At 42.6% G+C, this 72,089-nt stretch overlaps 3 protein-coding genes across 3 annotated transcripts; 2 read left to right on the top strand and 1 right to left on the bottom strand.

The window, feature by feature from the left end:
• The first annotated feature begins 31,872 nt into the window (after positions 1 to 31,872).
• Positions 31,873 to 33,560, top strand: LOC133903740 (uncharacterized). Its single transcript, XM_062345183.1, has one exon. It carries the CDS (start codon positions 32,057 to 32,059, stop codon positions 33,431 to 33,433), a length of 1,377 nt encoding a protein of 458 aa, XP_062201167.1. The 5' UTR covers positions 31,873 to 32,056; the 3' UTR covers positions 33,434 to 33,560.
• A 13,927-nt stretch (positions 33,561 to 47,487) lies between these two features.
• Positions 47,488 to 48,640, top strand: LOC133903623 (uncharacterized). The gene is made up of 2 exons (XM_062345050.1): positions 47,488 to 47,745; positions 48,138 to 48,640. Exons 1-2 carry the CDS (start codon positions 47,556 to 47,558, stop codon positions 48,482 to 48,484), a joined length of 537 nt encoding a protein of 178 aa, XP_062201034.1. The 5' UTR covers positions 47,488 to 47,555; the 3' UTR covers positions 48,485 to 48,640.
• A 5,686-nt stretch (positions 48,641 to 54,326) lies between these two features.
• On the bottom strand, positions 54,327 to 57,972 carry LOC133903647 (receptor-like protein kinase). The gene is made up of 3 exons (XM_062345080.1): positions 57,693 to 57,972; positions 54,869 to 57,467; positions 54,327 to 54,792 (listed from the first exon to the last, which is right to left on the bottom strand). The coding sequence occupies exons 1-3, from the start codon at positions 57,936 to 57,938 to the stop codon at positions 54,464 to 54,466; spliced, it is 3,174 nt and encodes a 1,057-aa protein (XP_062201064.1). The 5' UTR covers positions 57,939 to 57,972; the 3' UTR covers positions 54,327 to 54,463.
• Positions 57,973 to 72,089: the final 14,117 nt, after the last annotated feature.

Below are 72,089 nucleotides of genomic sequence, written 5' to 3'. Positions count from 1 at the left end.
GAGAGAACAATGAACAGAGGGCCATCTTCCCCATCAGCCCCAGCCGTGGGACACCTCTGCTGCTGCTACCAGGGGTGAAGCTACATGTATCTTAGGTGCTGCGCTGGCACTAGGATGAAGAAAATTTCACTAGTAACCTGTCTATATCAACCATATATATTTGTGTATGTTGTTAGATATATAGTGAATTGGTACCAGGTTTGAAACCTATAGTTAATCATAGCAAACTACTTATGGTAAACATGCAAAGGTAACTTGCAGATATGTAAATGCGAAAATGTAAAGAAGGTAGAGAGAGCAAACTCGGTACAGATGATTTTTATCCCGTGGTATCGATGGCATAAACGCCACCCCTATTCTACATTAGAGTAGCCACCTAGGCTATTGCTCCCGGTCGACACCTGGTCACAACCCTTGAGCCACCTAGGACTCAAGTAGGTTGAGCCACCAAGCCACAGAAGCAAGGCTCACCACAAGCCTCTCTTCTGGTCACTGGCAGTCATCTTCACTTTGGAGCTTGAGCCACCAAGGCAAAGGTGTCTGCATCCCTGAACAAGATTCTTGCCGTGGCTCCACACGAAGCTGGAGGGTCGACAAGCTTGAACCACCAAGTCTCACGGTGCCGGCGAGTCACCAAGACTCCAAGGCGCTGGCATACCACTTGGTACAAGGTAGGGTCACTCCTTGATCCCCTTTCTAGGCAGTAATACCTAGCAACAACTCTCTTTAGACCTAATAGCACTAATCACTTCTTAATCTTGTGCTAATTGCCTTGGATGATCACTTTTAGTACTTTGGTGGCTTGGATGTCTCCTCAAGTGTATGTGAGTTTCTCTGGACTCCAGCACGCACAAATGACCGAGTTGGGGGGGGGGGGTATATAGCCTCAACCCCGCGAACTAGGCATTGTTCCAACTGTCACAATTTGCTATACTCACCGGAAGGTCCGACATGTGCAACATTACAAGCGTCGGATCATCTGGCATGTACTCTCTATAAACTAGTCGTTGGAACTCCACTATATTTCTTGTAATGGTGGATGGTCTGGCGTGATGTTCTCTTTAAACACCAGAACATTTTACGTGCATATGATGCTAACCGAGCTATTTTGTAGCCCCTCTGGAAAAATAGTCCAACATGAGCTTCTTGTGAACTCTGGACCTTCCTGCGCGTTCATTTTGTGAACGCTGGATTATCCTATGCAACACTTCTTGTGTATGCCGGATTATCTAGTGTGTTCATTTTCAGAAGACCATCACTTCGTATTTTGGGCATAACTTTTCGCTTCAAACTCTAATTTTGATGATCTTTGACTCTATAGAAAGCTTGTGAAGAATTCTACATGATTGTATAGAAATCCATCTCATTTGATCACATCAAAAATTTATAGGATAAATCCAATCCATTCCTCTCTTTGTTCCGGCTTCGGTGGCTTCTCTCTTGTTGCATCCATGAGACCTACTAAATCATATACTTAACAAACATGTTATTATTATTGACTATGTTGCCATTAATTACCAAAATCACATACATGCCTTGAAAGCCCATGATCACTACAATCTCCCATGTTTAGTGATTGATGACAACACAACAAAAACAATTGGCAAATAATAAATTATACCAATTGTAAAGAGCACAAGGCTTTACCTCTTTGCTTGGATGTATAGTAAGAACAACCAATGATACAAATTTTAAGGGAAAGATCCCATCTTTATCATATCTTGTTTTTACCTTCACTTTGTCCCCCTTTTATTGTGACTACCATGGAGACAATTCTCCCCATTTCTCTATGCCACTATCTCCCTTTGTCAACAATCATGCATCTTTATATCTTGCTTTGGTCATCAAAATTCTTCTTTTTTTTTAACAATCTCAAAAAGTCTATAAAAACATGTTGAACTCAAGGAAAAATATTAGAGCACTAGGGAGAGAATTTCATAAATTATGATCCATTTAAATAGTGTCACTTCTGATGCGAAATGATTATGAGGATACCATTTGAAAATAAAAACAATGAATCACAATTCATGAAACTCACATGATATAATGTAAATTTTCCATATATGTGTGAATACATATGATGTAGGTGTGTACATATGCACAACTAGATGATCCGTTGAGAACAGTAGTACTAACACTGGATCATCCGGTGAGTACAAACTCATAAACTAGCCATTGGAACTCCACTCACAGCTTCTGTGAACACCGTACACTCTAGTGTGCCTTCAAATCCATCACCGGACCTTCCAGTGAGTTATCTTGAGCTAGCCAAGCCTTTGCAGCCTCTTTATGTAAAATGCTTTGGTGCATTCATTTGGTGTTCATTCTATTCACACCCGACCATCTGATTAGTTGAATCTTCTCTTCTTTTCCCTAGAAATGCTTTGGTGCAACTATCTATGTGATCACCAAACTATCAAGTGAGTTAATCTTCATTCTTCAGTACTTACAGTCACATCTGCAAGAAATGCTCTGGTGTCATACTTCGGTGTGCACAAACCAAGCACCAGACCTTCCGCTGTGTTGATCTTCTATCTTCTACACTTGCATTCTTCTCTACAAGAAATGCTTCGGTGTTACCCTATGTAGATCACTGTACTATCTTGCGAGGTCCTCATCCTTCTCCCTATTTGTCAGAAATACTCCGGTGAGTTCAACACACAAAGCATCGAACTATCCAGTGAGGCTATCGGCTTCTTGCACAATGCTCCAGTGAGTGCAAACTGCTCTGCATCGGACCTTTAGGCAGGGCAAATCGTTCCGACTGCGGTGGCTTCTTTATGTATTGCATCTATGAGACCTACTAACATTTATTCTTGACAAACTTGTTAGTTCCAATGTCTATGTTGTCATTAATCACCAACATCACAATCATAGCCTAATAGGACCATTTTCGCTACATCGTATCTCATAGTCGGTCCCCGAATCGATGTTTTTTGGCCCAAAAAACTGAATTTTTTTTGCCCAACTAGGCAAAAGTCACGCGATTTTTCGTGCGAAATGCGTGCGCGCGTGTTTTGTGGCACTCAAATCTGGGATCTCTCAGCTTGTGCGATACATCTTTAACATCCCACCACAGTAGTACTGTTGATACTAATAGCATATGTATTCCTTTTAATCTCTTATGTCGAAAACTTCAAATGATTATTTAGACATTTAATGACTTCAAATGAAAAGGTTTTTAACTACAAAGTTGTAGATTTTGTCGAGCGCTACAATTTATATAAGGTTTGTCCCCATACGATTTCATATGAAAAAGTTATGAATTATGTGGCACGCATATGCTAATCATCTCATTACCAGATGCGGTTCACATAAGGAATCGCCTCTGAAAATGACCTTTTACACAGATGACCTCTTATGTTGCTCACTTCTGAAAATCAACTATTACCAGAGGCGGTTCCTTATGAGAACCGCCTCTGGAAATGACCTTTTACACAGAAGACTTCTTATGCCGCCAGCCTCTGGAATCGCCAGTGCTGATCATCACATTACTAGGCGGCTGATTACGATAGCCGCTTGTGGACACAAGCAGCCTGAAACCGCAGGGTCCCTATCAACTGTTCAAGTGGTTTGTCATATGAACCACCTATGGAAAGGCATCATGTGTGCCGCGAAAAATAGTTTTTGTAGTAGTGAAATATATCTCCATATTGGATAATTAACATACAGTTAAAAAGTTACTTTCTCCATGTAAAATTTCAGAGCCATGTTGTCCCAAGCACAAGACATAGCTAGCAGAATGTTGACCATACAGATAATTGTTCTTTTCGTAGATATGGCGTCAAATATGGGTGTGTTTGATTAGAGGGATATCTCTGGATGGGAGATGCTCATCTAGTTTTTTGAGGTGTTTGGTTGGAGAGTAAACTGGATGGGATGGCTACTCAGAGAGAATATTCTTGTCAGATGTTAGATGGGTCATCCATGAAAAATTGCTGCATGAAGCCATCTATGTTCTGAATGAGTTTTATCCCTGCTGATGTGGCCTATTATGGTTTGTTAGAGCAAATGCACCTTTTTGTTAGCACGTTTTAAATGATATTATGTCCTAAACCATTTATCTAATGTGTGATCTGATGTAACATTGTATTCATTGCAATTAAATCAACAAATTAAGATATCACTTGATTATATTTTAATAAAATAAATTTATGACAAGTGAGTCCTATAAAATTTTGGCTAACCCCATCCAAGTTCTATTCATCCTACCAAACATGAAATTGGACCATCCTATCCAAACTACCAAACAAGCAATTGAATCGCCCCATCTAAGAAAACATTGATAGCCATATCCCATTTTTTTTGAAATAATGTTATTCTATTGGAAAATTGCTGACTAGTTGCTTGTCGTTAATCGGATAGCCAATCGGCATTTTGTGTGCTAACAATGGACCTATTGGCATATCAATTACCAACAGGTCGTATGTCCCATAGATGACATGCAAAGAAAAAATCTTAAGTTTTTCATATTATCTCGAATGGAGATCATTTTTATATGAAAATTGTACCTATCGATGATATCTACAACTTATAATTGAACATTTTTTCATTTTAATCGGTTAAATGCCCAAAAAGTGTCTAAAATTTTCAAATGTGAAAAAGTAGATATGAAAATTTTAGCCACTTTTTGGACATTTAAATGGATTCAAATAAAAAATTGCTAAACTATAAATTTGTAGATATCGTCAATATGTACAATTTTTATATAAATATCATCTTTATCCTAGATAATATAAAAAAGTTATAATATTTTCTTTAAATATTATCTATGAGACACAGGACCTATCGGCAATTAGTATGTCGACAAGTCCCTTGGGAATTACTTGTTGGCACAATGAATTCCAATAGGTTTTTCGATTGCCGACAACACTACTACAAAAGCTATTTTTCGAGACACCTAGGTTTCAAGTCCCTTGGGAATTACTTGTTGGCACACTGAATGCCAATAGGTTTCTCGATTGCCGACAACACTACTACAAAACCTATTTTTCGAGACACCTAGGTTTTATTTCTACAGGCGGTTTATAGGACAAACCGCCTGAGTAAGTGGTTGCGGCCCCGTGCAATTGTAGACCGCCTGTGAAAACTAATTTTCTCAGCCGGTTCGCATAAGAAACCGCCTGCGGAAATAGCTCCATAAATAGTGCATCCAATCGGGTAGCTCCATTCAGACAGAGAGCTCTACTGTTCGAACAGTAGAGCTCAAGATGGCGGTGGATTTGGAAAGTAAGGGGGGAAGGTTTTGTTTTTCAATTCTTTGGAGGAGCCATCTAAGGTAAGGGTATCTCATCCCTAGCTAGTATTTTCTTGAAATTTAGATTTAGATTTAAGGCTTAATTAGGGTTTAGATGTGATCTAGAGATGCTCATGGTTCTTGCCATTTGGAACATCAAATTAGCTAAAATTTATTGCCAATATTGATTCAATCGTATAGATTCACATGAGTCTAGCATTATATTTAAAAAATGTAGCTAGAATTTGAATTTTTTTAGCCTTAGGAGGTTTCATCATGAATGGGGATTTTTTCTCTCTAGATCTAGATCTCTAGGGAGAGGGAGGAGAGAGAATAATGAATTCACATTATTTTGAGCCATAAATTTGCACCAATGTAGATTCAATTGCGTAGACATATGATAATCATAACATGCCCATGTTTTCTTTTTCTAAAAAAATATTTTTTATTCTAATTTTCAAATTAATTAATTAATGTATCTAATTTTGTGGTTGAAGTTAAAGATGGACAGAGCATGGATGGACGATGCGCCAAGACATGAAAAAATATACATCAAAGGACTCTCTGCTTTTATTGAAGCCGTCGAGAAGGACGTTTTGACTAAGAAGACAAAGGAAATATACTGTCCATGTTCTGACTGCAAGAACTAGAAATTGTGGGACAAATCAAACATAGTCAAATCACACTTGATCTTGAGATGTTTTGTTATGGATTACACATGTTGGTCCAATCACGGCAAACAATGTACAAGCGAACCAAACGAGGACATTGCTGCTGATCAAGTGGATGGTGATGATGAGGGAGTAGTCGAAGGCAACACTGATGTTATGATGGATGATGATACTGATTTTGATCTGGAGGAAATATTGTGCCACGTAGAACCGCATTTTTTAAGGGAAACGCGAGGTTTAGATAATTTCGAGGCGTTACAGATGGCATCAAAGGAACTTTTGTATGAGGAATCGAAGGGTTGTGATAAGGAGTTTACGGTGTTGCATTTGGTGCTTAAACTTCTAAGGTTGAAAGCCAGCAATGGATGGTCCAACAAGATTTTCTCAGATCTATTGAGTCTCTTGGCAATCATTCTTTCGAAGCCTAACTCCTTTCCCACCACCACTTATCAGGCGAAGAAGCTTATCTGTCCGTTGTCATTGGATGTGCAAAAAATACACGCATGTCTGAACCACTGTATCCTCTACCGTAAAGAGTATGAAGCCTTGGATAGATGTCCAGTGTGCAATGCGAGTCGGTACAAGAGGAATGATGATTGTGAGGACGAAGATGCTTCCGCCAACGCGAAGATGAAGAAGAGTAATGCTGGTCATGATGAAGAAGACACTTCTTCCAACGCGGAGAAGAAGATAAGAAGTCATGCGATGGTGATGTGGTACCTACCAGTGATCTCCCGCTTGCAACGTTTGTACTCGAACCCTAGGGACTCTGAACTAATGCGTTGGAATTTTGAAAAGTGCAAGAAGGATGGAACTAAGCTTCGACACCCCGCTGATGCTAGCCAATGGAGAAAGTTCGATGCCATGTATCCAGAATTTGCTGAAGAACCAAGGAATGTAAGGTTCGTGTTGAGTACCAATGGAATGAATTCTTTTGGTGACATGAGCACCTCACATAGCGCTTGGCCAGTGGTCCTGGCCATTTACAACCTTCCTACATGGCTATGCATGAAGCGGAAGTAACTTATGCTGTCCATTCTTATCCAAGGACCGAAATAACATGGCAACGATATAGATGTGTTTTTGGAACCATTGATGGAAGATATGGTGAAATTGTGGAACGAGGGGGTTCAGGTGTGGGATGAGTTCTGACGACAGTACTTCACGCTGAAAGCCATGATTTTCGTTACCATCAATGATTATCCCGCCCTTTTTTCCTTATCGGGACAGGTTAAAGGGAAGCAAGGATATGTAGTGTGCTTGGATGTAACCATGTCTGTGTACCTTCCATACTCATAGAAGGTAGTGTACACGCGACACCGACGGTTCTTACTCAGAACTCACATATATCGCAAGATGAAGAAACATTTTGACAACATGGTTGAGGAAGGTACTGGCCCAAAACCTCACAGCGGGGCACTAGTGTTTCAAATGGTCAATAGCATCAAGGTTGTTTTCGGGTGAAGGGTAAAAAGAGGAAGAAAAGTGAGACGCCGACCAGCATGCTGTGCAAGAAGATGTCGATTTTCTTTAAGTATTTGCCCTACTGGAAGGACTTGGACGTCCGTCACAGCATTGATGTCATGCACGTTGAGAAGAATGTGTGTGATAGCATCCTTGGCCTCTTACTGGACATACCGAACAAGACAAAGGATGGAATCAAGTCACGTAAGCACTTGGTGCATTTTGAAATCAGGCCAGAGCTACACCTTAAAGATAGACCAAATGGGAAATATTATCTTCCCCTGGCTAGCTACTCACTGACACTTGAGGAGAAAAAGGCACTGTGCAAGTGCTTATGTGGGGTGAGAGTCTCGACTGGTTACTCATCCAACATTAAGAACCTAGTCTCGATAAAAGATTTGAAGCTAATCGGCATGAAGTCTCACGATTGTCATATGATGATGACGCAGATGCTCCCTATTGCAATCAAGGGTATCAAGCCAAGATACATAAAGGTGGTTATCACACGGTTGAGTCACTTCTTCAACGCAATTGCTCAGAAGGTGACCGATGCTGAAAAACTGGGTGCTCTACATAGTTACTTGGTAGAGACTTTGTGCCAACTTGAGATGTGCTTCCCTCCATCCTTTTTTATATCATGGTACACCTCTTGGTTCACATCATGAAAGAGATAATAGCACTGGGCCTTGTATTCTTACATCAGATATGTACATTTGAGTGGTATATGGGCATTCTCAAGGGCTATGTAAGGAATCATGCTCACCCAGAGGGTTCCATGATCGAGGCCTACGTCACTGAGGAATTCATAGAGTGTTGCATCAATTACATAAAAGATTCTAAACCGATTGTCTGGGAGAGGGACCAAAGGAAAGAAAAGATTCATCGATCATGATTAGAAAGCAGTGGAAGAAGCACATTTTACCATCTTGCCACTTTTTGGAAATCCAGAAAAGATCAAACTTGTAGAAGCAACCCTAGATAGATCTGTAATGCCCTACATGTGCTTTGATGGTGTAGGGAAAATAGTTCAAGGCAAATAGTTAATAGAACATTGTATTGAAATATTCAAGATGTATGCTTTAACTGTCAGAGTACGTTGCTACATACGTATTGTTTCTAAAAATGTAATTGTGACCAAACAAGTTGATGCTTTGCGTTATTTTACTCGAAATGTATCCACAATCAAGGACCGCCTCAAACATCATTAGAAAGCTAATAGAATATTGTATCCAAATATTCAAATTATATGCTTTAATTTAAGAAGCTAAATATGTAATAGAAGAATATTTCCCAAAGAAATAATCATTGCCGGTTCTAGGGAAAAAGATATGTTTCCATTTCCACAGGAGGTTCCTAAGGTCAACCGCCTGTGAAAATCATTTCCACAGGCGGTTACTAAGGTAAACCGCTTGTGGAAATGACTACTATATATTAAATCACGCAAGGCCTCGAAAACCCTAGCCTTTTACTTAGTTTACCCACACCGCCAGGCTGCCCAAATTAACCGCGCCTCTCAAGCTTTCCGCCGCCTCCGTCCATCGCGCTCTCCCACGACAAGGAGGGCCACCCCTCTCCATCCGCCACCCCCTGAAGAGGAGCCGCACCCTCTCCATTTGCCCTCTCTGTCTGCTGCACCGAGGAGGAGTCGCCGCCACCCGAGTCACCGAGGAGGAGCCGCCACTGCCCGAGGTACCGAGGAGGACCTCGCCACCGAGGAGGAGCTGTTGCCACCCGAGGTACCCCGATCCCGCACATGCCCCTAACCCTAACTACTCGGTGAGTAGCCATCCCCACTTTCTACCCGGTCGAGCCGTCGTAGCCGGTGCTCCGGCCGAGCCATGGTCCTTTCTTGTGCTCTGTGATGCCCAACCGAGCCATCATAGCCAGTGCTCCGGCCGAGCCGTGGTCCTTTCTTGAGCTCTATGATGCCTGGCCGAGCTGTTGTAGCCGGTGCTCCGACCAAGCCGTGGTCCTTTCTTGTGCTCTATGATGTCCGACCATCGTGCCGCCGTGCTCTATGAATATATGTTCTCAGCTCTGTGTGCTCTCTGTGCTCTGTTCGGTGGGCGCCCTAGTGCTTGGTCTGGTCAGTGCTGGTGCCCTTTGGCGCCTTGAGCTCTCTGTTTCCTTTGGCCTTGCTGGTAGGCGCCTCAGCTCTGTGATGATAGCATGCTAAGTTCGTTTAGTGTTTCATTTGTGCTCTTGAGCTAGGTCATAGTCGCCAATTTGTGATCTTGTTTCATTTTTGCTCTATGTGCTCTGTTCGGTGGGCACCCTAGTGCTTGGTCTGGTCAGTGCTGGTGCCCTTTGGCGCCTTGAGCTCTCTGTTTCCTTTGGCTTGCTGGTAGGCGCCTCAGCTCTGTGATGATAGCAGGCTAAGTTCGTTTAGTGTTTCATTTATGCTCTTGAGCTAGGCTGTAGTCGCTAGTTTGTGATCTTGTTTCATTTAGGATTTTAGGAAGCTACACTGGACTACCAGAGCATGTGTATCAAACCAAGTCATTTTCCTAGACAAAGTCCAATTGACAACCATAATGTACAATAATTGTTATAAAAATATTTTGTGAGAGATTTGAAGTCTTGAATCCCATAATTTTAAATCTGTTAGATCATGGAAAATATGAAGAAAAAAAAGTACGTCCAACTGGCACTTCATTTCCTGAATTAACAGTTACGCTTAGCAGAGGAAAAGGGTCATTCTGGCGTTTAATTGATTCTTTAGTGAACAAATTCCATGGAGTTCTAATCCTGCCAAAAGGAGCAGCTTGGCTAACAATCTGTACATTGACACGGACTCCGAAAGGAAGTCGGTCTTCTTACAGATCTTTAACCCCAAAAGATCAATTCAAGAACAACTATCTCCACTACCATTTCATTCCTGCATACCTAGATTGGTGCCATCCTCGTGGAAGCACACCATTTGGCTTTTGCAAGATTCAGTCTTTTGTCCTCAGCTTTTGCCTACTCTAGCAATGTCCTCAAACTCTAGAATTTTATCATATTCAGGCCTTCTTTTTACCTTTCTGTGCTCAAATTCTGGTTGATGGAGCTTCTACAGAAAGTGATAAAGTAGCGCTACGACAAAACAAACCCCGTCGGTGATAATTCCTCTAAGTTTGTTTTATACTTGATCATTAACTTGGGTAGCTCGGCCTAGCTCTAGAGGTGATTTGTTACACTATTCAGTAAATCTTAGTATGCGTTGGATGGCCGTTAATTCGGCAACCCGCACTGAGAGAAATCTCTTTGTTTTAACACTTGCTTAGTTGGTTCCTGTCTTAAGCTTGGCGTGAAACAGCAACATATTTAAGTTCCGTATTATGTTTTCTTCCTCTCTGTTTGCTGTGTGGGGATTTTTTTTGTTGCATGGTTATCTCTTAATCAATCAACAAGTTTACTGCTGCAAGCATAATGAACAAGTGAATTTTAGTGCGATTTGTTTTTAATGTCTTGGTTGATTAGACAGATTATTCTAATTTGTTTGTTCATCCTCTAAACATTGTTTATCCAATATAATATTAAATTATCTCATTCCATTTGCTTAGGGTTTGTTTGCGGTTGTTGTGATTTATTTGTAGAATCTAGTTGGTTAGAGGAATATTTGTCATTCCTAGTGTGATTTTTGTTGTTATATATCCTAAGAAGATGCTTCCAACTAACAATTGCATCTAAAAATAGAAATTAATAAGCACTTTTAAAAAGCCACCGCAATGACAAACGAAGCCTTATTCTGTTGTATAGTCCTATCTTACCTTGTACCACCCTACCATTCAACAAGTAAATTGACCGCTATGTCCAGATTGGTATCTGCTCGATCTCCTGCTCTCTAATGAGGGAGTACGATCTCCATGAGCTCGTACTCCCTCGTTAGAGAGCAGGAGATTGATCGGAGATGCAGAATAGTGGGGAAAAGGCCATGGGTTGTCGCGCTTGCGAGGACTCCAAGGATCTTTTAGAATTGAGTAGAGAAGACAACGACGTAGCGAATCTTTTAGGATCTGTCAAAATGTCATCAAAATTTATAAACAATTTGTTTAAAACACATAGATTCATTCCTTTTCTTTCGTCTAAAATAATATTATTGCATCTTGTTTCACAATGGTATCTTTCTAGGTAACAATAATCCAGTGGTCGAGTAAGTACCATGAGGCATAAGAGGACAGTTACCCCTAAGAAACTAGAAGCAAGCAGAAGGTCGGATTGGAGCCCAAGCCCGCTCGCAATAGAGAAAGCCCCAGTACAGAGGATGCTCGCAATAGAGGGCTCCCCGGCACAGAGGTCGCTCCCAATAGATGGCGCCCCAGCACAAGATGGGGCGGATGCAAGCAAGAGGTCGGATAGGAGCCCAAGCCCGCACCAGTCATCCTCCGACAGCAGTGAAAGCTCGGGCTCGTATCACAGCCCAAGCCTTGTTCCGTGCGATAGGGAGATCCGACGTTGGGAAAGTGACAATGACTACGATCTCGCCGAAGAGGTATTTAGTTGAGTCAATGCATTTTATACTTCTTAAATGGAGGAATATTTTTTTCGTTTATTTCAACTCTCCTTTTTTCTCTCTAGAGGTTGAGGGAGCAAAGATCTTTGCGTCGATCATCTGCGCCACAACATTCTGCACCACAACCTTCCACTCCCTCTATGCCTGAAACTTCGGGTCCCTCTAGGGGTACGCTGAAACGAAGATGGGGCGAGCGTAGCAGAAACAAGTCGCTGTCTGGCATTTATATAATAACATAGGTCGGTGTTGAAGGGGAGCCTGTTGCACCTCGTGAGGCCTACGCCAAATTCCGTAATAGTTGCGGATTTCTTGTCAAGGAGTACGTCCCAATCACTATAACTGATTGGCGGTTGCTTCCGGATGAGACCAAGGAGTTCATGTGGGCAACATTGCAGAGAACCATCCGATTCCCCTCGGGAATAGAGGAAGTAGCCAAACAGAATTCATTGAAAAGTATGGGAAAGAGCTTCCGGGGCTGGAAGAGTGAGCTGAATAAGGACTTCGTGAAGAAGAACTTGGTACCCTTTAATAAATACAGAAAGATTATGCCAGACCAATGGACAGAGTTTGTTAGGCAGAAGACCACACCTGAGGCTATCAAACTGGGTGAATCATTCAAGCACCTTGCGAAGAAGAACAAGTACCACCATCACCTGGAATCGTCTGGGTATGCCCCCAAAATTCCTGAGTGAAGGAGGCAAGAAGAAGAGGTTGCTCGGGCTGGGAAACCCAACCCTTTGGAAAATTATGACGAGCGAAGCAGAAACTGGGTCTACGCTCGGTCACAACGAACCGAGTCTGGGAACATAGCCTTCCAAAGCCCCAAGACCATAGAAGTGACCCCGACCATTCAAGAGACTGCTAAAGAAGGGTCTCTAAAGCCCGACAGGGAGAATGACCTGCTTACCAAGGCCCTGGGAAACAAGGAACACTCGGGTCGCACTGGAGGCATCAGATCAAAAGTGGGCTGGAAGCATGGGTTCCTAGATGCCACGGGCCAGTACAAGACCTGTAATAGATATAAGAAGACCCTAGCGGAAGAGATACAAGAACAGGTTAAGTTCTAGTTCATGAAGATGTGGAATGAAAAGGAGAAGGAAAAAGCGGCATTAATGATGATAGAGCAACCAACAAGCCCAGGCTTTTGGAGCAGTGTTGGGTCCACACAGGTCGATAACCAGAGATATCCTGTGGATGATATCACAGATGCTACCCCTTGCATGCTACATGTTCCGGTTGGTGGGGGAGTGTAATGCCCTAAAATTTTGGAAGGAAATTGGAAGTCATCGTTTCCGGTTTTTTGGGTATTGAATCGCTCTCACCGGGAAAGAAAAGAGAAGAAAGTGAGGCAAATTGCAGCAGTGCATTTCTCTTAAAGTAGAGAAGCTTTAACCATGAGAGTGGGCTGAGCCAACCTGGGCTTAGGCCGGTTAGCCCAGCCCCTCCCCCAAAGGCCCATGCGCCCCCCCCCCCCCTTCTTTTACCCCTCCACCCCGCCAAACCCTAGCCGTCTCTCTTCTATGCCGCCACCCCCCCTGCTGTTGCTCTTGTGCAGTAGAGAGAAGAGAAAGAAAGAGGAGAAGAAGGGGAAGGGAAGGGCAGCAAAGAAATCAAGGAGAAGAGGGGAAGAGGAGGTTTGGAGCTAGGGGATTTTGGAGTTTTCTTGCTGTGGTGCCCTAAGGTAACAATTCCCCTGCTGTTCTTCATATTTTGGTTGATGATTATGGCCGGTAGATCTTGGTTTGAGAGGTTTTGGTTAGGGGAATTTGTGGTTTGGGGTCGAACTGAGTTTCTGCGCGCAGGCAGATTGAGCAGTGTGCGTGTTCTTGATGTTTCGGTGACCTAGATGATTTTTCCTGTGGAAGTGATCAACTAGAAAGTTGTAGCTAACTTCGAAACCTAGCTACCAGTTAAATTTCAGAATTTTTGACTATGTGGTTTAGGAGATATTGCTGTCTGAATCTGACTGTTGTACCTCTGTCGAATTTCTATCAGTGTTAGATCTATTCAGTTTTTGGGCATCTTAGAGGCCAAACCAGTTTTTCAGAATAACTAGGAAGTTGTGGAGGATTTGTTAATCTTTCCAATGGTGTGTAGTATGAAATTTTTCGTTTGATATAGCTCCGGTTATGCTATTCTGAATTTTCTGCAATCGATCAATTGACAGATTTCAGTATTGAATGTTCAGAGCTCGATTAGGCCATGATAATGATATTTTATGTAGATCCAAATTATACAAAAGTTGAAGCTTGTGTTATGATCTACATGTCCACAAAAGTTTAGAATTTTTTGTTGCGTATTTCTGGAGATAAACAAGTTTGGGTGGCCACTGTCTGAAATTAACGACAGGTTTCTAGGGGCTGTTTTGCTATGTCATTTAGGAGACCTTAGAGGCATGAGAAAATTGTGTCGTCTCAACGAAAGTTGTAGCCCTTGTTCTCTAGTTTCCGAAAATGTATTCGTTTGCTATTATATCTGTGGTAGAAAAATAGTTACAAAAAAGATAAGTACTGCTGCTCCTGTCAAACTAATGCGTGTGTGCTGTTCTTGGTCGATATGTCTTGATTGAGGGTTTTGGGTATAGGAGCGCTTTGTTTTATGTATATGCATGTTATGAGGAGTGTTGGTGCTGAGTTATGGTTATGTTTAGGTGGTGGTTCTTCGTCTCACACTTGAAGTTGGCTATTATCGTCGGTAGAAGGCAAGTAAATGTAGCTATGTTGTTGCTACCGTTTTGACTTGTTATTTTCATCACCTACACCTTTATTTCAGAACCATGTCAATTTAACTGTGATCTAAACTTTATGTTATGCTTTATGTTTAAGCATGTTTAATCATGGACTTATATCTATCCTTACGTTGCTACAATTCTTGTGAGCTATATTGTTATTTGACTTGAGGATGAAGTTGAAGTATTATTGGTAGTATACTTTAATGCAATTGCAGCATATTCTACCATGTGCATTTGTATTTGCATATGCATTGAAAGTTATGTCGTAAAGATCACGACTGTACCGGTACACATCATACGTTGCCCGAGGAGGGGTGCGATGTAAAAGAAGACATATCATTGCATTCATATGCATTTTGGAGATTAATAACATTTATATGTTATTGTGGATATGAAGTTACACATGTGGTTGTGATCTTTATTTGGAGTTATTCTTTAATGTTGTTAATACTATCCTAACATGTCTTATGTTTTGAGAAACTGTATTAAATCGATGCTTAATCAACTTGTGGTTTAAATAACTTGTCAAAACAAGTTTGCTTGCTGAGATTTTATATCTCACCCTTGCATTACTCCTTCCAGGTATTTGATGATTGTCGTGAAGGGATGGGAATGTAGCAGCACGTTTTGCACTTCATGCCTATATTCTTTCTATCATTGTGCTGTAATAATAAATAAAGTTTAGTCCTTAGAGTCGTACGTTTGAAGTTTAAAGTGTGGTGGTGAAGTTGAACTTAATATTTTCCTTTGGGTTCATGTTAGGATGTTTCTATCCGTTATTGTGATATTCTACATATCTTGTTTATCTGTGTTAATACTTCCACGATGCTTATTTTTTTTATAAAGGAGATGCTGCCATTTATTATTATTATTATTATGGTAAGTTGTAGGTTGCGTAGTTTAGTGGCATCCCAGGTTTTTGGCGGCCCTGGGGTGTTACAGTTGGTATCAGAGCCTAGGCTTTAGATTATAGGTGAAATAAGGCATAATTTGACAAACGTGCACATGTAGGTTGGGTAAGGGTTTGCATATCTTTGCTCCTATCATGTTATGTTTTGCTCTGTCTAGTGCTTATGCTTAATTGCTTGAAATGGATGTTTGTGTTGTTTGTATGTTTTGGTGGCAGTAGTTATGCCACCTAAGAGGCGTGCTCCGGCTACACCAGATGGTGATGGCCAGGCTGAGCTAGTAGCCGCGATGCGGGCAATGCAGGACTAGTTGAGGACGTTGAGGCAAGCTGCCTCTGCTGCTGGTGCCCTTATGGGCGCTACTTCTGGCACTGCTCCTATTGCAGATGGTCCTGTCAGCGGTGTTTCTCTCATGCAGTGGGTTGGCATGAAGCTAGACAGTTTTGACGGCAATGGTACTCCGGTTCATGCTGCTGATTGGCTATCATATGTGGAGGACAAGATGGAGGCTTTTGATATGTTGGCTCACGATCGTGTTCGTTACGGGGTACAACTCCTGAAAGGGGAGGCTCAGATATGGTGGAAGGGTGTGCAGTCAGCTCGCACAGCTGCACATGGCCCATTGTTCTGGCACGAGTTTGTTAGGCAATTTGAGAGGAGGTTCTACCCAGTGACTTTCCTGGATAGGATGAAGATTGATCTGAATGCCTATACGCAGGATAAGAAGTCAGTTGCAGAGTATGAAGTGGGCTTCAATCAGATTGTCCACTTCGTCCCACACGTGGCGCATGATGAGGTAGAGAAGGCAAAACACTTTCATCAAGGTCTTAAGCATTCGATCCGCCAAGTGTTGGGTGCTTTTCCAGTGGTTGACTTCCGCACTACAGTGGAACAGGCTTTAGGTGTGGAGATGCAGCAGGTGTACACTGCTGACTTGCAGAAGACTTCAGGTGGTGAGCAGTCTCGCGGTCAGAGCGATAGGAAGGGCCATTCTGGTGGCCCTGTTCACAAGAAGGGGAAGTTCCAGCGTCACCAGCCATACCGCGGCAAGTCTTCTCAGTCCAGTGCTTCAGGAGGGAGCGCACCTCAGTACCGGGCTATTCCCAAGCCTGGCTTGGGGCTGGTGTGCTTCCGGTGTGGCGACGCGCACAGTCGTGTGGAGTGTCAATGGACCGGCAGGTGTTCTATCTGTGGCATGGATCACAAGGACGTGGTCTGTAGGAAGAATCCCAATGGGAAGGTGCGTTGGGAGCCAGTGTCTTCTTCTTCAGCTTCACATTCTAGTAGCACCGTCCAGATGATGGCGGCAACCTCCTCTGCACAGCAACACCTTCCTGTGCCGCCCACTTTGCAGTGTTTGCCGGCGCCTTCCACTCAGCTGTACCTGCCCATGCCAGTCTACCCTCAGTACTTGATGGCGCCTCCGACCACACTGACTACTCCTTCGATGCCTCAGTCTGGGTTGTTTCGACCAACCCAGGCTACTGCTCCTTCGGCACCTCCAGTTCCAGGGGCATATGCTATGCCCTGTGTTGACGGCAGAGACCGTGGAGACATGGTGACAGGTATTATTTCAGTTGATTCGTTTGATGCGCATGCTCTTTTCGATTCTGGCGCTAGCTTCTCGTTTGTCTCGGAGGGTTTTGTGGTTCGTGCTAGTCTTTCTATGCAGAAGATTAGTCAGTCTATTGTTGTCAGTTCTGCTAGAGGTCTCATCTCCAGTTCTTCTGTTTGCCCCGGTTGTGCTATTCATCTTGCTGATGAAACCTTTGTTTCTAATCTGGTGGTAATTCCTTTGGATCCTTTTGACGTTATTCTTGGCATGGATTGGCTTTCTCGGTATCGAGCTGTTATTTCCTGTTTCTGGAAGACAGTCTCTTTACAGGCACCGTTGGGTCGAGAGGTGGTCTTTCAAGGGAGTGCGGTGAAGTACACTCTCTCTTTGTTGTGCCAGTTGTTTCCTGATCGTTGGACTCGGAAGTCTGGCGTTCTTTTGGCGATGGTCCATGATCGCAAGGTTGCCTTGCACGTGGAGGATATCCCAGTGGTGTGTCGCTACTCCGATGTTTTTCCTGATGAAGTTCCAGGTGTGCCCCCTGAGCGTGATTCGATTTTTGAGATAAAGTTGGTAAATGGGAGGTACACAACGAACCCTGAGGACGTAAGTCATCATTGTGCCTGTATATTCTTATTTGGTTATATTTCCGTTGTCAGTAGTAATTTAACTCTTTTAGTTGTGTTTTCATTCTAGGCACGGATGATCCAACATACCAACCTCTCTCTTACATACAAAGATATTCAAAATGTCTAATGTGACATATGCCGGTTTATTATGCACGAAGTCATCCACAGGAGTGGCAAATTCTTTGATCTCGGAGGCGAATTAGCTAGTCATTCGAGGCTTTGTGAGTGGGAGAAGAAAGACTCTTAGCAATATAGGCTTGTAATGTAAAAATACTTGTAATATTATTGTACTTGTGTTAAATATTAAAATCTGTGATGCTATTAAAATCTGTGATGTTAAAATCTGTATTGAAACTGTGTGAAATCTGAAAGGAATCAAATATATGCTCATTATTATTTTTTTTTTAAAACATATCACAGGCGGGTCCTTATGTCACCCGCCTGTGGAAATCTTTAGTGGGCCGTTTGTGGAAAAGGTTTTCGCAGATAACCGCATGTCGAAATGGTTTTCCACAGACGGTCTGTTTTGCGCCTGTGGAAATCGTTCATTTCCACATGTCTTCGATCCCAGATGGATTGTCTAAACGTATGTAGAAATGGGTTATGACGCGTCTCTAAAAATTGCTTTCGTAGCAGTGCAAGGATTAGTCGGCAATTAGACTGTTGATTGACACTTATATTTATAGTTTTTTAATTTTAACTAAACGGAAGAAGAGGCATCGAATTGGCGGCATTAGGATTCAGTGTGACTGTCCGAGGAGCAAAGATTCAGTGTGAACCAACAAAACATTAAAAATGCAGTGTCACAAGCCCTTGTCTACTACTACCCAATAGCTGGTCGCCTTGCCGTAGGAGCAATAGATGGCGAGCTCCTCATTGCATGCACCGGTGAAGGTGTTTTATTCGTGGCTGCATCAGCTAAGTGCACCCTGGAGAGTGTCAACTTCTTCGGACCAATATTCAGGAAAGAGCTAATAGAAGACCTCGCCGTCAACGCCCCAGCTCATGGCTGGCGTCAGACTGACCCTTTGCTACTGATGCAGGTGACTGAGTTCTCCTGCGGTGGGTTTGTAATCGGGGTAACGTGGAATCACGCCATAGCCGATGGTAAGGGGATGGCGCAGTTCCTGCAAGCTGTTGGCGACCTTGCTCGTGGCCTGTCACCACTTTCTGTCATTCCCATCAGGTGCGATGAGTCCCTTGCTGAGCTCTCGCCAACAACGGCTGCGGCAACGCAGTGGATTTCGAGCCTCAAGCAACCTGACTTTGCCTCCTTGGACATCACTGTCCCATCGAGCTTTATTAGCCGCATCAAAGCTGAGTTTGCTCACCATTCCAACGGTGAACCTTGCAGTCTGTTCGAGGTAGTTACCGCAGTGCTCTGGCAGTCCCGCACACGTGTGGTCATCTCCGACCCCACCGCCCCTGCGCTGCTTCTTTTTTCCGCTAACATGCGTCGCCACATAGGGGCAAAGGATGGCTACTATGGCAATTGCGTCGTTGCGCAAGTAGTGACTGCAACGAGCGCCGCAGTGGCAAGCAGTCCGATAACGGATGTTGTGAAGATGATAAAGAGTGCCAAGGAGAAGATACCAAACATGTACAAGAACCACGAGATTGATTGCATGAGTGGGATAGGTATGGAGCAGCTTGGCATGCTACATGGATCTAGTTGGCTGAACCTTGGTTTCGAGGCGGCCAACTTCGGGAGCGGAAGGCCAGCGCGGGTGATGGGCCACACAGAAGGGGCACCCTTTCCAATATGTGTATTGTGCGCGCCATACAAGGAGAAGGATGGAGTCAATGTGTTGTCACGCTTTGTCAAGGAAGAGCACGCCAACATCTTGCTTGGCGAATTGGCAAGGTTCATTTGACTTATCAACTATTGTATTCTTCAATAATTGTCGAAGCTTATCATGCCGACGAATCATAAAGTGTGGTGTTGTCATTGTGTTGCGATCTGGTGCTTCAATTAGGTATACCTAGTTTGCCAGAACGAAACTTATGCATACATGGAAAATAAATTCCAAATGCGTCTTCAAATGTGATGGAACTGTGCTGTTGCAGCTATATAGTGTTTTGTTTTGGAGCTAGCAGTGGGTAACGAGCAGCGATAGTCTCTGATTGTCACTGGAAGAGGTTATCACTGCCGGCTAAAGGTTTCAACTGGTAGTGAAAGGGGTTATCATTGCCGGCTGAAACTTCAGCCGACAGTGATTGCCGGTCCCCGATTCAACATGTTTGTGATCTAAAAAAGAAAAAAATACATTTTTTTGGACCAGAGGCACCCGATCGACTACTACTCACCCGTTCTCAACTAGAAGCTCGAGTACCGATCACTGCTCACTCGCATTTTTTTCACGCGAGTTCTAGGACTCGAACTCATGACCTCGATTAGAAGCTCTATGCGTGTGACCTCTCTAACCATCTCACCTCTCACTCGTTCTTAGTATAATAGCAAAATCAATCCTTTTGATATCTTCTCATCAAACGTTTGAATGGATATTTGCACATCTAAATGATCCTAAATGAAAAGGTTATCAACTATAAAGTTGTACATATCATCGAGTTCTACAATGTTAATATAATTTTTTTCTCCATCCGACTCCGTATGAAAAACTTTGTGTCTAATATATAGTATTCAGTAAAATAGTCATAACTTTTGCATATAGAGTCCGATTTTAACGTTTACCCTCTACTTTCGAAGCTAATGACGAGGCGTATCCGGAAAAAATACATATCTTTATACATGTATCTTCCTTTACCCTCAAAAAAGGCTCGGAAGATCTTTGACAGGACCTTTGAAGTTTTTGGGCGGAAACTGACCTTTTTCAATTTTGTCTGATAATTTTTAGAGACATAGTGCTACATCTGAAAGTCAGTGCTTGCAAATGTTTCATCAATCTGAGTTACTAAACTCGCGATAAAAATATTTGAATTTGTACTTTTCAACTTTGTTACCTTCTATGTAGCTTTTTCAATAATTTCTACTAGTTTTATACTAGATCTAAGCTAAAAGTTTGTAGTCAAATATGTGGCCCCCTCTCTTTCAGTTTTAGACATTTATTTTTGCATCTATATTGTGTTAAATAAAAATAATAATTAACTAAAAAGTTGTAGATCTCATCGAGAGCTATAATTTCATATAAAGTTTGATTTCATCTGACTTCGTATAAAAAAATTATGATTTTTTTTTTAAATTAGCTATCATCGACCATGGCTGAAACTTTGTAAAGATTATTTGGGCATCTAAATGACCTCAACTTAAAAAAAATTAACTACAACTTTGTAGATCTCATCGAGGACTACAATTTTCCTATAAAGTTTTTCCCCATCTAATTTCGTATGAAAAAGTTTTGAATTTTTTAAGGTATGCTATCATCCATTATTACTACCGACGTGTCACACGAGCCGGTAGTGATACCCATTATCATTGCTGGTTCATAACATGAACCAGTAGTAATACTTGACGTACTATCACTGCCAATTCGTCGCTAGAACCGGCAGTGATAGTTCAAATATCATTGTTGGTCGGCGTCCTCACCCGACAATGAAGCATCACTATCAGCTTAAGCCTCAAGCCAAGAGGCATCACTACTAGTTCATAAGCCACATTGGCTGATCCTTTCCATGTAGCTTTTGAACCGGTAGTGATGCCCCATCACTACCGGCCCATTAAATACCAATAGTGATGGGCTGGTATATGTAGCATATACGACAGATCCATCTGGATGAAGGAACTTGATCTAAAAGACCACTGAATTAACACTACTACGAAAACTATTTTTCAAGACACCTAGGGTACCTTTACACAAACGGTTCATTTGAAAAAGATGCTTGATAAGTTGGTCTGGGCCCCTGCGGTTACACACCGCATGTGGAAACAAATTATAGTACCATTACCAATGCTGAGGTAAGTTGTATACATATTCATGATTAATTTTCAATTCCTACTCGTGTTCAAACAGATTGATTTCTTCAATTCTGTTAATTGCAAGACCTTAAGCTAGAAACAGTTATCCTTATGCCGCAGAGAATCAATACACTTCAGGAACAACTCTGCAGGTTCATCAATGACAAAATCATTTCAGAGTCCAGTCAGTACCATGTTTTCAAATGGTGCAATTCGGACGCCATCCCTTCACCTAGCCCGTGGAGTTCATTACCTGATTCTTCAAAAGGCAAAAAGCGTAGTTCAGGGTCTTCAGTTAACAAAAACAATTGAATGACATCGCTTCTTACCCTTTTATTGCATACTTTTGTTAATTATGAACTTTTGTTGCAAACTTGTATTAGTTATGATCTCTAGTCAATGACATGTGAAATAGTATGGTTACGTATGCATGAATGAGATGAGATGTGAATGAATTGTGTATGTGTATGATATTATATGTACTGGGATAATTATATGTGCATGTGAAACTTAAATGCATATTTATCTTGATGTATGTGCTGTATTTGATATTATTTGTGCTGTTGTCGGCAACAGTTAGATTTTGTAAGGAGGGAGGGGCTATTAATGCCGGCTCGTGACAAAAAATCGGTACTGATACGGAGATTATCAGTACCGGCTCATGATAAAAAAACCGGTACTGATACAGAGTCTATCAGTGCCGGCTTGTACCATAAACCGGCACTGATAGTCTGAGTATCAATGCTGGTTCCTTATTATGGATCGGCACTAGTAATCTGAGTATCAATGCTGGTTCCTTATTATGGACCGGCACTAGTAATCTGAGTAACAATGCCAGTTCCTTGTTATGGATCGGTACTAATACTCATTATCAGTACCGGTTCAAAAACTGCTACTGATGGTGTTTTGGAGCCAGTACTGCTGACCATTCCTATAGTAGTGAGTGTTCAATGGTGCTCGGCGGTGTGGATATGGCAGCAAAGGGCATGGTGTAGGCGGCAAAGGAACAGGGTGCAGGCGGGTACTCCCTTATCTTTAAAAGAAGCTTCTTGCCCTCTAAGCTGGTACTCTATATAATTGGCTCTCCAGGCTCGAGCAATACATCAATCGCATTACGTCAATTACTCAACTTTATAGTTTAGATGAGGCAAGGCAGATCACTAGCCTCCTATTGGTGCCTCAGATGGCCGAGCACATGCGGCGGCATGAATGGCGGTGGTGCTCTGGTGATGCAATCAGCAGGCAAGAAGAAAAGAAGAATTGGGAGACAATAACAAGTGGGGCCTGAGTGTATATGAGTAAGCAAGAGAGAGAATAAACTGCAAAACTAATCATTCCCGTTGCCACGTCTCCCAAACCGTCACACGTCACGAATATCACCTTACAAAACCACCTAGGCTGTAATTTGGAATAGATAATACTGTTTGGAGGGTCCAATTCATGGCTTTGTAGTTCAAGGGGTCTGGTGGACTCCAGACCAAAGTTGGGAGGGTTGTTTGAACTTCTTCCTTTTTCCATCAACTATTACACTAAAATTCCATGTCTAATACAATTACCACAATAGGATTAAAAGGTCTAGCTAAAAAGGTTTAACTTGCAATTATAATTGTTTCAAGACTCCTTGTATAGTATAATTAGAGGAAATTATTCTGTTAAGAGAAAATAATTAACTATCAAATGTAATAAAAGTCTCAAAAAAAAACTCAGAAAGGTATGGACTCTATCAACAAGTGTTACGAAGAATCGGAAATTTTCAATCGATCAAAAAAAAAAAGAAAAATATTGAAATATTTCATTTGATAGGATCGTTTACTCTTTAGAGCAGTTAACTCCTCCAAATTTTGAATCCTCCAACCGCAAGATGATAAAAAATGGCGGCCGACATTGTTTGCTTGGAATCGCAGTGGCTCTGTTCTGGTCGAGTGGGGGGAGAGGTGGGTTTTTATGCTGTAGCAAGTATCAATGCTGTTGTTATGTGGAACCGGCGCTGATAGTCACTATCGGTGCTGGTTATTATCTGAAATTGGTGCCGGTTCTTAGCTTCACAGTCGTTGTTCGTGCGGTAGAGTTTAAGAACCGGTATTGATACATCTTCAGTATCGATTACTATTGAACCAGCACCGATAGGGCGCTACATATATGCCATTCTGTAATAGTGATTACCAGTCTTATATCTGTATATGTGCTACATTGCAACCTATGCCAATTATAAATTTGCAGGCATAATAGTAATTAAAATGTACCTGCATGACACCATTAATTTGTATACATAATAGTTCATATTTGTACAATTACGTGCTGAATAATGAAATTAAAGTGCTTGATGAATAATTCTAAATTGCTAAGATGTGCATATAGCATTCTGCATAATTGCTTTATGAAACCGTATAGAATTGCTAACTAATTGAAATTGCAAGAAAATAAAACTAGGTGTTGCATTTATGTATAAAATGCTTCTAATAGATATGTAAATTTCATATGATAACTAAACAAATTGCTTGTATGTACAAAAACTGGATACGAGCCTACTTCACACTAGTGCTCAAAATACTTGTCTATATTGACAACTTTTGTCTACTCCTAATTTAATTAGCACATGGTAGTAAAAATGCGAAAGAAAAAACTACATTAGTAGTATCTCATTGATGACGATTCCAAAATTAGAAGGAAAATATGCAATAACTGCTATATGAGGCAAATGCAAAAAGGCAGACATACTCAGGGTCATGGAAATAGAAAATTCTGAGTCCTAAGGAGGTCGAGACACGATTCTAGTAAAAAGCCACTTTACTTATGGACACTGGTAGCTTATGCCCATAAACTAATCCTTAACATGTAGAAACAGAAAAATTCAGAGTCAACCAAATTACAAGAAAAGGCAAACAAAACAAATTCATTTGGCAAAAAAAACATATGTCACTACAGAACCTCAAACCGTACCACCAGACTGCTAAGTGGTTTGAAATTATGAGAGACAAATATGTAGATCAACAGAGATAGCTTCTGTCTTGATTTACCCCTGTATTATTCTTCTCAATTCTCAATGATCCATCCAATCTATACTACACCGGCAGGTTGAGTGATTAAGGGACTAGTAAAAAGCAAGGTTACATAGAGGTTATAGAACCCAGTTGCATTTCCAGCACGTTACAGAAGTTTAACAAACAGTAAATGGGAAGGACATTATAACGGCAATTGTTTCTTCCGGTTTGTTATCTCGTTGTGGTCAGGAAAATGAATCTAGAACAATGGACTGATAGATGTAGCATTGGATCCTGCTGCGAAGAGAACTAGGAGGGATCACGCAACAATTTCTTTTGCTAAAGTGCAAAGCTACAAAAGATGAACACAAAGGTGAATAGAGTATGTGAGTTATTAACACACTCACAAGTGGATGAATTAACTGTTGGGTCTGACCACTGGATCACGAGCGCGACCACTCCAGGTTCGCGACAACGCAAGCGACCATGCTTCTCAACCACCCAAGCGACCAGAAGGAGCGACCAGTCGTACGTGCTTGACCACGACTAGTCTGGCTATCCACTGTGTATGTGCTGCTCTCGATCACGTCGATCGACCAGCAACACCTAGCAACTCCTGAGTCGCGTACTACTCAGTGAGAACGACAATCAACAGGAACAAAAACACGTGAGACTCTCTGGAGGAATTTTTGACTCTATTAACTTGTGACTTGCACGACTCTGTGTCTTGCTTACAAATTAGAGATTACAACTTATATTTATACCGATCTGCTAACTCCGAATCCTAACACGAATCATGCTATCCTGCGATCCGACTCCGACTCGAACTCTGTACACATACGAACGACGCTATAGCCGTATACAAACCGTATATGAATTCCTTGCTTCCGCACTGTCGTGAAATGAGTCCCCGAGGTATACGACAAGGATTAAGTCCAACATACTCCCCCTTAATCTTGTCGTGGGTCAAGATGTAAGTCGTGGGTCAAGATCACGAACTCCCAAAAGATGTCTCATGACCGCCAGCTTCACCGCCGGCAATGCCTTTGTTAGAGCATCAGCTCGCTGCTCCTTTGTGCAGATGAAATCTACCTCAATCTGGTCTTCTTCAACCATTTCAATAAATAGGTTATTGAAAAATAGCACGCACTCACAGATGAAATGAAACTTGGTGTCAATATGTTTACTGCAGCCATGAAACACTGGATTCTTCATTAAAGCAATCACTGATTTTTTATCAACAAATAATTTGACTGCTTTGGGCTCTTCTCCTGTTAGCTCCCCCAACAGACTTCTAAGCCACAGTGCTTGGCATGCCACCATCGTTGCCGCCATGAACTCAGCCTCGCAAGAAGACAAAGCAACCGTTTTCTGCTTCTGCGAGTTCCATGACACCAAGCTGTCATTAATGTAGAAAGCCATACCTCCAGTATTCTTCCTGTCGTCCATGTCACCAGCCAAATCACTATCTGTGTAGCTGGTGATTACCTCTATTTCTCCTCCTCTGGTATACACAATACCATAATGCACGGTGCCCTTCAAATGCTGAAGAATTTTCTTCACTTCCTTACAATGCGTTACCGTGGGCATCTCCATGAATCTGCTTGCCACCCTGACAGCAAAAGAAAGATCAGGTCTTGTATGGAGTAAATACCTCAGGCAACCGATGATGCGTTGAAACTCAATTGCATCAACTAGTTGTCCATCTGGATCCTTATGCAGCTACGCCCTTTTTTCCATGGGGAATTTTGTGGGATTGCAATCCAGCATACCGAATTAACCAAGAACCTTCTTCGCATACGCTGTTTCCTTGATTGTAATTCGCCCACCTTCTTGCGTTACCTCAATCCTAAGATAGTAATTGAGCAATCCGAGATTGGTCATCTCGAACTCACTCATCATCTGCTGCTTGAATCCCATGATCTCCTCTGGACTTTCTCCTGTCACAATGAGATCATCAACATATACTCCAACAATAACTCCATGTCGGCCTATTCCTCTTGTGTATACGGCGGGATCTTGAGCACATTTCACAAATCCAAGTTTCTTTAAGCTTATATCAAGCCGGGTATTCCAGACCCGTGGCACTTGCCGAAGTCCATATAGCGTCTTGCTGAGTTTGAGCACAAGATGCTCTTTGTTCTTCACTACAAATCCCTCTGACTGGGTCACGTATACTTCCTCTTCGAGCTCACCATTTAAGGATGTTGATTTGACATCCAGATGATGAACTTGCCAACCATGGTTGGCTGCAACAGTAAGGATGACGCGTACGGTGTCCAACCTAGCCACCGGTGCAAACACTTCTTTGAAATCGATTCCTTGCCGCTGCACCTATCCATTCGCGACCAACCTTGCCTTGTGCTTGATCACATCTCCATCTGAGTTCTTTTCCAGTTTGTAAACCCATTTGAGCCCAATTGGTTTGTGACCAGCTGGCAACGTCATAAGAGTCCATGTGTCATTCTTCTATATGGACTCGATCTCATTGGCCATGACGTCCTCCCAGACCTGTTGTCCAGCAGCCTCAAGGTACCAAGACGACGCCTCTATCTCCACGAGCATGACCTCTACTTCCAAGTCTTCATCGAGATCCACCCTTGGAGCATCTCTCATGATGTCGTCAATGTGCCTGTATCGAATAGGCCCTTCATCTGTGTTGCTGCTCCCGCTCGATAGTGGTGTGGCCCAATCATCAACCGACAATTCAGGTGCCGGTAGCACCACTAGATTGGTGGGGGTTGTTGGAGAGTTGGCTATCGTGCGTGCCGCAACGCGTCTCCTGGTTACTGGCCCTTCTGGCGTCACCTCGCTGACAAGCGGAGTTGATGAAGGAGCTAGATCACCATGTGCCGTGGGCATTGGCACACCTGCCGGACCACTCACAAGTGTCCTAGAGCCTCCCACCGCCGACTCAGTGCTAATCTCCTCCTTGACATCGAAATCAGATGGCTCCCCACCGCCTTTACTTGTACACCAGCTCCACTCCATGCTTTCATTGAATTTAACATCACGACTTACATGAATTTTCCCGCGTCGTGGATCAAAGAGACGATGCGCCTTGTAGCCGTCCTTGATGCCAAGATACACCATCAGCTGGCTTCGGTCGTTGAGCTTCTTCAAAAGTAGCGTTGTCACCTTAGCGTGTGTAGTGCAGCCAAACACACGAAGGTGCACCAAATGTGGCTTCCTTTCGTTCCAAGCCTCGAACAGGGTGTGTTCGTCCAGCGCCTTCGTCAGTAAGCAGTTCAACAGATACACCATGTGCCACACTGCCTCCCCCCAAAACCTTCCAGGCACGTTCATGCTCTTGAGGAGGGACCTCGCCATCGCCATCATGGTCCTATTCCTCTGCTCCACCATGCCGTTTTGTTGTGGCATCTATGGTGCGAGGTGTCATTTGATCCCAGCCTCCTCGCATAACTGGGTGAAGTCAGCAGAGAGGAATTCCCCACCGCGATCAGTCCTCAATGTCTTGATGCATTGCCCGCTCGTGTTCTCAGCCTACAACTTGAACCTTCTGAACACGAAGCAAGATTGGTCCTTCGACTTGATCACGAACACCCACATCCACCGTGAGTAATCATCAACAACTAACATGAAGTAACTGTTACCGACAAGAGTTGAAGGTGTGATCGGCCCGCAAAGGTCAGCATGTGGCAGCTCCAGTGGCTTCTCCGTCCTGAAATTTGCCACCGCCGGGAATGGCTGCCTCGCCTGCTTTGCCAGCAAACACCGGTGACATAACTCATTCGGGTGTGTGATCGACGGCACTCCTACAGCCATCCCCTTGTCGACGAGCAGCTTCATAGCAATGAAGTTGACATCTTCGAGTCTCGCATGCCAAAGCCACGCTGGGTCTTGAAGGCTGGTTAAGAGACACACCGGTGTCGCTTGATGCAGTTTGATCTTGTAGAGGCGATTTGGAGTTCTCCTCACCTTCATAAGCAACCATGCAGGACTATTATCATACACAAGTAGATGTTCAGCATCCATGATCACCTTGTGTCCAACTTCAGTAAGTTGTCCAAGGTTGCTGATATTGCTGCACAGTCTTGGAATCTAGTAGACCTCCTACAACAGCCACTGGTCATCATTCTTGCAGCTGAACACGACAGACCCTAAGCCCATGATCTGCACCATGGAACCATCCCAGAATTTCACCTTGCCAGTGATACCTTCGTCCAACTCTCTGAACTTATCTTTGTCACCGGTCATGTGATTACTAGCTCAATTGTCTAGGTACCAGACCTCAGAGCTGGAGCTTCCTTCCATGGTGTCGCGCAGTTCCAGCTTCAATTTCTCCTCATTCAGCAGCACGGCTCCCCTCTGGTGCTACTGTTCTTGTGCTGGCTCTTTTACCACGAGTAGCAGGGCTGGCTCGGTGTCGTCAGCACGAGTGAGATGTGTCTCATCTTCCTTCTTCTTTGGTGCCTTGCACTCATTCGTGTAGTGCCCCATCTTGTAGCAGTTGTAGCAATTGATGTGGCTCTTGTTGCCGCGACCGCCGCCAAGATGCTCTCCTCATCATTGCGCGACATCCTGCCATGATCACCTTTGCCACGGCCTCTGCCGCGTCCACGACCACCCCGGCCACGATTGCTGCTACCTACAGCAAGGTGGGATTTGCCCTTGTTGCTTGATGAGGAGTTGCCACCATCCTTCTTCTACCGCACCTGCCACTCAGCCTAAGTGAACAGGAGCTGGTTGTCTCCGATGCTATTGCCACCGGATGCACACGGGTAAGTATGTTCTTCAAATGCCTTAAGCCGCCCCCACGGCTTCCTCAAATGACATCTTGTCGATGTCGTAGAACTGCTCGATCCCAGCGATCGCACTCAGGAATCGATCTGGCATGGTGTTGAACAACTTTTTGACCAATGCAGCGTCGTCGAGCATCTCCCCTAGGTTTGCGTACCTGACGTACATGCTGTTGAGCCCTCCAGCGTACTAGTCCAGGCACTCTCTCTCCTGCATGCGCATGGCGTTGAAGTCTCTCTTCAACGTTAGAAGCCGCATGTTCTTGACGCAATCTGCGCCGATGAACCTTGTCTTGAGACAATCCCCAACCTCCTTCATAGTTTTTTTTTCTTGCCAGCTGCATCAGGACATCCTCCGGGAGCGCTTGGAAGAGATGCAACCTCGCCTTTTTGTCCTTCTTCTCATCGATAGCCGCACCGGCCACTGGCTCGACTGCCTCCCAGACGCCTTGATCTTCCATCATCGCATGTACGCGAATCACCCAGCTTGTGTAGTTTGTCGCCGTCAACTACGGATACAGGAATGGCCCACCGCCGTTCTCCCGTGCCACCTTGCCCTGAGGAATGATCGACATCTTCACAAGTTAGTGTTACGCCCTACCAGCTCTGATACCAGATGTTGGGTCCCACCACTTGATCATGAGCGCGACCACTCCAGGTTCACGACAACGCAAGCAACCAGGCTTCTCGACCACCCGAGCGACCTGAAGGAGCGACCAGTCGTACGTGCTCGACCACGACTAATCTAGCTATCCGCCGTATACGTGCTACTCTCGATCACGCTAATCGATCAGCAACGCCGAGCAACTCCTGAGTCGCGTACTACTCCACGAGAATGAAAATCAACAGGAACAAAAACACGTGAGGCTCTCTGGAGGAATTTTTGACTCTATTAACTTGTGACTTGCACGACTTTGTGTCTTGCTTACAAATTAGAGATTACAACTCATATTTATAACGACCTGCTAACTCCGAATCCTAACATGAATCGTGCCATCCCACGATCTGACTCCGACTTGAACTCTGTACACATACGAACGACGCTATAGCCACATACGAACCGTATACGAACTCCTTGCTTCCGCATTGTTGTGAAATGAGTCCCCAAGACCTACGACAAGGATTAAGTCCAACATTAACCACTACCACATATTAGAAACTGCACACTAACAATTCGGATCCAACATGATTGTTAGCTCAGCAAATTAGACGTAGGTATCGAACAGTGCAACACGAATGATATATACCAAGCTAATTTGCTAAAAAAATGTTTCCTCCTATTTGATGACTAGACAAGCAGGTGTTACAAACTTACACAGGTCCTAAGGATATCGAGGTGGTTGCAGGGTCAGGACTGAGACAAGGACAACGCCGTGGAACCATAACCTTGGGCTGTCGCTTGTCATGCGACATCTCTTCACGCCCACATCGATCAACACCATAACTTGGATTGGGTGCATCATCACGCATGTGCGCCAATCTCAGTTGGGATGCATGGAGCCCAATATGCCGCCGTCGTGGTTGCTTAGGTTGTCCCCTCGCAACCCCATGCGGAGGAGCTCAATCCTGACAACAAGAGGTTGATTCCATGCGTAGGAGCTCAATTGCGACGGCGATGAACTCGAGCCCGCGTTGAGGAGCTTGGTCCCGACAACGCGGAGTCAGTCCCGTGTTGATTCCAAGGCTAAAGAGACACCCCTATTTATCAAGGAGATTAACCACACTACTCCAGAACACCTCATCAGTGGCGGTTCAAAATCTCCATCAGTGATGGATTTTGAACCGCCACTAATTAATCGGCACTGATAGTCACGGACTATCAGTGTCGAGTATAGAACTGGCACTGAAAATTAGCATCAGTGCCGGTTCATGGATACAACCGGCACTGAAGAAATCAAGCATTATGAATACGTATCGGATCTGAAAATTAGTCATCAATATGTATGCCGCCTACCTCAGCATCGGCCATCTGGAGCGATGCATCTCCAGTAAATCCATTCAAAAATTGAAGAAATCAAGCATTATAAACAGAAGTCGGACCTGAAAATTAGTCATATGAACACGTATTGAAGAAAATTAGTCATATACCAATGTTCTAGTTCAGTTGAAGCTGAAGTCCGAACATGTGTTGAAGGATTGCGCCTTGCATCTCAGTGGGTTCATATGCCAGAACTTCTAGAGTCCGATTGTTCTCGTGTGGTGAATGCTTTAAAAAGCCCGAAAGGAGGATAGGTCTGAGGTTGTGTTTCATATCAGAGAAGGCAAGGAGCTGATACAAATGCTTCGAGAGGTGGAGTACGTTCAGGTAAATCTGAGCGAAATTTAGCTAAGAGAAATATTCATTCTGCTGTCTGGTTGAGGCAAGTGACCACTTGTATTGCCCAACTAGTTAATCTTGATGGTAATACTTCTCCTTAATCAATAAAACTCACGTTTACCCTAAGAAAAATGATGCATTACTGTTAACGGGTTGTTGCATGCGAGTCGGAGCCCGATCCCTTCGGAACGAAGCTTAGCTTCTCCGATCGGAGTTTGGAACGGGAAAGGCAGCTTTAAATATTGGGTTGTTGCAGCCGCCAACGATCGATCGGCTCCTTCCTTCCGTACCCGGCCGCAAACTCAATCAGTCGATCGACTCCAAACGCAGATATCTTGTCCATCGATCCGTCCGCGCGCGACGCAAACGCCGCTGCGACGAGCCGTCGGTCCGACGATGCCGTACACCACGGGAGGCTGGCTTTCGCTGCCGCGCGGTCGGAGGCAAGAAGAAGGCGACCTTATTGACGGCATGAACGGCACGCCCCTGCCGGACGACGCGCTTGCGGTCGTCTTCACCCGGCTATCGGATGCCGCGAACATCCTACGCTGCGCCGCCACGTGCAGGCGCTGGGGCCGCGTCGTCGCCAAGGAGGCCGCCATCCTCGCCCGTGCCTTGCCTCCCCAGCTCACACGTGGCCGTGCCCTCCTTGGCCTCTTCCACCAGGACGATGCCGGGGTGACTGCTCCCCGGAAGAGGAAGCGCTCCTCCTCCGGTAACTCGGCAGCTGGGCAGCCGTGCTTTGTCTCCACGGCTGCGGCCGCTCGGCTCCTCGGCTCCCGCAGCCCCTCCATCACCATAAACGACGGCGGGCACGGTGCGCTGTTGGAGTACTCCCGCCCGGTCGCCTCCCGCAACGGCCGCGTCGTCCTCGAGCTCCGGCGTGAGAAGCACACCGACGGCCTGAAGCTCTGCGTGTTCAACCCCATGACAGGGGACGTGGCCCTGCTCCCGCCTCTCTCCGGCAATGACAAGCCCGGATTCTACGCGTGCGCACTGCTCACCGGGGACGACCTCCTCGAACCGCCGCCATCCACCACCGCCTTCTTCTTCCGCGTGCTCATCATCTACAACCGTCACAGCTTCACCGCGCTCCGTGCGTACTCATCGGACACCGACCGGTGGAGCTCGGAGGCCGCGAGGTCATGCGGCCGCAAGATTGACAGCGGAAGGCTGCGCAAGCTAGGCCAGAGCATCGTGCTCCGCGGCGTTGCCTACTGGCCCCTGCACCGCTCGGCGCTTGCGGTGCGGCTCGACGGCCCGGAGCCCAGAGAAGTCTCCATGCCACGGGACGGCATTCCGTCGGACTGCCTGCAGCACCTCCGTTTGCTGGGCGTAACCTCCGACGGCAACGGCAATCAGCAGCTGTCCTTCACAGACGCAAGGTTTGGTTCCGATCGCCGTCTCCACAAAGCAGGACTACCTTGTCGAAGTATTATCCTTGTGACAAATGTCCTCCACACCGTCGGCGGGGACGACGACTACGACATGTCCACCGGCAAATGGAAGCGGCAAGAAGGTCGCATCATATTGACGCAGATGATGGTGCGCTCTTGGGACGACACCATCAACCTGCGGTGGTTCTGCGAGAAGAGCGGCGTCATCTTGTTCACGATGGGAGAAGACAGTAACAGCCCTGGGGCCTACGCGCTGAACACTGCGACACAGGAGGTCGAGAAGTTGGCCGATGGTGCCGGCTGCTACTTGTGGAGGAACGTTGTTGGATACGAGATGGATGCCGCGGCTTACCTCTCGTCCATAGCGTGCTACTAGTAAATTAACTAGAAAAATGGCACGCCTTTGGCACCCACCGCCTCTTGCTTGGTGGTCTGTAACATATGAGACCATTGCTAGTCATCACTCATCAGCCAAATAATAAACTTATCCCTTTTTAGGATCATGGATTTAATAAGCTATTGCTGCTCGTTGTTTTCATATAATTATTGCCTATGAGAAATGCAATCACAACTAAGAAAATACTTGTCAGATATAGCCTTTATTATATTGAGAGAAGGCACTCCGGCGGTTCTTACTAGCAGGTAGAAAGTTGTGATAAACTGCTGGAGATATTCAATTTTCCATGCATCAAGTAAGTTGGGGACATCAAACTGAACGGAGGACTGCTAACTGAATAATAAACTTATCCCTTTTTAGGATCATGGATTTAATAAGCTATTGCTTCTCGTTGTTTTCATATAATGAGAAACTAAGTGGATAAGTGCCTTGATTTGCATATGATGAGTCATCGATAACGTTCGAGTTGGTTTGAGCTTGGTTAGCATAAGTTTGTTGATGCTTATCTTTGATATTGACTAACTCGAGTTGGAAGAGTTTGAAATTGGCGTGTTTGTCTCTGATTTCAGGAAAATTGTACACACGTGAAGTTCCGGTGTGAAGGCCGGAAGTTCCGATGTTCACCGGAAGTTTCGGTGCTGGATTTTGTGCTCACCGAACTAATTCTTGCAAAGAAGAAAAATTGAAGTCTTGTTCACACCGAAAGTTCCAGTGTGAGGAAATATGAACGCCGGACTATTTCCTGTAGAGAGCAAGTTTTCGTGGGAAAATGGAGATCAATAGACAAGATGGTCCGATGATGGACATGGTCACACCGGAACATTACGCCGGAGCAAATTGTGTAGAGAGGAATTTTTCGGAGAAAAATTTGAGTTCTAAACACCGGAAGTTCCGGTGATGAGACCGGAAGTTCCATTGTGTGATACAAAAATCAGGCCGGAAGTTCCGGTGATCTGTGGTCTAGGCTGAGAAGTCAACACACACCGGTTGTTCCGGTATCCAAACTAGAACATCTGGTGTTCAAAAAATTCAAGGCGATGCGTTGAATTGTGTTCTGATTTCAGTTATAGATTTTTGTGATGGACTAACGCATGATGAAGGTTGGAGAAACATGCTTGCTTGTCTCATGATGTGCAGGTGGTGGATGCAACTTGGCGGTCGACGGCGGGATGATCGGGGCAAAATTGGAGGCTTGCTGTCGGACGATCAAGGAGGCCGGGCGGAGTCAAGGGTGATCCTAGCGATACACGTGAAGGTCAAGCAAGGCATGGGATGAAGGTTAATGAAGACGGTGTGTGGACAAAGTCAAGTGAAGAGGATGCCGGTGCAAGTGACAAGGCGGCCCGAGGGATCAGGAGCGGGAGAGACTTACCGGAGGTCAAGATCGCAAGACGGAGTACATGCATCGACATCGGGATGCTTCCTTGAGGTCAAAGCAAGCAGCTGTGAGTCATACTTTGAGAAGCGTGTGAGGCGGTTTCGCAGTTTGACCTCAAAACCGTGGAAGGATGGAGTGCACGTGGCATCATCGCAAAGCTAGCGTCGAGGAGAAGCTAAGTCGTGAAGGTGTCACGGCCGTTCGATGGACGAAGCTAAATATGGACTAAAATACCTCCGTGGTAGGTAGGAGGCTATTGTAAGCCAGGGGTATTTTGGGGACTAGGAAGCTTAAGGGTTAAGCAACCTCCCTAGGCCTATAAATAGAGGGGGGCTGGTTGAGACCCTTGAGCCAGCCACTTATGCTTGAGAGATAGGATTTTAGAGGAGAGGAGAGGATAGGCTTAGTCTTTGTAATAGGTTAGAGCTTTTGTGAGAGAAAAATCATCTTGTAATCTGCCTAAAATAGGATTGATGTAGCGAAAATATCCCTATTAGACTATGATTGTGATTTTGGTGATTAATGACAACATAGTTAATGAGACTAATATGTATGTCAAGAATATATGCTAGTAGGTCTCAAGGATACAATACATGAAGAAGTCACCGCAGCTGGGATAAAGTTGGACCGAATTGAAAAGGTCTAGTGTTCAAGTCAAATGATCAGCGGATTATTCGGCAAGTGCATCATGTTTTCGGGCATGTTTTTTAACAACCTCATGGAAAATTGTCCGACGTGGTTCTCCAACGCTCAGTTGTTCCTTCGACAAACTTGTCCGGCGTGGTTCTCCAACGCTCAGTTGTTCCTTCGACAAACCTTTTCGGCGTTCAGAGCTTTCACAGGTCCCACATGTCACATATTATTTTGATCACGACAGTTATTCATCGTTTCTATTTACTTCTACCGCTGCCCGCTCTCGCTGAGTCATCGTCGTGCCCCTGCTGCCTAGTGCCACCATGCACCGCCTCTCGCCGCTCAGTCTCGTGCCACCAGAGTAGAGCCACATCGCGTGCTTCTTGCTATCCCAGTCGCTGCAATAGTGCTAGCGCTATTGCCCAAGTGATCTAGAGCCGCTACCATCATCTTGCGCCATCGCCTCCTTCTCTTCACCATCGTCGTCTCCTTCTCTCGAATTTCTTCGATGGTGAGATTTCTCTCAGTCGGCCTTCATTTTTTTTGCCCTAGTTGATCAAACACGTTCACTTTCATGCAATTCAGCCCGAATTTGATCAATTTAGTGCAAATTTGTGCAAATTCATCCAAATTTGGCAAAAATTCATGCAATTGATCAATTCTAGTGTCATGTTCCTTCAATCCGAAGCATGTTCATCTAAATTCGCATCAAATTCATGCTTAGGGTTCATATTCAGGTCAAATTCATGGAAATTTGGTAAATCTCAAAGCGCTCACCCATTCATTTGTCATCACTTCTTTCTATCAGATGGGTCGTAGCGCTATGACAAGGGCAAGGCAATTGAGCAGCCAAAGAAGAAGAAGTCAAAGGAACAGAAAGAAAGGGATAGAGCCGTAGCTGCAGCAGATGCTCCAATCACCAAGGGAGGTATTCATATCAGAGGTGATGGTTCTCTGCCGCGTCAGTCCACCCGCACTCAGTCTGTCGTGGGGTTGGGCTCAACACCTTTTGGCCAGTTAGGCAGCCGAAAGAGGGCTCGTCAAGAGTTAGAGCAAGAGGAGAAGCAACAGTAGTAGATAGTGCAGCCTTAGGCATAGGTTGTCCTTCAGGTCACGAAGGATCAAGAAGCTGAGGTTTGTGCTAGTTGGAGAGTGGTTTACCTCGCAGAGAGATGAGGGGGTAAATCCCAAATTTTGGACCATTCTGCAGGAGAGTTTCCATATGTCATATCCAAGGAGGAAGGTTTGTTTGAGTGAGCATAAAACGCTCAACTGGCATTATATGCAGTTTTCCTCAAGAGGAGGGGACATGCGTACTCACTTTGACGCATTCCCTGGATTATTAGCTCTGCTCACGGACGTGAACATATTCGTTGAGGAGTGGCTCAGAGTTTTCTATGCCACTGTATGGATTTCACTAGAGCGGGATTACATTCAGTTTATGTTCCAGGGAGAGTAGATTCATCTCTATAAGAACAACATACTTGAGGTGTTGGGCGTTCAGGCGAGTGCCAGGTACCTTCATGAGGTCGTTCATCCGAACAGCAACCCCCCTTGTTGTACTCTGGTTGGAGGTCACTTTCCTATAGATGATGAGATCAGGCCAATGTTCAGACAGTATTTCTCTCCAGGATCGTCAAGATTGCCAAATATGCTCACACCTAAGATGAAGGCCATCCATATGGCTATGAGACAACTTGTTGCCGAGGATAGGCAACATAGAGGCCATTACCAGCATTCAGAGTGGCTGGTTCTCTCCATCCTCACTCACACACAGTTTGATATAATGGATCTGATCTTATGTGAGATTAAGGATGTGATAGCAGATAGGATGACCATGGCTAGATAGCAAACCTATGTCCACCTTATATCATATATGCTAGCTCATTCAGCTCATTCAGTCAGGTTCCCAAAGTTTCTCCAGACATACGAGTCATCTCTGATTTACTTTAGGTAGTCATCACCTACTACACCTTTAGACAGACGCCATGGTCAGCACACCATGTATTATGCTCAGGAGTATATACCAGTTGCCAAGAGAGAGAGAGTGCAGATGTTGAGGATCAGGCCCTAGCAGAGGCTGAGGCAGAGCTCCCTTATGCGATGTTTGATAGTGATAGCGAATCTGACTCCAATGATGTTGAGTACTTCCCTGCAGTCACTAGGTCACACGACACCGAGGTAGGAGGATCTTCTCAGGCTGCACCTCAGACTTTAGCTCCACAGCTTTCAGCACCTGAGACAACACCTCCAGTAGCTCCGGCTGCACTATATTCAGAGCATACTATTATTCTTTAGTAGTTGTAGCAGTAGCAGGCCTTCTAGGCATAGACGTAGAGACTTCATCATGAGGCTCAGGTGAAGCTTTAGGCTAACCTTGTGCGCCAGCAGAAGTAGCAGATGGTGCTCATGCAATCAATTCAGTAGCAGTAGCAGGCCATGTTCGCAGTACTCTAGTCGGACAGCATGTGTACACACTAGATGTTCACCGCTAGAGTGCTAAAGATATCGCTATTGCGGCACTAATGAGAGACCACCCCCATAGCCCGGTGGCCCTCCATTGTTGTTGTTGTTTTGTTGAGAGGGGTGCTTCCCTTGAAGGTCCTATGCCTACGATGGAGGCATCAATGGGCCACCAAGATCCAGCTGCTTAGATAGCTTGGTGGTGATCCCGGCCGTGGCTACAGTGGCCATATATCGTTAGTGATCCGTTGTGTTGGGAGCAAAAACATTTGCAGCTGCAGTGGCTGCTGTTGGATCTTGAGGTGTTCTAAGAGGGATTTGATGTCCATATCCTAGAACGGTGTCTACCACTGGGTTCTCATCACATGAACTGCTAGCAGTAGCACCACCATTAGCTTGAGTCATGAACACGTATCGATTTGTTCAGCTACTGCCTTGGATACTTTGAACATCGCTTTCGTTGTCAATGTCTATCTCAATGTATGTGAGGGTGTTAGGCTCCTTAGGATAAAAATCCATATGAAGCTCACCTCGCAGCTAAGGTCCCAAGGACAGGACTCGATGATGCTGATGTGCGTCAGATTTCTATCCTCACCCCATTGATAGGCCATGGTTCCGAAGGTGATTTCTGATCTAGCTGTTGGAACTTCGTAGATGACAGCCAGTCAAGTCAAAGTTATCCTAGAATCCATCATTGGAGAATCCGACACGGGTGCACACTCGTGGCATGCTTGATCCTAAAAGACAATTGAAGGTACCTACCTGGAGTGCCAACTGTCGAGGGTTAGAATTTAACAATACAATTGTATATGAACGGGAGTACCTTCAAGATCAGGGATCATGTAAGAAGATAATGGCACACGTGATGTATACAGGTTCGGGCCCTCATGAAAGAGGTAATACCCTGTGTGGATGTATATATATATTCTGAGTATCGAGTACAAAGAGAGATCTCTAACACTAGTTACCACGCGGATTGGATCTAGGCTATGGCTAAAATATGACTTGGAGATTGACGAAGCTTGATTCGATGGGCTCTTGGTTAGCTCTAGACTTTATTTGTTGTAGCTTGAGATGTCCTAGGGTCCTTGTTGTAGCATCTAGGTCCCTAGGTAAGTGGTAAGTGTTTCAGTGATTAATGACAATCGTATCATTATGACTAACAAGTTTATTTTGAAGGGTATTAAAAATTTAGTTCACAAGGATGATTGAGCAATCTTGGTCCCTAAAATTGATTCAATGGACAATCAAAGGATATGAGCATCAATATTAAGGATCTTCTAGTTCTAAGTATCACACGAAGATGAAGGACACTTAGAGTAGTATAGGTTCTAGTTTTTAGTTCTTTGACCATACTATAAAGAGGAGCTAAGAGTAGTAGTTTGACCTAGTCGAGTCTAGACTTGGTTGGATGCACACTTGTGAAATTCTAGCACTAGGTAGCTCAGAGAAATCCGTGGATGAGTTGTCGAGAAGTTAGAGCTTAAAGAAGTGTGAATTGGACAAGCTCTGAAAAGATTGCATGCGCTGGATTGTCCATCACATACAGAGAGACTTCATCGGAGCATTTTCAAAGTAGTACCGGCTAGTGACAGCTTGCAATGGCTAGCTGTGGGTAAAGTTACACACCGGATGGTCTGGTGTGTGTGAGTGGGTGCACGCCGGATCATCTGACGTCAACAAAAAGTGTGGGTGGATGGGCAACGGCTATATTTGGACCTCTAGCCTGTAAATACCCCCTCATTTCGTCTCATTGTTATCTCTTGCAACCCAGAATAGTAAAAACACTAAGTGTGTGATCAAGAGGCAAGAGAGTGCACTAGAGTGATTTGCAATATTCTTAATTGATGATTAAGGAAATCATTAGTGCATAAAGAGTAGGAAGTGTGCATCTAGCTATAGTCTAGGCTTGATTGGGATCAAGTGAAGCTATTGGCTTGTTACTCTTGGTGGTTGGTAACACCTAGCCGATCTTGGTGATTGGAGGTGTCTTGGTAAGCTCTTAGAGTTCTTGTGGGAGCCCTAAGAGAAGCTTTATGCTTGGCTTGATGGCCGCTAATCCAGAGATGGAGAACTTGCTATCATGAGGGAGCACTTGAGTATTGGTCACTTAAGGGGTAGCGATATCCTTAGTAGATGCGCCAACGAGGACTAGGGGGAAGTGCCAACTTCTTGATACCTCAGGAAAAAATCCGGTATCTTCTTGTCCATCTCCTTACTTTCCCAAATTTACTTTGGGCATTTATATTCATGCAAGCTTTCATTCCAAAATTTACTTCTTGTTATAGCTTGCTTGTTTACTTGCTTTCCATCTAGCTTGGTCGTGTAGTTGCCTTACTATTCATCTAGGATAAGGTTGTTTACTTATTTTAGAGTTCGATAGAATTAATTTTAATTAAAGCACAATTCACCACACCCCCCCCCCTCTTGGGCATTCGATCCTTTCACTTGTCCCCGCCTTATATAGTTAGGGTAGCACCGCCTTGTTCCAAGTCGATGAGGGATTCGTAGCCAGGTCAACCAAGCAATGTATGCTGAGTTTCTTTAGATACCAGGCATACTTGAGTCAGTTTCCCCTTATTTGGAAAGTGATCAAGTCATTCCTAGCATAGTTGACATAACCTTCACATATACCATATCCAGTAGATCCAAGCCTGTGGTATCCAGAGTCTCTAGATGCTTCTGGAGTATATACGGTATATTTCTCTATATCATGCACGTGATCATACCCTATAGTACGATATTCGACAATGCATATGGTTGGTAGCAAGAATGAGGCCACAAGGTTAACATTTTGCATAAAGTGAACATTGATTAACTTGTAAAACAAATTGTAAGTGAAGAATTGAGCACATTTAACCCTATGGACATCACCTATGCTTACCCTTTTCCCCAACTTAGAGCAATAAGTAACATGGTATACAACTGATGGAGATGTTCCAAGCATTAGTGATAATTCACATGCGACTCTATGATTGATGTCCAATGTACATAAGCATGCTCATAACCGAGACTCCGGCAATTCGAATTGATTTTACACCCTTCAAGTGAGTACATCTTTACCCACACGACATGAGTCCATCCTTTTAGACCTCGTGACAATATTTTCCTCGCCCATTCCCGCACGGTTGACAACCCTCATGGTGTCGAGTACCTAGGCCCCGTGGCGCCCAAGATCCCTCACAATCTCATACCTCCACACATAGCCAACCCATCACACACACACACACACTGTCAGGTAGTGGCCGAAATGCTAGTATAGCATAAGGTATTCAGCTTACCACACTATTATATTGACATGTGGTAGTATGGATTGTGCTTAAGACTATCAACACCAACAAACGATGCTTAATCGACCTAAGTGGAGTTAACTTGTTCAATACTCCATTCCTGAACACTCCTACCCTCCGACCAAGTCTTGTAGTCCAAAATCCATCAACAATTCAGATCGGAACCATAAACATATTGACATGTATAAAGCATCCTATACATGCAAACGATAGCATTAGTACCTCGCCCGACTTCTACCAATTACCAGGCCTGGATAAGCAATTATACGCAACCGACCTAGCCAAGACTCGAACAAAATCTTAGGTTACAAGGAATTGGAGACTAACAATTAACAAGGGGAAACATGCATACGGATAGGTTCTACCCATCGACACACCCACAACAAATGACTCATGCAACTAAACATACACGAATAATAGCATATTCAATCCTCAAGACACTTTATAAAAATAAGGGGGAAATATGCATAGATGCTTATCTTTATGCTCAGGTCTCATTCATCAATCAACTTCTTACAATAACCCATGGTCACACCCACGTTGCTCTCTGGTTCATCGCTTCTCTAAAAGAATGAAAAGATGCACCGCAATGAGTATGAATGAAATGCAAGGGGATGTGATCCAAAAGGGACAAAATTTGGTGGGTTGCAGTGCATGAAGCTAAGAATGCAGTAGAACAAGAATTACATGAATTGGAGTTCGAATGTTCACGTTATTAACATTTTAATGAAGCTCTGTCCAAAACAAGAGCTTGCTGTTTTTGGTGCTTTAATAAGCGTGCAACTGAATATAAACTCACATTACAGAAATGCTTAACATGGCAACTACATGACAAATCGGATGACCCCGGCGTCATGGAGGAGCCCGACTTGGTCTACTTTGGGGGCTCCGACATCAGTGAGGAATCAGAGGTGGTGGATGTGCTGGTCGACCTTGCCACGCTGGGTCCGCCGTCGGGGTTTAGGCCGGTCCTGGCATACGCGGGTGGAGGCGCGGTGAATAGAGGTGTGGCGGGCAGGGCATGTGGCGAGCGTGGCGAGCAGGGTAGGTGGGTGGAGGCATGACAAGCTCATTGGGCAGTACGACGAGTGGAGGCACAAGCAACCTCATAAGGCAACTCGGTGACCTCATTGGGCAGCGCGGCGGATGGAGGCATGACAAGCTCGTTGGGTAGCGTGACGAGTGGAGGCATGGGCATGGCGCGCAACTACGAACTACGTGCTTAGTGGCGTGCCAAACCAATGTCATATGTTGTTTTAAGTTAGTTAGTATGTACCTAGCCGTAGGTGATGTGCTAATATGGATTGCAGGATTTTGTTGAAGATCTGGATTTAGTGGCACAAGTTTGTGATCCGGATTGCGAGATTTTGTTGAAAATCCAGATCTTTTGTGTAGCTAGCGAAGCTAGGATGCAAGGCTAACTATATGTACCAGCTATCTTCTTCTGTGTATAATGAAAAGATCAGTCTTTATATTAAATATAATTATATTTAAATTACTTGTGTTAATATATAATTTAAGTTTGTAATGTGATTTAAATGTATGATTTAAGTTCTAAGTTGTTGTGTTAGTTACCATACGGTAGTGGCATTATGTTCAAATAAACAAATTAAAGTCCTGGTGTGGTAGTTACTATGCTTTCACATTTGTTTTTACTCAGGTCCTAGTGTAAAAGTAATTAGTAGTTGAGAGAAAAAAAAGATATGGATTATAGTTGGCCTTATTTAAGTTAGTCTCCCTCCACTATACTAAGTATGGTAAGATTAAAGAGTTGCACTTCTGTTATCATATGATACCTTTGAGATTTATTAGAAATTATCTATGGTTTAAGTTTCTATTTAAGAAATGAGAGGTATGATTTAAGTTTCCTATGTGTAATTATAATAATTGACGATTAAGTTTCTAAGTAATTATGCTACTGATATAGGTGGGGATATTATACCATCTTGGCATCAAACACAGGCTAGCACACTGGTAAGAGTACTGGGTATCAGAGATGACGTCTTGAGTTCGATTCGTTCAAGTTACACACATTTATAAGATGTCAGAAAATGGTGCTAGAAATGAGAGGTTGAATTTGTTTCTTTTCTCGGCACAATTTTAATGTTGATTCGGCTTTTTTTAACTTACCTGTTTTCTCTCATGGTGCGGAAAGCAAACCGTGAAGGATACATTACCTCGTAAGGATCAAATTGTCCGTGGGAGATAGCCCGCAAGAATCTCTGACTCTGACGATGTTACTGTAACAGCTGAATATCCATGGAGATAAGGACTTCCGTAGTTCCGTGCCTTGTGAGAGCCGTTTTTGGAGAGAGAGAATTATTGAAATGACAATGACAATGACAATACTACCCTTGTGTTAATACTCTTCTCTCCTCTGCATGTGGGTCCTACCTGTTTCAATTTTTATTTCGAAAAAAGTATTAAAGAAAATATTTGAAATGGCTCAAAACTTTATCACAGCTAACCCTCACTTAACATTAGATTTATAAGATGTCAGAAAATGGTGCTAGAAATGAGAGGTTGAATTTGTTTCTTTTCTCGGCACAATTTTAATGTTGATTCGGCTTTTTTTAACTTACCTGTTTTCTCTCATGGTGCGGAAAGCAAACCGTGAAGGATACATTACCTCGTAAGGATCAAATTGTCCGTGGGAGATAGCCCGCAAGAATCTCTGACTCTGACGATGTTACTGTAACAGCTGAATATCCATGGAGATAAGGACTTCCGTAGTTCCGTGCCTTGTGAGAGCCGTTTTTGGAGAGAGAGAATTATTGAAATGACAATGACAATGACAATACTACCCTTGTGTTAATACTCTTCTCTCCTCTGCATGTGGGTCCTACCTGTTTCAATTTTTATTTCGAAAAAAGTATTAAAGAAAATATTTGAAATGGCTCAAAACTTTATCACAGCTAACCCTCACTTAACATTAGTTGATTTCAAAGTTTTCTCAAAACTCTCAAAAGTTTAGAAAGTTTTGAATATTTTGAAATGCAAATGAAAATATTTTTGACAAACGCACGATGAGACCCACATGCAGAGAGGATAGAATAATAACAACATAGGTGTAGTTTTGACATTTGTAAATTTCTCTCTCCGAAAAGGGTCTTAACAATTCTTTTAAATGGAAAACTTAACGGAATGGCATTTTGCAGCTCAAAACGCTTTGCGATACTATCAGGGAATAAATCTATTTTACTTCTTCAAACTATTACGTTGGTCCAGATAACCTCTAAACTTTTAAATCGTTCATTTTACTCCCCCAAAATATTAATACCATCTATTTTACCTCCGGAGTGGTTTTTCTCAGTGGTTTTGATGACGTGGTGGCAGTTTCGCCACGTGGGAGTCCTAGTCAGCGTGTTGACATCAGCGTTATACAGTAATTCGATTTTTCTTTAGAAAAATAATTTATGAAAATAGATTATTTCGAAAATATGTTTTATGTTTAGAAAAAAATCAAAAAATATAAAATGATTTAGGTAAATGTTTTAATATGTTTTTAGCTCTGTTTTTATTTCTGTAATTAATATTTAATGTTTTTCTAAAGTAAAATTATTCAAAAAATTTAGAATAAATTTTTTAATTTGAAAATTAGTTTTAGAAAATATAGATTAACTCTGATAAAGTTTAAAATATTTTTTTTATAAAATAAATGCTTTTAATATGTTTTGTTGTATATAAAATTAGTTTTAATTCTAGAAAAATTAGGTTTAATTCTAGAAAAATATTGTTTGTCATTTTTAGCCGTAGTTTTCACGTCGTTTCTAGCCGTTTAAAATTAGTTTAGCCGTACTTTTTGACACGTTTTAGGCACATTTGAGCACATTTTGGCATATTTGGCCACATTTTGACACATTTTAGCCACATTTTGGTCACATATGGGTACATTTTGGGCACATTTGGGCCCATTTTAAATACATTTTGAGCACTTCTTTGATACATTTTTGTTAAATTTGGGTACATTTTGGGCACATTTTAGGCATATTTAGCCACATTTGAACACATTTTAGTCATATTTGAGCACATTTTGGATATATTTTGGGCACATTTGGGCACATTTGAAGCATATTTTGGACATATTTGGACAAAATATGGCCAAATGTGCCCAAATATGCCAAAATGTACCCAAATGTGCTCAAATATGTCCAAAATATGGTCAAATATGCCCAAAATGTGCCAAAATGTGACCAAAATATGTCCAAATGTGCGAAAAATGTGCCCAAATATGCCAAAATGTACCCAAATATGCGCAAATATGTCCAAAATATGGCCAAATGTGCCCAAATGTGGCTTCTGGTCACATTTTGGCACATTTGGCCACATTTTGGGCACATTTGGCCATATTTTGGACATATTTGAGCACATTTGGGTACGTTTTGGTATATTTGGGCACATTTAGCCGTATGGTCATATTTGGGCACATTTTCCGCACATTTGGACATATTTTGATCACATTTTGGCACATTTTGCAACATTTTTGGCACATTTGACCATATTTTGGACATATTTGAGCACATTTGGGTATATTTGGCATATTTGGGCACATTTAGCCATATTTTGTCCAAATATGTCCAAAATGTGATCAAAATGTGCCAAGTGTGTCCAAAATATGCCCAAAATGAGCCTAAATATAACTAAAATGTGTCCAAATGTGGCCAAATACGACTAAAATATGCCCAAATGTGACTAAATGTGTCCAAAATGTGCCTAAATTTAACAAAAATATATCAAAAATGTGCTTAAAATGTGTTTAAAATAGGCCACAATGTGCCCAAAATGTACCCAAATATGATCAAAATATGGCTAAAATATATCAAAATGTGGCCAAATGTGCTCCGAATGTGCCCAAATGTGGCTAAAATATGGCCTAATGTGTCCAGATGTGCCAAAATATGCTCAACATGTGCTCAAATGTGCCCAAAATGTGTCAAAAAGTACGGCTAAACTAATTTTAAACGGCTAGAAACGACGCAAAAACTACGGCTAAAAATAATGAAAACTATTTTTTTGGAATTAAACCTAATTTTTCTAGAATTAAAACTAATTTTATATACAAAAAAGTATATTAAAAGTATTTATTTTATCGAAGAAAATATTTTTAAACGTTATCAGAATTAATCTATATTTTCTAAAACTATTTTCCAACTTAAAACATTTAGTCTAACATTTTTAGAATAATTTTTACACTAGAAAAATATTAAATAATATTTACAGAAATAAAAACAGAGCTAAAAACATATTAAAACATTTGTCTAAATCATTTTTTAGTTTTTCAATTTTTTCTAAACATAAACCTATTTTTCGGAATAATCTATTTTCATGAATTATTTTTCTAAAGAAAAATTGAATTACTGTGTAACGCTGATGTCAGCACGCTGAATAGGACTGCCACATGGTGAAACTGCCACCACATCATCAAAACCACCGAGAAAAACCATTCTAGAAGGTAAAATGGACAGTATTAATTGTTCTGAGGAGTAAAATTGATGGTTTAAAAGTTTAAAAAATTATTCGGATCAATATGATAGTTCGAGAAAGTAAAATGTACTTACTTATTCCTAATATTATTCAACTCAACATCTCTGCAATGGTATTTTTCAACTCCGTTGCTTTTGCGATGGTACGAAGCAAATTGGCTCATGCTTACTTGTGACTAAATGCAAGAAATTGCCCATCTAATGCTTAAATGTAGACTGATTAGTAATGATGCCCTAGATGCTATGTGAATGATGTTTTCTTTTGTAATTCAATCCTGCTGCACTTATAGGAGAGATGACCACCTATTCTACCCTGTAATGTAACATAGGAAGCATCGCTCTCTTTCCGTGCTCCCACTGCTGTGCTGCCTGTGAATTCTATTCATTTATGATGAGGGGAAATCTAGTAATGGTTTATTTTCATGTGAACAGCTTTGGTGAAAACAAGGTCAGCCTGTTCCGGATTGCCTACCACTACCAGAGATGGTGACTCAATCTGGTGAACTGAAAGATACTCAAGTTGGATCAAATACGGAAAGCATTTCTGCTCACTCGCTTAATTGGATGTGAATGTCACTAAATTTGGTGGCCTAATCTATAAGTCACTAAACTTGCTAGCGTCACAGGGACAACACCTACCGCAGCAAGTTTAGAATCATTTCTGCAGCATTGCTACTTTACAAAAGCTCTTGCAAATTTGTATATTCGCACTCTGAAGCCAAGCAAAGCATAAAGCAGCAGTTAACTAGATGGTTTCCGTCAGGCCTCTCTCTCTCTATATGTATATAGTTGAGGTACCCAGATTAGAGCAACTTCCATTGCACCAGACAAACAAGCTAGTCACTACTGAAAGTATGACGACAGTTGTTTCTCACACCCTATTGAGCCGGCCGACAAGATCTTCAGCTGGTGCGTCCCTCGGTTTTCTGAAACCAGCAGTGGTATCTCTCCCTTGTGCACCTGCAGGGAAGAACAGGCCTCGTTCCATCTGTTACTCTTCGGATCCCAAGAGCACTGAACATCCATTTGACATCTCACCCGTTGGTAAGCTTCTGCTTGTTTACATTATTCATTATACTAGCACCGTTTCGCAGTATTAGTCCTTAACTATCATGAGCACAAATCAAGATGACATTAAGAAAAGAAATTATGAGAAATGATCACGTATGGCTCTATTAAATGTATAATGTCAGGGTAACGAGTGAAACATAGCAATAACTAACTCTTATTTTCCGCAATAGACTTATATGGTGAAAGAGACTCCCGAGTAAAATTTCTTATATTGTGAACGTAGAGGGTAACACCCAACTAGGATTATAAAAATTGGGGAAATATCAGATGAAGATTCCTAGTCACTTTATTATGTGCCGAGTAAACTGCGAGTTGAAATGTAGCAAGTAAAAAATTATTTTATCTTCCTGTCACGGCAATGGAAGCCCTTGTGCATCCCAACATGCCACCAACCTCGACCCCACGGTGGGAGATCAAGGAGGACGACAAGAACGTCAAGCTGACATTCTTCAACATGCCGGAGAGGGCCACGACAGGTGACTTCCAGGTTGCCGTCGAGGATGATGTGCTTGTGATCAGGACCAAGACCAAGCCGCCGGTGGTGCAGCAAGGGGAACCCGGCAGCGGTGTCTCGTTCCATGTCCGGTTGCTCATTCCCAAGGGGTACGATAGAGAGAGTGTCCGGGCCGAGCTCCAGCTCCGGGCGCTGGTCGTCGCCATCCCCAAGACTAATCCTGCATTCACCAAGGAGGTTACTATCGATGGAAAATAGACGTGTAGCAACCCAGTTTTCTTGTAACGTCACATCTATGTTTCTACGGAATATGTGTGTATGTGGTTTCCTGTTTGCCTGGGCCAAATCAATAAATTAGATATTTGTATGTGTTTCTATTGCTACTATGACATTATTTGACGGCAGTTTTTTTAAGAGCTCTTTTATGGTCGTTTATATTAGCTATTAATAAGAGATAGTATAAATTTAATCTGAACGGTTATGTGATTGAATATTTCTGTAATTGCGACAGTAGTGTTAATATTTACCTATCATACCATTAAAGGGCACTGCAATTTTTTTTATACTTAATCCCTAAATAATGGTTCAACCAAATAATCAGCATTCAGGCTAGTCTAAACATTAAACCTATAAATTTGCACGATATAACTACCATGTTATTTATTTTTCTTAAAAATACCCTTATACTATATATATACTTCTCTTATATACTACTCATACTACCTCTAAATAATATGTAGTATTTTAATCAATTTAGACCATCCGATTTTAAAAATAGATGGCTTGAGATCCTCTGGACCACCGTAAAATTTTCCTTTTTTTTAACGCACTTCCTTGATTTCAACGACTTGCCAGAAAGTCCACTCCAGGCAAAGACCACCCCCAACTTGCGCCGGAAAAGGCTTGGATCATTGGATCCCGCTCCGTGCTCTGATTCTGACCTTCTAAATTCTTATAAGCAGCGCTTGGAGCAACCGCTCAACAAGGATGCCTGTGAGGTCATCAAGGTCCTCGTTGACAAGGAGAAACAACTCCCAAAGAAGAAAGGAAAGGCAAGTGTCGTACCCGCAGAGCCAACCACGATGGTGGGGATATCAGTGGAATGAACCATCTACCATCGGCCAGTCCGTCGCCACTTCTCATCATGGAGTGACAGCCTCAGTTCCGGGGTAGTTCAACCAGTTCTGGTAGTTGGTCATGCAAGGACTGCTGTTTAGTTTGGTTTCAAGTCTTCATGTAGCATGTTTAGCCGGTGTGCTGCTACTGTCTTCTGTCTGCTACTTCGTTGTGCTCTGTTTTCACTGGATGTTGCTCAGCCTGGCTTCTACTTTTGCCACTTGTGTTGCCAGGTCCCCTAAAGCATATGTGTGTAACTGCTATGTGTTTGTACTCCACCGAAGTAAGCCGACCTGCATTGTGTTGTTTCATCTACTTTCCATGTCGCAACGTAACTGTAAGATTATCTGATGGAATGTCCGTGGCCTCAATTCGCCAGCCATGCGCTCCAGCGTCCGAAACCTGGTCACGTCTTTTGCAGCAATAGTGGTATGCTTCCAGAAAACCAAAATTCAAACTTGGACCAATGCTCTTATCAATGAAACATTAGGACCAAATTTTGCGGACAATTATGCTTATCTTCCTGCGAACGGAGCTAGCGATGGAATTCTTATTGCCGCAAATAGGAAACTCTTCAATGTCTCCAGTCACCACCACACAGAACACAGCATCTCAGTCTCTCTGATGATGCTCACTGATAACATCTCATGGTCCTTAACATCTGTTTATGGGCCCCAATCAGACTATGAGAAGGTTGAGTTCTTCCGTGAATTAAGTGACATGAAACCGCATATGCATGATGAATGGTTGATTGCGGGAGACTTCAATATAATTTACTCAGCAGTGGACAAAAACAACAAGAGGCTCAACCTTCGTCCCATGGGAAAGTTCAGGAGCACGATCGAGAATCTTGAACTCAAGGACCTGGAACTCATCGGCCAAAGATTCACGTGGAGCAATGAACAAGACCATCTGACATTGACTAGGATTGACGGAATCCTTTGCTCTGCAAGTTGGGACTTACTCTTCCCAGTCGCTCATCTCCAAGCTCTCTCCTCCAATGATTCGGACCACGCGCCTTTGCTTCTAACTGGGTAGGCGATGCTGCAGCCCCCAAAATCTTTCCGTTTTGAGTCCTTTTGGACTAAGTTGCCTAGCTTCCTTGAGACCGTCCAGAAGACTTGGGCCCAACCAATTTATGTATCCGACTCTATACTGTGTTTTCACATCAAGCTAAACAGAACAGCAAAAGCAATTAGGATTTGGAATAAAGCAAATATCGGAGACCTCAAGCTCCGCATTGCCATAGCTAGAGAAGTAATTCTCAGGCTTGACATCACCCAGAAATCACGGACACTGTCCAATGATGAGCTTGACCTACGGAGATTCTTAAAAGGTAGGCTTCCTGGGCTCACGACCCTTGAGAAATGCCGAGTGCGTTAATGTTCTAGATTCACATGGCTGCAGAAATCAGACACAAACACCAAGTTTTTTCACATCAAGGTGAACGCAAGGAGAAGAAAAAAGTTCATACATAGCCTTCGTACTGCGACCGGCTTTGCCACAACACATCAAGAGAAGGAAGCGAAGATTCTTAATCATTTTGTGAGACATTTGGGCACTTCGGTGGTGCGTCAGTTGCGCCTCAACTGGTCGACTCTAGGATATCAGCCGAAGGACTTTTTTCGACTGGAAGTTCCATTTGTGGAACATGAGGTTCAAGACATATAGTCATGTCTATTCATCCAGAAAAGGCGCATGGGCCAGATGGTTATATTGGCTAGTTTTTCAAGCATTGTTGGCAAACTATTAAGGGAGACCTCATTGACTCTATAAATGACTTCTCACGGTTACGCTTGGACAAGCTACACCTTATAAACAGTGCCAACATCATCCTTCTACCAAGAAACCTGATGCTTAGTCCGTTTCAGACTACATGCCTATTAGTTTGATTTGCAGTCTCTTCAAGATTGTCACTAAGCTTTTGGCCAACAGACTAGTGCTGTAACTTGATGAACTTATTCCGAAAGGAAAAAGCGCCTTCATCAAGAACCGCAGTATCCATGATAACTTTCTATTCGTCCAGAGCGTAGTCCGATGTCTGCACAAAAGTAAGCGCCCAGCTCTTTTCATCAAAGTGAACATCTCCAAAGCCTTTGATTTTGTGAGCTGGCCGTACCTACTAGAAGTTTTGGAAACCCTTGGTTTTGGCCAGAGATGGAGATACTGGATTTCGGCAATCCTTGCGACATCATCCTCGCAGGTCCTTTTAAATGGTCTGTCGAGCCCAGTGATCAAGCATGCAAAAGGCCATCACCAAGGTGATCCGCTATCACCTATGCTCTTCATCCTTACAATTGATCCCTTACAGAGAATGATCTCTTTGGCTGCGCAACAAAGCATCCTTAAACCTATCCTTCCTCACTCAGCAAAGTTCAGATGCTCCCTGTATGCCAATGATGCAACTTTTTTCGCTAACCCAGATAGAGAAGAACTCCTAGCTTTGCAAGCAATTTTAAACAATAATACTCAATGACATGCATTTGCCCTAGTAGACTTTGACATGCCGAAGGGGACTACGTTGAGACATCTTGCAGATTACAAGCTCGGTCTATCGAAGATAAACCTTACCAGTAGGGAGCTACTGTTGGGGATGATCCCTTCCCCCCCCCCCCCCCTCTTCGGAGGGAACCGTGAAGTCTACTGGAAATACTGCATGCTTACCGTTGTGGTTTTGTTTCAGGGACTTCATCTGCAAGCGACGAAGATCGTAAAGCTACGTCAATCGAAGGGTGTAGGCGCACCCTCACCTTCGATCTCCTGTACCGACAAAGACGAAGGATACCTTCGGCTGGCTGGCGAAGTCCAGACTTGCGGTCCGAAGCGATCGCAGCGGGCGAAGATGCGAGCCGATCTTTGCTCGAGGGACGAAGGCTATCCGACGGACATCCGAGCGGAGGAGGCTTCGATATCCTTCGGAGACAGGAGTCGCCACAAAGTCTGTGGGTCCGTTTGCGATCGTCTGGGGTAGTGCTGTAATTATGTAATTATGCCCATTTGTACCATAATGCTCCCGGATATTCCGAGAATGTAGCAGATGAGGGGGTAGGATTTATAAACCGCACCTGTGATCGCCAGGTACGGGCTATAAATAGGACCACACTATACCCAAAAGAGGTATCAAAAAACTGTTCCACCTCCAACACGTGTCACTCTAAGAGCCCTTCAACATTCCCGTATCTGAAGGCTCACCTTATCTGCCTAACACAGCCAACACAAACATACATCACCATGCCCTTACAAATTAAAATATAAGATAACATTGTAATGGAGTACACCATAAAGTTTTGTAAACGCTTTGATTGAAACAACTCTTGCACTCATCATTGGTATTTGACACATGTAAGATTCCCCTCAATCCTTATTAACAATAAGATATCGTGCGTGCATGAGGTGAAGCAGCTAGCACTTTGGGAACAAGAAAGTAACAGCGTGCAAGATCGGATTTGATTGTAGTGGGTGTTTGGACGAGGGGGTCGCTTTGGAAATTATATTTGAATTAATTAAAAATCCGGAAATTAAAAACAATAATATATTTTTGGATAGGGATGTAAAATAGAAAAAATTCAGAATAATAAAGATATCAGAAAATATCAAGGGAAGTTATAAAATTTCAAAGAAATCAGGGAAATCAAGTAGGATGACCGGAAAATTATTCTAAGCATAGAAGGATTGTCGATACATCTATACATGGGCTGGAAATAAGGTTAAATCAATGGATGTTGAGAAGACATACCACTGCAACAGCTCATATCAAACAAATAAAGTTAGGGAATTGAACACAAGAGAAGGTGATTTAATGTGAAAAAACCCTCCAATACGGAGATAAAAAACCACGGGAAACAAATTTTATTATGATGGTCCCATATAGCAAGTACAATGGATTACATGTATTATAGGCTCTTTATGAAGTCGTATCGACTAGGATACTTCTAGAATTTGAGTTATTATCTAATAAACCTTCTCTTGACTCAAAATCCAAACAAGATATGCACGAAGAAATTGTCTCTGAGAATCCTGAAGGGTGATCAAGCACCATGAATACAAACTAAGTCCAAACAATGTAAGAACTTAGCATTAGAGGGTGTTTTTTTTATCCAATTCCTCATTTGACATGCCCACCAGTTTAGTGAGCAACACCTTTTCGTGCATCTACCTGTATGAGAATAGCTTTCATCTAAATCTGCTATATGAAAAAAGTGATCTTACCATCAAACTTCTCAATGTCAAATCTAGCCGATGACGTAGTGGAGAAAAATTGTAGATGAAAAATACATGGTAGGTTCTAAAGGAAAGAACTTTACTGGTATGCTGTGCTCGTAGCAATTTCTGGCAAAAAAAAACTAGGCACTGACTGATCGGTTTTGTGTGCACGTAGCTATAGAACTAGATGGACAGCACATAATAGATGGGGTGGAGGAAGCTGTGGGCGAGCGTGACCGAGCGACGCACCAGGAAACTTAAAGCGGTAAGCGGTGGTGCGTAATGCGTCACGAAGTCGGACAAGGAGACCCGGGCGGCGGGGGCGGGGGCGGAGGCTCTAATACCACTTGTTACAGAATTTGATACGAGAGACAATGATTTAATGTGAGAAAACTCTCTAATGCAGAGTAAAAAACTATAGGGAACAAATCTTATTATGATGGTATTAGATTAGAAGTACAAGAGGTGATCTTTACTTATAGTTTTTTTAAGGGGTCGTATTCAACTAGGATAGTTTTGGAGTTTGAGTCATTATCCAACATAAAGTAGTTCTATCAAATGAGGCATACAACAGAGCAAGGAAGAACGGTCTTACATTCATACAATTAAGCTTCTGATCCTGAGACAATGATATCAAGCTCTTAGCAGCAGCTGCCAGTAGGGTACAATGCATTGCCAAAAGTCAAAAGGGTTAAGCCTTGAGGCAATTTGGGCCTCAGATGATCCATAGTGCTGGCTGAGGCCAGAATACCAGGATTCAAGGAAATATACAGGGTATTATATGCATTTTCAAGCAAATTGTAAAAACTTCTGCACTTTCACAGCACCTTTGAAACAATCTGTACAATAGCATTTTCCAGTCTAGTTGTGTTCAAAGACATTCCATCTCATAGCAGTAGTGAAAACTTCTGTACATTGTTAATCCTCTATTCTCATCAAGGTGCTCACCACCTCCCTCATGGATGGCCTCGACTGGAAAGCCACCTGTGTGCAGGATACCGCCAGATCGAGCAAGTCCAGTGCCTTTGCCTGCTCATCTTCGGGCCAATACGAGATGTCCTCGTCCAGACAGTTGATCACGCTGCAGTGATCTGCCTGCTTCAGGTTTGATGTCATCCATGCCACAATGTCCACACCGTCTCCAAATCCAGGATCCACAGGCACCTTCCTGCACAGGAGTTCAAGTAGCACCACACCGTAACTGTAGACATCGCTCTTCTCGGTCAATCTTGTGGAGTATCCATGCTCTAGTAATAAATGACAACACAAGTTAATTTCAGACAATGTGAATATGGAATGTCTATCTGAAAGAAGGAATGTTACCTGGAGCAATGTAGCCGAGGGTACCAACGACGACGGAAACCGTCGCATCTGCATCCTCATCACCGACGATCTTCCCCATGCCAAAGTCTGTGATCTTAGGCACCAACTCGGCGTCCATCAGTATGTTGCTTGATTTGACATCCCTATGAACAATCATCGGCACACAATCATGGTGCAGATAGGATAAGCCCTGTGCTGCACCGAGGGCGATCTGATGTCGGACCTTCCAGTCGAGGGCCACTTGAGGTTTCCGTTCATGCAATAGCTCGAAGAGCGTTCCCTCAGGCATGTACTCGGTGAGAATCAAGCCAATGTTGCCACGGATGCAGTACCCGTCCATCTTGATGATGTTCCGGTGTTTTATACTGTTAAGAATCTTCATTTCAATGGGGAATTTGCAGAGTGATAGATCAACTGTCTTGACTGCCCACTGCTTTCCAGGAGCAAACTCTGTCCGGTAGACCGTGCCATGCCGGCCTCTTCCAATCACATACTTCTCACTCCAGTTGTCGGTGGCACGAAGGATGTCTTCATAGGTCAAGTCTTCTGGTAATTCCTCTGTTGTGTCCAGGCCACGCACTGAGACACGGTTCGCCGCTAGGCGCTGCGACCTCTTCACGATGTAGTGAATAGCACACAGCCCAGAAGCCATGACAGTGAGAGCCGATACTAGTAACACTATAATAATCCGTGAATTCCTGCTTATGTGTTTCCCATATTGATTCTTGGAGCAACGTGCACTGCCAGATTGTTTGCACAATAGTGGATTTCCTAGAAACCCTTCAGGTGACCGTTCTGCGAGCTTAACCCAGCCATGAGGGAGCTGACCAGAGAGCTCATTAAACGACACATTCACAAAAGTAAGTGAGATCATGTTGCTCAACTGAGATGGAATTGGACCAGACAAAGAGTTCTTCGATAAATCGAGTATTTCCAGAGTCCGAAGGTTGCTGAGGCTACTTGGGATTTGCTTGCTCAGTCTGTTGTTGCTAATATTTATAATTTGGGAGATGTACTGAAGGTTGCCTAAGCTGTGAGGGATGGCTCCTTCCAAAGAATTGCCGCCAAGCTGCAACTCAAGAAGGCCCTGCGTTGCCGTGAAGGAGTCTGGAATTTCTCCACTGAGCTTGTTTCCACCAAGCAGAAGATTCTGCAGACTATCAAGTGAGATGATCCCTGCAGGTATACTTCCATTGAGAAGGTTATTTTGGAGATCCAAGTGGATAAGCCTTTTGCAATTTCCCAACTCATGCGGTATCAGTCCGGTCAACCTGTTCGATGACAAGCGCAGAGTCCCGAGATTGCTTAGAGCGCCGAGCTCACGTGGTATTGGACCAGAAAACTTGTTGCCAGATAGATCAAGCATCGTGAGGTTGCGCCATGTACCAAACACGCTTGGTATCCTTCCCTCAAACTGGTTGCCAGCCAAGTTCACAAATGACCACCCAGTGTTTGTGCCCAAATTTTCAGGAAGGCTCCCACTGAACAGGTTGAACTTCAGAATGACCCTCCAGAGAGACTGGCATTTAGTAATCTCGCTGGGGATGCCGCCAGTAAATTGGTTGTATCCAAGATCAAGAACATTGAGCTGACCTCCAGTGCAGAGACCAGGCGGAATTGTGCCGCGGAAGTGGTTGCCAGTCAAGTCAACCCAAAAAAGTCCTTGTGTTGTGTTCAAGCCCAGGGATTGTGGGAGCTCACCGGTGAAATTGTTATATGCCAAGATGAGCTTTGTTAGATTCTTCATAAGAGTAATTTCTGCAGGAATCTCTCCACTTAGACTATTATTGTAGAGCAGTAGCTCCTCCATGTCAAGCATTCGCCACAATGCCGCAGGCACAGGTCCCTGGAGCCTGTTCCGGAACAGGGACAGCACTTGCAACTTTCTGAGCTCGGCGATCTCTGGTGGTATATTCCCGGAAAGGCTGTTGTTTTGGAGCTCAAGAATGACCAATTCCCGGCATTTCCCTATTTCCGGTGGAATTGTGCCACTGATCAAATTGTCCTCCATAGAGACCTTTTGTAATCTGCTCAGATTGCCAATGGTCGACGGAATTGAGCCGGTGAACCGGTTGACATGCAGGGATAGCACTGTCAGTGACTGACACTTCCCAATTGACTCAGGGATCAGTCCGGTGAACCCGTTTGTCGATGCCGCCAGCTTCTCTAAATTCACAAGCTCACCGATGCTCGCTGGAAATTCCCCGGTGAACGCATTGTTGTTGAGGTACAGCTTCTGTAACCTCGGCAGGGAGGCGAAGAAATCAGGCACCGTGCCCCCAATCTTGTTGGAGGATAGAAACAAGATGGTGAGGTTGCCACAGTTGCTGAGGCTGTGGGGGAGCTCGCCGGTGATCTGATTGCTATAGACGCTGAGGTACTCGAGCCCACAGTGCGCCGGGAAGTCCGGCATTGGGCCGGCGAGCTGGTTCGTGCTCAGATCCAGATGATTGAGCTCCGGGAGCGCGATGAGCTCCGGAGGGATGGCGCCGGAGAGGGAGTTGCCGCTGAGGTCCAGGTGCCGAAGAACCGACGAGCCGGCAGAGGGCGCCGGGATCTCGCCGGTGAGCGCGTTGTAGCTGAGGTTGACCTCCTGGAGCTGGCGCGAGGAAATCAGCCCCGGCGGGAGGCCGCCAGTGAGGCTATTGCCGGCGAGGACGAGCGTAGCGACGGCGGAGCACGCGGCGAGCGCCGCGGGGACGGCGCCAGTGAAGTTGTTCCCGCCGAGGTCGAGCGCTGCGAGCGCCGGGAGCGCGCAGAGGCGCGGCGCAGACGCCGCGAGCTCCCCTGACAGCCCCGACCCGGAGAGGTTGAGCGCGACAACGGCGCCCCCGGCGGAGCAGGTGACGCCAAGAAACGCGCAATGCGGGCCCACGTTCGAGTTGCCGTGGCCGGCGCTGGAGGTGGCGTTGGACCGCCACGACGGGAGGAGGACGCACTGTGAGGCCAGCGGCAGGGCGGCGAGGAAGCAGAGGAGGATATCGGCGGAGCTGTTCGCCGGTGCCGGCGGCGTAGCCGAGGTGGCGACGTGGAAGAGGAGGAGAGGGAAAAGGAAAAACGCGCGCGACATGTGTCAGGAGGGAGGTGTAGCTTGTGAGGTTTTTTGTTTGACGGATGCTTTGATCGTCGTGCGGTGGGTGTGGGTGGTGATTTCAAGAGCTGGAAGAATACGGCCGTGGCGCACCGCGCACGCCCCCGCTTCTGCCATTATATCATCTTCAATTATATTTTTTTCATTTCTCTTTCTGTTATTATTTTCTTTATTTTCTATTATCGCTAATAACTTATTTTTAAAGAAATTCGTAAAAAGAAAGGAGAGAGAATCTTGTTCTGAAAAGAATGACCTTAGAAATCCCTTCGTAACAGGAACTGTGAAGAGAAACTATTGAAACACTGAAGGGAATAAAAATCCCTTTGTAAAGAGAATTTGATCTCTGACGAGAATCCTGTAGAGATGATCTTAGCATAGTTACGTGGTGGTTGTAGCATTTGTTTTCTTGCGTTTGGAACCCAAGACTCACTAAAAATTAGATAACAATTTAATAGAAAATAGTGTAATTCCAGCGGAAGACCGCTCGTGATGCCTGCAACAATAGCTGTGCTCTAAGGCCACAAAATAGGTTTTGGTTGTGTGCAGGAGGTGAATACATGGGGTGAGAGATGGATCCAGGATGTTTATGTAAACCTAAATTGTAGGAGCAAATTCGATCACACTAGCCAACTTTGCATAGCCATGTATAAAAAATACATGGGCTGTTGGAAATGTTTTTATAAATTGTCACTAGCTCGGATAATTATATTTGAAATATACATTGATTCAAGAATTTTTGTAATAAGAGCCTCTCCAATCTCCTTTCCACCATGTACAACCGATGATGTCAACCCTGCCATGTTGGTTTGCCATTTTACATGGAGCCACTTATTGGTGAGACATTGATGTATTTTTCGACTCACATAATATTTAGAGCTTGAACATAGGAATTTTGCAATGGTTTCAAAGGAAGCAATTCAGTTACCATAGAAGTGGATATAAAAAATTCTACATCATTTCACGTCAAAATAGAGCATAACTAACTCAAATTGTTCTAAAAGCTAAGACAAGACTAACAAAGTCAAGCCAAAAAAAAAAAAAACCCAAGCATTCATCGTCATTGCCTTACCTTACAAACCAAATTATGATTGTAAGTAGAAATAATATTTATTTGAAACCTGATAAATCAATTGTTGTGCTCATCAGTTGTATTTTTTCCATTGCTTCCATATGTAGGATTTTCCTCACAATATATTTTTCAACACAAATACATCATCCCTACATGGTGTGGCGGTGCAGTTAGTACAACCAAACATAACCAACTCGCAAAGGACCCTATCCAAGAGCTAGATTCAACCACCTCTTACAAAATCTAAACCTAACACAAGATAAAGCATAAACAGATGCACATCACCATTTCATTAGAGGATCACAATATGATCTTGTAATGGATCATGGAGCACACAGGATAATAATCTCTTCTCCAAGGGCAAAGCAACTGTTGTGCTCATCATTTGTATTTCTACAATTGTTTCCATGCACAAGATTTTCCTTAGATTCTATCTTGGCAACCTAAAAGATCATTATGCCTGGGCCGGGCACTTTATGCAATCAAACTGGCAATTTGGATGACATGGAGGTAAGCTTGATAAAAAAAAGCAGCTTAGGGTTTAAGCTTCGAGCTATGCTCTAATTTATCTCTATCAAAGATATAACAGAGTAACATATGAGTCTTCCATCGGTAAACATAGCATTGTAACATAAGTTCGAGCACGACTCGAGTAAGCTAGGTGGCGTAAAGCTCAATAATAATTAAAGTTCGGCAACATAAGCTTAGTAATATAAGCTTGAGCCTAACTAAATTGCCCGAACTTGGACCGATAAAATTTCAGACGGTTGTAGCGGGCATCCACAATGCAACAGAGTAGCTGCCGCAGGAGATGACGGGGCTAATATTCCAAGCACAGGTGCTAGAGAACAAAGACAGGTGAGGCCGTACGTGAGAGTGCAGTGCTTTTTAATATATGCAGGAGGAATGTGTGCGAGTGGGATTTTCTGGGGCTCAGAATCTTTATCGTGCTTTGTGCCGCCTACTGATCTGTGGAGGCAACTAGATTTAGTAGTGGGCTTAGGTGCAGGATCCTCTTGTTGCAAGTTGTGATTATTCCTTTTTCTGGTTCATTCTTTATGTTGGCAGTGTTTGACTGCTTGTTCTTTCACCTGCATGACAGTCCTTTTCTTTTTTGTGATTATTCCTTTTCCAGGGAAGTACTGCAAGGCCCTGGAAGGCCTAGATCTTCAATTCCACAAGAATAATCTAACACGGGGCATCTGATATATACATAAAGGACCCCTTATTTAAGTATAAAAAACCTATAATCTAGTTCTTTCGACCACACCTGAGAAGAAAACTAGAACACAAAATTCAGTTGAATGGAGTGTCCTCTATCTGAAATCACTATCATAAAAAACTATTTTTTGTCGAATCAGTCCATTTTACCTCTACCTGTTGTCTAATCACTAATCTAATTCTTTGTATTTTCTTCATTCATGTCCGGATTCATGAGCAAAAATCAAACAATTAAATAAATAATGATGAATTTTGCCAAAAAGGAAAAAAACTGACCTGTAGGGGGACTTAATTGAACAACTGAACAAGTACGAAAAATAAAGAGGTATGATATCATTAGTCTTGTGCAACAATGCTCTACATTCCTTGCCGCCAAAAAGTTTGCCAAACATTATCCTGCAGGTCATTTGTCAACCTCACCATAGATTTATTGGCACATGTCCAAAAAAAAAAGAATGTTCAGCTTGGAAAGTTCATGTGCATCATTGCAGGTAAACTATCCTATGACCAAAACAAAAGAATGTGCTAATTGGCTGATCGATCATCACCATTCAGCACTAGACACAAACAGGCGCACTCTGCTCGTGGAGGGTGACACAGGCAATGGTTGGGTTGTTCAATCCGCATTTGCTGAGCAAGTGCTCAAATGGGCCTACTAGTAGTACTAGCAACCTTTATCATCACCAACCAAAATTGGTGGATTTTGTTTTGTATGTTGGTTTTTTAGATCACAGAATTTGTGAAGGATGTGCTCAATCTTAGATCCTTAGCAAGCTACAGAAAATGTATCAGGAATAGTGTTTGTCTAATTTGTTGACTTACCTTCAAGTTCTAATTTCTATAGAGGAAAAAACCAGGAAAACACACGGGCCCACCCTATGCCCATGCAACAAAGCCCGTGAACTACCTCGCTGATGACCGGATTGCACCCCCGAAGCGGGCTACTGACCAAGGGCATGTCTATTTGGGTTGTGGCTTTTTTAAAAGCTCCTTCTAGCTGATGGTCTTAGAGAAGCTGTTTTTTTTTTCAAAAACTGTTTCTGTGAAAGTTGTGTTCGTTTGGTAACCCTATTTTTAGATAGGCTGGCTGATGGTTCCTGAGCTGAATGGAGGGTGTCATATCTGTAATGCTCCTGACTATTTAGAGTGAATATATTTATTTTTATAAACTATTTTAATGTCTGTTATTAATATTTATTCATTGTTTTAGTGATTGTTTTAGTTTTATTAGAAATACAAATATTTGAACCTCCATATATTTTAATTTTTGGAAACATGCATGAGTCCTAAAATAGATTGTGATCATTCCATTGATTAGAGAATTGCAAAAGGACGACAAGGAACATTATATGTCGCCTACTCTCTCATGGTCATCAAAGCATTAGTAATACTATCACGAAAAGCATTCATATTACTCTCTTGTCTTAGTGTACTAGGTTCGGACGAACATGCTTGATCAATATTTGGCATGTAGTCTCCATCTTGGTCACATCTCTTAAAGAGATCATCTCTCAAAGCACTATATCAAATAAAGTTGTGAATAGACATGTATGTTGTGATAATCTTTGATTGCTTGCTCATTGGATAACTTGACAAGTTCAGTAATATTCTTCGCTTCATCTTCAAAACACCAAATGATCTCTCTATGACAATGTGAAGTGATGAATGCAAATATTGAATACTTCCTTTTTACCTCTTGGACCCAAGCCCTATCGTAACTAAGGTAAATGTTAGTTCTCCTCTTTGTATGGTGATAGGAAACACTTTCGATTAGGATAGCCCGAATCAACAAGATAATATTTTCCTAGACATAAAACATAAAGTGTTAGAAATTGAAATATACTGTTAGAAATACTTTCATTAACATGAAATATATTGAATCAAGCATATTTGTTTAATGCATTATTAAATATCCTTGTGTCATGCACCGAACCCGACCATCCAGCAATAACAAAAGTGAACCTCATATCAAAGTCACAAACAACCAAGACATTCTGAGTAGTATATTGATACTGGCCAACATGTGCAATCGTTTCTGATGAAGGCATGATAACAAGAATATGAGTGCCATCTATTTCCCCTATACAACCATTTAAGTGTGGTGAAAAGTGAGAATCTTCAAGTCTTAGATGCACTTGTCTGAACTTTGAATCTCTTAGTTTGATAATGTTCACAACAAGACGATTAACACATTCCAAGACATGTGTGAACTTTCTACATATAGTCTCTGTAAACCTCTCAAACCAAGTTTCAACTTGGCTAATAGATTGTGGACCACCAAATGTCCATAAAAATTCCTAAGCATTCAATAGATGTCATACCATTAATTGATTGTAAACCATAGTTTGCCACCAACGTGTCATGCAAACTATAAAAAACTAGTTTGGTAATCCTATATATTTTGTAACAATACTTGGGATTATTCAAAGTTGTGATGACCCAATTATTACCTGATATGTATGGTTGTCAACTAGTTGATTTGTCCGAGAAAGTTTTACAACAATACGTACCGAAAAGTCCTACTTCATGTATCCATGTCTTTATCTGTTTCTAGCACCTCAAAGACATATCCAATGTTGCAACATATTGACCATCACAACTTTCATCACCACTATTATTTGAACTATTGGTTGAACTCATCTACAAGAAAACACATAAAATGGAAGGTTCATACAATTTAGTTTAAGTTAATACAACAAATGAAACCAAGACATAGAATAGAATGTTCATACAACATAGGAAACTAAGACATAGCACACATAATGGTTCATACGAAGCAAACATAATGATTCAGATCTAATGGTTCATACAACAAAGGAAATCAAGACATAGCAAACATAATATTCTTACATAATGGTTCTAGGCAACACATATTATATTCATAGGATACAACGACACTACTTCTTCCGTTCTTCGTAGCATCTCTTGAGCCAATTGAAGCTCCCTTCATTGGTCTTATACATCATAAATATTGTACGGTTTTCATCTTTCACAAAAAGCTTTTTAGCCACAAAATGTTCATCACTGCCTTCAACAACTCTAGACTCTTCAGCTAAAGCCATCACTTCCTTTATGAACTCAACAGTAAAGTCACACTGAAGGCCTTTGAGGTTATAGAATTAGAACTGGTAACATCCTCCACCATGCACGATATGACCCTAACCATATGATTATTCATTTTCTTGTTTGGGCTAGAAGATTTTCCCTTCCTCTTCAATCCCTTTACAGCAGGCTCCTTGTTTTTGGTGGCTTCCTCCAAGCTGTGTTCTTCCTCATCATCCAAATTAATGTGGCTAGTTCCAACTTGTTCATCAGGAGTGCATGCAGTGAGTCCAGAAATTTTACTCCTGTCAAACATGATCTCAAGTTCCTTCAGATTATTAGGTGGACCATAACAAAGCGCCTTCTTCTCTTTACTTCCCTAAGAAACATAGAAAAAAAAACTAGTTCAAAATAATTTCAATCACACATTATTGAAATAGATATGCACAATTGAAATAGATATACACAATTCAAGTACATGTGTGTTCTCCTCCCAAAATTTATCACTTCCAGTTACTATCCCAATTTGTGCATCCCACCCAAGTTTAGTATTTTGTAGTAGGGACAACTAAAAGTTATACAATGCCTTCAGGTTGTCCTAATGGTTTTTACGTTGTTTTTGATTGTACAACCTCTCTATTTGAGCCAAAAACTTCTTAGCTAAGTTCTGGTAGCCTTTAGAAGTCAACACTCCAAGAGGTCTATTACTAGCCTCGATCTCCTCAACATAGATTTTGCAAAAGATTATTGTGAATTGGGGATCCCAAATGGCTACGAATTTTGTCTTCTCAGCCATCAAATGTTGCCACAACAAATTAATTTCTTAAAGAACATGTACAATACAATTTAGAATGCAAGTTGAATATCCAATGATGTGCATGTATGTTAAGAAATTTCAAAAGTTGTGTTCAACATTAAACTCTTGATATCTAAACTCAAAAATCCAGAAATTTCATATGAATAGACAATGCGGTACTCAGAAATTCCATATGAACAGATACAATACTCAGAAACTCAGAAACAATATGGCTAGAGCCTAAACTCATAATACTCAAAAACAATACTCATAGGAGAGTAACAATCAAATTATACATAGGTAAGCCATATCAGTTTATTGAATATAATAGGAAAAAAAGGTCCTGTTTCATCTTTGCATTAGAATATTTTACTAAATTAGACAAAACAAGGATTAGTAATCAGTGGATGACATAAAATTGGGCCTACTAGCAAGAGAGTAGCAGCAATACAGACTACAGAGAAAGGCATGAGAGTGTCAAACATGCAATTGGAGAAAATAATTGAACTGCATCAAAGCCATATTATTGCAATGAAAGTATCACAAGAACATAATTCTTGGAATCTGTTTATCATAATACGCATATCAACCAAGAGTCTTGTTGAGTATTTATTAGTACATCAACATCTTATATATATATATCAATAATAATCACATAAGATCATCTGAATGCTTATGTTCAGAACTCACAACTTTAACCTCTTGGTTGCCATTTTTAGCACTGCTTATAAACCATTTTTAGCACAACTTATAAGAGTTTTAACACCTATTGGTTGCCATCTGAATCTGTTTATCTGAATGGCCTAGCACTAACTGAGCTAGAAGATTTCAGGGGTAAAGTACTTGGATGAAAGAAAAATATTGCTGTTGTGGATTCAAATCTACACATGAGCACATGGATTCAAATCTATACATGAATACTACATGGATTCAATTGAAATCGTGAGGTATTTCAGATCTACAAGCAAACTATGGCATGTAGAGGATTGCAATACCTGGCGTGTGGAGGATGGGGTTAGCTTCCTCAAAGGTGTGCGGAGGTCGGCGGCGGTGGAGAGCTCTAGCGATGGAAAGAGGCGGCGGTGATGGGAGGAGGCGGTGTTGACAGGAGACGGCGGCATTGACGGGAGGGGCGTCATTGATGGGAGGAGGCGTCGATGAGCGGCCATGGGAGGAGTCCATGGCTGGTGGCAGTGCTCAAAGCCTAATCGCTAGAGGTTCCGATTATGTTCGGTCGCGAGATCGCGCTGGATAACACCAGTTCACCATTTTCATATGATGGCAATCGCGAGCAAGTATGTCTCAACTCGATGCCCAATCTCATTTCATCCACCATGAGAAGCCAGATAAGCACGCCCTCACTTCCCGCTTTCAGCAGTTCAACGTAGCTTCTCGATTCTAGTAAGCTGCACCCAAAAGTGAGCTGTTAACTTGGGCTTCTTGCAGCTTCTATGGGCAAGAAGGATGCTGGAAGCCCAAACAAACAATCCTAATTTGCACAGATACAAGTTCCGTGAAAAGATTGCACACATGGAACAAGTGTTGATATCGACCATGCAATTTACTCATCATGCAGCCCTGTTAGGCCTTTTCGTGCCCATTAGCCCCTGTCATGGCCCAACTAAATTATCTTTTCTATCCTTTTCCCTATTTCTCTCATTTGTCTATTCCCATTCCTGCTCTACATTTTCCTTGTCTAATCCCCTTCGTCACCAGAATAGAGCCGCCCCTCAAGTGTTCTGGAATTATTTAGTCCAGCTCGTATGATGCATTAGAGTTGCTGGCCTTACTTTGAAAGGATGGTAGTGATCTAGCTGTGTACAAAATTGTTCATATTATGTTTGATGTTGAAGATATAGTGAACAATTGAGTTTGCTAGTTACTCGCAGAAAAAACCAAGTTAATTAGTTGTAAACTAGCGATCACCCAAAGATGGACCTCTGCTTATATAGTAACATAAGAGAGATTGATGGACATACATGATGAATGTGTTAGTCTATTTCAAAATGGTGTGCATATTTATCTGAATATGGATGGTTGATTCTCTACTAAAGGTGTTTATTTCAACTTCATTAATGTTGCTTGTTGTGTATTTAAATTTCACCCAAAGATGTTCTTAGATACTATAAGACACCCATTTTCAGTTTTATTTTAAAATTTAGTTTCACTATTTTTTATTTTTTATTTCTTTCATATTCAGGAAAATAATAAGAACCTTTTTGAAATATTGGAAATTAAGTTTATGTGAAAAGTATTCTATTAAGTTAAAAATATGTTAATATTAATCTCTATTTTTTTTTGAGATTTTCGATGTTTATTTGGAATTTTAATATTATATTTGAATTTCCTATGAATTTCTCAAGATAAAATCTTGAGAAATTGATAGTGGTGTCCAAGGAACCAAAATAATCCTAAAATCAAGAAAATCTAAGGAAAAAAGTAAAAATCCAATAAATAGCTAGAAATTCCTAAGAAAGCAAAACATCACTACTATTGATGACTCAGTCACTAATGACGGGTAGTTTTTCATCCCGTCACTGGGACTCGGTCATTAGTGACGGGTGGTAACCGCACCCCGTCACTAGGACTGGATCATTAGTGACGGGTGGTAAATGCATCCATCATTAATGACCAAGTCATCAGTGATGCGTGAGGTTACAACCCATCACTGATGACACTCTTTAGTGACGCGTGATATTTCCAACCATCACTAATATGCTCATCCCCCTAAGGGCTTTACTTGTTTCCTAGTTGCATCCTAAAACAATGTTAGGATTTTGCAGTCGTCTTCTCCTACAAACAGTATAGTACACATCCAGATATCCACATCGAGATAACTCACAACATTCATGCCATAATCACCATGCATTTCAAGATATCCACATTGTAGGGACCGAAGTTACGAGATATCCACATATACATAATCAAAATGTACAATGGCGCAAGTCCACATCAAGATAACTAGAAATTATATAAGCCAAAAATGGAACCAAAAATTACATAAGTCAGTACGCTATCTCCCTACAAGGAACTCGCCTTTCGAGGAGATGACTTCGGTCATTATGAATAAGGTGATCTGTCCTCGAATGTTGAAGAGTGCAGACTCCTCGATGTTGCTGTCTGATAAGTTATATTCCTACTGAATGAAAGTAGTTATAGAAAACATATGAAATTAGCAAGAGCAAAATCATTTTATCATCGGATATTAGTAATGAATGAAAACAGTTATGAAAAGACTATGCAATTATCTTACATTTGGGGATTTCATATCCTTTGCTGCCATGGTTAGCACCATGTGACGCGCAATGTAGAAGCAGCAGACGTTGCCCGGTGGTTGTTGGTGGCACTGGAGAGGGGAAAAACCGTCAGTTTGAAAGAAAAAAGGTATTAGTGCAGTGGTTGTAACCTAGCACTTACCATGAAGGCGGTCTTATGTGTCAGTGTGCGAGGCTCCTTCTAATCATACTTTGGATCATAGCGCATATACCTGTCAAAAGCCCGACATGGGAAGAAGGATCCAATAGTCAATATTTGGTGTAAGTTTGAAAAGTCTAATATGTAACCTAAGTCATAAAGAACTTACTCGTCGATGATTTATTTGACCAAAGTATAGTCACATTCTCCTTATTTGTCGTTAGATTCTACTACTAGTCTTGATGAATCGAGGTACCAGACTAAGTTCCACTTAGGGGCAATGACTAGTAAGATCCAATGGACACCCGTGTTGTGGCAGCCCATCAGGTAGTCCTTCTTCGAAAAGTGGCTCATTTCCCTAGCCACATATCCCACAACGAATTCCCTTTCTTGTTTCATCACAGAAATTGTCATAATTTGGGGGTCAAGGAATTCGAAGGGCTCTTTCTTCCTCGTTTCTTACACCAAGTGTCTATAGATAAGAAGTTAGTTAGATTAGAGAATTAGTGCTAATAATTAATGAACGTCTAGTTTGAAAGGGCTTACAATGTAAAGCATCGCAATAACCCCACATCTAGACTATTAAGGTTGAAGAGATCATATAAGTCATTGAAGCCCACAATGAAGTAGTTATCCCTATTCAAGAAGTGATAATTTTGGTATTGGACGATAACGGAAGTCTTCTTCGCTCTACAACCTTGCATGTAGTAATTATGCAACTCTACACAATGTTGTCTCACAGTCCAAAGTGGATCAACTAATAGCAAGGGCTTCCCAAGCTGGAATTTTGGGTTAGCCTTAGTCCAAGCTGCTCCTATCTCACACTTCTCGGCAATTGAGTCCTTACTAGAGTACTTGGACTTTTTCGGCAGCTGCTTCTTGGACCCTGGCTTGGACTTCTTCTCTAGGCTGCCCTCAGGTTGCCTAGCTGGAGATGGTAGAGTGGGCAAAGATGATGCAGCTAGATCATCTTGAGGATGAGGTTGGGGTATGGAACTCAGTGCACTTGAACGTCTAGACGGATCATTCCTAGATGGTTCAGTGTGCACCAAGATGGCCCCCTTCTTCCATTGGATCCATTGAAGATGAGATTGACCCAGTTTTTGGATCTCATCAGTGGGGGGGGGATGGGCAAATATTTTTTCACGTGAAGACCACAACATAGCCAGGACGTATCGGGACTGTATGTAACACCTGGACCTCTGGTTGCACCTGGCCCTTTGCAACTTCAATTTGGTAACCATCAGGTCTTATGACTAGTGAGCACAGTGTGGGCCCATCGAGAAGGTCTATAGTATCTGGCTCCATGGATGGAGAGAAGACAGGTTGTTTGACCTCCCTGGAGGTTTGACTATTCTTGAGTCCAGCAATGGGGCTATCACCTGCTGGTGCACTAGGAATTACGACTCCTTGTGCCGCAAACATTTGCAGGACATCTTAATAAATGTTCTCCATGATTGACTAGGTCAATGCTTGCACATCGATTGCCGCCGAGCTCTTCCTCTTCTAATACATTCCAACGTGTTTGTGGAAGCCTAACTTCCAGCCCTAGGAACTAGACACGTCTCGAACGTGACCTAGGTGCTCAGGGTTCCCGAGCATAGTGGAGAGCTCTTCTTGTTCACTGACCCTGGTGAATGAACCTTCGGAGGATTGGGCTCCTGTTTCTTTCACCTTTTCAATGATTGCCTCAATTTTGCTAGATTTGAAGGTGATTTCTGAACTATCTAACATCTTATCCCTCACTTGCAAATACGATTTGCGATCATCCCAGGAATTGCAACCAATGATTCTTGCGGCCTTTGTTGGCTAACTTTTTATCCTTCACCTACCATCTCCCTTTTCCCCACGTACCCGGTTGTGCCCAGATTGTGATTCTGCTTGTTTTTTGACTGAAGTTGCTTCTTTGCTAAACTCTCATTTTGGAACGCCTCTGAGCTCTTCAACGCTACAAAAGCTTCCCAATCCTCCCTTTTCATATATGTGTACTTGATGAAGGTCTCGAATCCTTTTGCTATATATTCATTCACAAGCTAGCTCTTGTGCCTTCTCCAAAGTTTGGCGATCATTTTCATAGCATCCCTGAAACCATTCGCCTTCATGTTCTCCAAGAACTCTAGATATGTATTGACGCCATCATTGAATAAGGCGTTCTCTTGAGCCATAGTGAGGTCATCGAACTTCACAAGGGTCAATGGCACCCTCTCCAGAGCATTAAGGCATGCGAGCTTCCGCAACCTCAGCAGGGCCTTCTTCTCCATAGGCATGCCATCATCATCGATTTCCGTGATAGTAATCTTGTTCATCGGCCACTTTTCTTGTATCCTTGGCCTTTTTATTGTTGCTCCCCATGACCTGGTTGCGCAGACATCTAACTCGGAGCTTGTCCTTCGTCAGAGGATCCCGATGAAGACTCGTGGCAGACATCTAATAGATACAAATATGTAGATAAAATTGTATTAGTATTAGTAACTATATACACTTTTAAGATTCGAGTAGGTTTCTATACTCTTGTACGGTTCTAGAGAAAATTTCGGCAGCATCTCCCCACTGTTCTCCAAATACACATCTCGATAATGAGCTAAAAGGGTGTGTATCTAGAGAACAACAGTGAGATGCCATTGAAATTCTCTCTAAAACCATACAAGAGCGCAAAAACCTACTCGGACCACATATCCTCGAACTGTCTAAAGTTTGTGGACAATTCGAGATCATCTTCTTATAAAATGACAAGTTGCCAAGTCATATTTATAATCAAACACTCCCAAACGGAAGATGTAGGTTATGCAAATTGGGCTCACTTTTAGGATTTTCTTACAAATTTAGTTTTCATTTCCTACATTTCACCATCAAAGAAAAAAATGGATAATGTAGAAGGAAATTAGGACCTTACAATGATTTAATAACATTTCACACAGATAAGCAATGAATATCATGTGTAAAGAAAGAACTTGACAAATATGCGAATAGGGATTCTGGATTGTTGTAAAATATGCAACAATATGAGCAAAAATAATAGTCCAACAATAACAATAGAAGGAAAAAAATACACAAGTGGTCTATAGACATGATCTTAGAAGCATAGAACAGAAGCATCATGAATAATTGAACTACAAATGTATTATAGCATCTGAACAACGAGATAGTACATAACTATTGCTCTCTGATTGCCAATTTAGTTGGCCCGAGGGCCTATAATGTCCCTGCTTCCCAACTGTCTAAAAATTCTTCACCAATTGTGTAAGACAACAATACAACTAGTTACTAATCCTAGAAAATTTCTACTGCTCTACAAAATATAACCACCATTTTTCAGAGAACAAATCGCTAGTACAACACAAAACCAACTAGCATTCAGGAAAAATGTAAAGCTCATGCCGAACTGCACTTAAATGGTGCTCTGAACAATTAACCAAACAAGGGTTTCTCAGGCTGATAGCATAATAGAGATATCACCAAACCAATTAATAGGTGCTAGCAGCAACAGTGATCCAACCAGAGAAACACAAACCATGCAAAGGATCTAAACTCAAAGATTGTAATAATTGCCCAATCTCAAAATTTAACAATCATCATCGAGCTAAGAACATCCTAGGCAACAACACTATCTAGCACGGCACCACGATAGAGTTACCTAGATAGTAGAGCAGCCGAGTGTCGGCAAGGGGGGGCGGCGGCGTGTGGTGGGGAGAAGGGGGCGATAGGCGTCGGCTAGGAGGACGCATATATATAATGATGGGTTATAGCTCTGACCCGTCACTAATGTGAAAGTCAGTAGTGACGGGTCATAGCTATGACCCATCACTAATGACTGGTCGGATCTCGAGCACTTCCATGAGGATAATTGGTTGGGAGAAATAATGATTGGTCTGAGTTCGCTTGTTGGTCGGAAGGTTATACCGACTAGTCCAAGAACAACATATTAGTGATGGGTTATAGCTATGACCCATCACACATTAGTGACGGGTCATAATTGTCACTCGTTACTAATGTGTTTACGACCCATCATTAATAACTTTCATAGGGATTTTGGGATATTTTCTTTTAAGAATAGATTTTTTTCCTTTCTGATTTAATTTGTTCCTTTATGAATTTATTTACAATTGAAAAATTACAATTATGCACTATTTAATTGCAATATTCATGAAAAATCATCTAAATTCATAAAAATCATAAATTTTTATCTAAATTCATAAAAATTCATGAAATTACATCTAAATTCATATTAATTCAAAAAAAATTCATAATATCATAAAACTTCATAAAAACGTAAAAATTCATCTAAATTCATGAAAATTCATAAAAATTCTTAAAAAATCATCAAAATTCATAAAAACTCAAAAATTCATGAAATTTTGTCACAAGTAATCTAAATTCATCACGATATGATAACAAGATACTAATGGGTGTCATAGATTCAAACTTAGGGTTTCAATTCACATGAAATTCATACTTAACAAAATATTACAAATTTGATGTTACATTGATTCATGCATTATTTGGCCTATACTCTCTGTTTTCGTGCTTTCTTGACATAGATCTCTTAGTTATGGTCAGATTGTAGGTATGGAGTCTTCTCATTCTGTGC

This window comes from Phragmites australis, chromosome 21 (assembly GCF_958298935.1).
Source record: "Phragmites australis chromosome 21, lpPhrAust1.1, whole genome shotgun sequence".
Taxonomy (NCBI): Eukaryota; Viridiplantae; Streptophyta; class Magnoliopsida; order Poales; family Poaceae; genus Phragmites; species Phragmites australis.
This window is presented reverse-complemented; position numbering and strand designations above follow the sequence as displayed.

What these genes read in the sequence shown, in the direction of transcription:
- LOC133903740 (XM_062345183.1), top strand. Translation starts at nt 32,057, where the DNA reads ATGCCGTACACCACGGGAGGCTGGCTTTCGCTGCCGCGCGGTCGGAGG.
- LOC133903623 (XM_062345050.1), top strand. Translation starts at nt 47,556, where the DNA reads ATGACGACAGTTGTTTCTCACACCCTATTGAGCCGGCCGACAAGATCT. An exon ending in ATTTGACATCTCACCCGTTG is followed by an intron (nt 47,746 to 48,137) that starts GTAAGCTTCTGC and finishes CGGCAATGGAAG; the next exon opens with CCCTTGTGCATCCCAACATG.
- LOC133903647 (XM_062345080.1), bottom strand. Translation starts at nt 57,938, where the DNA reads ATGTCGCGCGCGTTTTTCCTTTTCCCTCTCCTCCTCTTCCACGTCGCC. An exon ending in CCTGCTCCGCCGGGGGCGCC is followed by an intron (nt 57,468 to 57,692) that starts GTTGTCGCGCTC and finishes TCCTCGCGCCAG; the next exon opens with CTCCAGGAGGTCAACCTCAG. An exon ending in CCTCGGCTACATTGCTCCAG is followed by an intron (nt 54,793 to 54,868) that starts GTAACATTCCTT and finishes ATTTATTACTAG; the next exon opens with AGCATGGATACTCCACAAGA.